The sequence below is a fragment of the Accipiter gentilis genome, chromosome Z, assembly GCF_929443795.1.
Source record: "Accipiter gentilis chromosome Z, bAccGen1.1, whole genome shotgun sequence".
Taxonomy (NCBI): Eukaryota; Metazoa; Chordata; class Aves; order Accipitriformes; family Accipitridae; genus Astur; species Astur gentilis.
In genome coordinates this window covers 72,724,459-72,796,547 of record NC_064919.1, presented here as the reverse complement: position 1 = coordinate 72,796,547, position 72,089 = coordinate 72,724,459, and the positions used below count along the sequence as shown (strand labels likewise).

Here is a 72,089-nt window from a genome sequence, read left to right as displayed (position 1 = left end):
ACACGGCATGCACTTAGAAGGGGCACGCTCCATTTTGTGTGAGCCCAGTCTCAAGTGGTCTCCTGAGATGAAGACTATCCAGTGCAAGAGACCAGGTAAGCCATTGCACTCCTCCAAGTGCAGTGCAGGAGTTTCTTTCCTGGACAGACTATGGCTTATGTAGATAAGATATAGATAGAGCTATAGCCGATATAGTGATAGAGAAGCCGTACTTTTATCACCAGCAGGAAGTGCAGAAAACATAAGCATGTGTTTTCTGTGGGCTGTTCAAACAGCCTTAAGATATTTCTTGTGAGTTTTCCTTATGACTTTTTGCTTCCCACTCGTAGGGGATATCAAGTATTGTCACTAACAACAATTTAAGAGATTGCCTGGGATGTATGCTGCCTATTCTGCCACCCAAGTATACTTCACTTTCCACCCATGTTCTGTAACACCACCACCAGCTGAGCTGCACCTTAGAGATACAGCTTTGCTATCTGGAAGCTGTTCAGTGCACCAGAGCCTCTCATGGCAGAGAAGGACAGGGCTAGATGACTCCTTTTGCTCATCTGACAGTCACAAAACCGATACGGAGTAAATCTCCAGAAACTGGAAGCAAGGGGGAAATGCTCTTTCATGTTCATGGTAACAGCTGTTTAAGCACTGGGTAGATATTGGCAGGCACCGGCAGAGAGGGAAACGGGCTATAGCATACAGCAGCTCTAAGTCATCCTTTCCAGCTGTGGAAGGCAGACAAGGCTTTCTCTTGTGCACTCCCACAATGCTGGTCAGTGACATATAGACATCCAAGCAGCTTGCTGCTTCAGGCCAGTCACATCCTCACCCAAAGTCCCAGATGTTCTCATACCCCAAGGGAGACCCTTGCTTGGGGACAACAGCCACTGCTGTAGACCAGCCATGTCCCCTACATTTCATGTCTGCCCTATCCTTACCAGCTAGCTGTTGCCTGAGGTTGTCTGACTTGAGAGAAGAGGCAGGTGACAGTCAGGCTTGGACCTCACAAGGCAACAGTCCTGTGAGATTCTCAGTGTAAGTCATCTGCTGCTGTGTCATATCCACATGCAGAGGAAGCATAAGGATTTCAGGAGTAACATAGCTGTACATAAGCAGCTTACTGCTGCTGAAGTGCTAAAGTACCGATGCTGAAGTACTGTTGCCAATTACTCATTAGGCTTTAGCCTTAGTGACTGATTTTCATTGGTTTTTGTTACATTATGTATTCAAATTCCAGTAATAATTAAAACAAGTGTCAAATGCCTCCATTTTTAGAAACAGCTTGTTCCTGGCTGTATGGGAGCATTACATTAGTACCAAAGTTAAAAAACAAAAAAGTGACAACAATTAGGTTAGAATAACAATTAAAACAACCGTTTAAAAACCAAGGAATATAAGAAGGGTAAAAACTAAGAAGATATGTATACACAGTCACAGTGGCACACATATGTTTGGATGAGACTAGTCAGCAGTAGTGTTGCTAACAGTCAACTGCACAACCAACAGCTCTAGGCGTGGCGGCAATACAGTGATTTTTGGTGGAAATTTCCCCTCTGCAGGAAGACAGGGTTATGCCTGCTGTCTGTATTGCAATGCACTGCAACTCTCTCCCCCCCCCCCCCCCCCCCCCCCCCCCTTCTCTGGCAATTTCTGTGTGTCTATTTTGCTCAGCAAGTCTTAATCCTTAAAGGAGATTTTTTAAAAAAATTTTTTTAAAGGCAACAATTTTCAGAGTTATTAAAGTTTCATCTTAAAGCAGGAAACTACAGACACCTAATCTAAAGAACAAATCAGGATAAAGCTTTCTCAGAAATTATGCCCATACAGCTTTAGCAAAGTCTCGCCATTACTTGATACAGAAATCTCCAGAGGAATGTTTAGCAAAGGCCTATTTCATTTTCAAACTTGGCATACAACTTAGCACTCAAAGAACAGTACATTTGCAATCATGAAAATTCCCAAAGAATCACTATTGCTTTTATTTATAAAGTTAGTGCAGATTTAGGACTAATGATGGAACTTGCAATTTTCATTATCAATAGTGTATAAAGATATTCAGGTTCACATTTCTACATAGGACTTTGGAGCCTTAGGTTTTCTAGTGACAGTAGTAAAGCCAGTAACTCTGAAACCTAATGATGAAGCTTTTGCTAGCTATGATCCAGCATTGCTAAGTTTAGCAGAAACAAAAAGCTGCTGCAGAAATGAGATGAATGTTTAAGCTTGAACATAGTACCTGTCTCCTTCCATCTGACTCATGACCCATGGATAAATTACTGAACAGTAACTTTGCAAAGTGTATCATATCTTTTTAATAGTGTTGATTCCTTCCATGCAGTAGATACTTTTATTGAACATGCAGAATATGACTTTATGTCATGCTTGTATAATTCAGTGCCTTTTAAGCTCAGCTGATAGGATAATTTCAGAGCAGACCTTTAACAGCCCTTGTTTTTCTGACCCTTAATAGCACTGTCTCTGTTCTTCTACCTCAGTGCCCAGTGTGAAACCAGAAGTGACAGAGCCTAAATGTCAGCCATGGGAGAAAGTGCATCAGTCACAATGTGTGTGCAAAATGCCCTATGAGTGTAGGTAAGTTTGGGCTCAATTTGTCAATGACTTTCTCACTTTATTCAAGACCAATTAAATTCTTAAGTCCTCAGTCCATGACAGATGAAAAAGCTTTACTCATATGAGAAGGAGGCATTATACTTTGTTTGTTTTACAGCTCAATCAATGCCCTGTTCATCACTTACCTGCCTTGTCAGAGCTGTCAGTGGGTTTTAGCAGTGATGGAATTTGGTTGGATGACAGAAGGTGAAGGGATAATTTCAGTTCCACTTGATCTGTGAAGTAGATGGAAAAAGATAAAATGATATTTTGAAGATTTAGAATATTGAGGGAAAGTTAGAACAGAGGCCCTTGGGACATAAACCATCAAAGCAGTAAAGATAGTGAAATAAAGCAGATTTCTTTTCCGTGGTGAGGGACTGGAGAGTCATGAAGGGCACAATAATCTAATCTCTCATTTACACAGCAGTTTGCACAGACAAGTCACGTCACCTTTCCTGACCTCATAACTTGCAGACCAGAGTTTATTGTTTCCTGTTTGATCTAAGCCTATATTCTGCAATAAGCAATGCAGGAGAAACGCAAGGAAATGAGTAACTCTCAGTTCTTTGCTAAACATGGAGGTAACAGAACCAAAATAGAGGAGGAACAAGAATACACCTGAGACCACCTGGTGCTGACGGCTAGATGTGCCAAAGAGCTCAGCACTCCAACATCTGGGCTGGTTGCTTAGACTAGACGAAGTCTCCTATAAAGTCATCACGGTGGGTGTGAGCTTTGGATATGAAATGTGGCCAGGTTTATGTCATAGCAGAGCTGAGCAGTTTGGAAACTCCAGGATAACAGACCAAAGTTGTCTTATCCTTGTGTAGTAGGAGGAAGAAATTTTGAAGTTGTCTCAAGTGACTTCAAGGTAGCAGAAATTCTCAGTGCAGGATGTGTACTTTCCATCAGCCTGCATGGTAACTCTGGTTCTAAGCCAAAATTAGCATACTTTGAACATCTTAAAATTAAAATCAGTGAGCTTTTTAGATCCACTGGGGACTTCCCTAGGGTCTGAGGCCATCGTCTTGTATGTGAAGATAAGTGCCAGGTTTGTAACAACTCCGCTAAGACTCTATTCTTGTCCTTAAATACCTAAATATGTTAAATAATCTGGTCCTACTCTTTTTGTCTCAATACTCATTGAAGTGAGGTATGGGTGTCTTGAGGTTAGTTACACAAAAGGCAACGGGAGCCCACAATGCTAGGAAGGTCTTGGGCAGAGTTACAATAACCTTGGAGGTTAAATTAATTACATTCAGTTATGCATTCAGGCTTCAGTTATAATTAATCTACTACTTGCATGTTTCTATTTTTTATAATTATGTTTAAAATGGCAGGAAGATAGATAACAGTCATTTCTGTTACCTGATGCCATCTTTTCACTCTGTCTTGAAATAACACATCTAATAATAGAAAGAAAAATCATCAGCTGTCAAAGCAGACTAATCTGCCAGCCTGTTAAGGCTGTAGGAATAAGGCATGTAAGCAGATCTTGGTCCTTCCTCAGAGAGCAGAACTTGGCTTGCTTTGCTGTGGTAGTGACTTTCAGCAGCAGCCTCTGCTGGGAAGAGAGCTGGGAACAAGACTTCACGTGGGAATTCAGAAACACCATGGTTTCAGACCCATCCTACATCCTTTCAGTTTCCAAGAGACTAGCAAGGGACTTCCAGGGACAGCACAAGAACCCCACAACAGGCTGATGAGGGGTAATTTGTCCTCATGACGTGGTGCCTTAGCCTACATCTTATCCTCATCAATTAGAGCCAGGGAACGATCCTGGGCACCAGAGCTGCTAAACTGGTAAAGCAGCTCCTGGTATAGCTTTGGCAAGGGCCAACTCCAGATAATTCCCAGGCACCGTGCAGGAGTTACTAGGGTCAGGGACCATTCCTAACAGGCAGTCTGATGTGTTACCTATCTATCTTCTGGGGGCGAAGAGAGTTTAACAGTATGGACACCAGTTATTCTGTGTGAATTGGCCCCAGTGCAAGGAAGGAGTCAGAGCACAGTTAGTGTGTTAATAGAGATGAAGCCTCAGTAGCTAAAGACTGAAACATGATATTTCATGATTTTTAAATACTATCCCCTCTTTTTTCCCCACACACTTATTTGCATAGCATCTATGTATCTCCTAAGAGTTCTTGGCCTGTGTTATATTAAAACTTATGGTCTTGAATATAATTTTAAGAAGTTAAAATAATTTCCAGCATGCTGAATTTTTTACTTTTTAGTTTCTCTGAAAGTTGCCTGCCTCTCATTGTACGTGAAAGGGAAAAAACATATCTGCTGACTTATATCTGCTATTTAATTTGTCCCAATATGTGCTTTAGTAAAAGCTTGTTTTTATCCAGGCCTTCTTTTTCAGGTAAAAGGTATTGAATTTCTCACATTCACTTTACACAAGGATTCTTCCTTGCCTCTAATATTTTTTATTGCACTGCTGTGATGCTCCCAGCCCTGTAATATCCTTCCTCAGCAATGAGTGCAAATTACTAATTTCTTGTATGAGTACAGATTCTCCATCCTTTTTCTTATGCATCTGAATATGTTGACTTCCACTGGCTTACTCCCAGCTGACCCAGCCATAGCAAATATATGAAGCACTCTCAAAACAGCTTGAGGGTTTACACTATAGCTGGAGGTTAGTAATATGAACCATGAACTCCCTGGGCTCAACCTTTGGCAGCTGGTTAAATCAGCCTCCCTCCCCTGTTTTAGGTATTGCAAAAAAGGTGCAAAGCAGACAGGTTAGTGCACTTTTGCCTGGCCTTAATCTTTTCAGCTAAATTAAGATGCCTTGTATATAAGTTTTTGACCCTAAGACTCAGGTATTGAGATTTATCACTCGGGCAAACAAAGGTGGCCTCTGAACAATTTTAAACATAATAAACAACTTAATTATAGATTAGATGCTTTCCCTGGATCACACCTTGTTCTTCCAAATTTAAGATGTTATTTAAAGGTGAAGTTCTTCTCATACCCGTGTCTGTAAATATAATGTTCACATTATAAATCAGTGCACTGCTAACTCATAGGCTGTGCAGCCAGACAAGAAAACAATATGATGCAGAAAAACGCTTCCTTTATCAGCTGCTTGGTGCTGTGTATCCATTGAGCCATCCTCTTGTCGTGCCTCAGAATAAGAGGGTTAACCTCATTCTTTATGTTAACAGAAGAGCATAAAGGAAAATTCAGGCAACAAACTGAGGGATTTAGTGGCCTGTATTTTGACTAAGCACAGCAGTAAAGGGACCAACTGCAGCTGAGGATGCTAACTTAAGTAGGAGATGTAATACAGGTAATAATCTTTTAAGACATATTTGGTTGCAGATAGATGCAGCAAAGTTTTTAAGCTCAGCTGATAAACTCTGTGCCAAATTTTAAATATCTTAAAGGTGCACTATGTTACAGGTAGATTAAAATTTCTGTAAAGCCAGCTCTTTTAAGTGGCTTCAAAATCATCTCTCAAAGAACCATTCCTAAAGCTCAGAGCAGGCACTTTTCCTCAGTGCCTTATTTATAGATCTACCAAACCCCACTTCCTAATTCCAAGGGGAAGGAAAAAAAAAAAAGGAAAAATTGCCTTAACACTTGGCCAGCAAGTGAGCAAGATTTGAGTCAGGACTTTCTTACTAGACCTTCCCTCCTCCAAATTCCTCTTCTCTACTCTGACAAGCCACTTTCATAGGGACTGTTATCCTCCCCTTCAGGCAGCCATGTGAAACTCATTAGGGTCATCTGCTTGCTCCTTATCAACCTCTCCTCCCTACCAAACACCTATTTAGCTGAGGTTGATGGGTCAGAAATGACCCATTAGACACTGGAAGTTTTTGTGGGAGTGTTTGTGAGCTCAAAAGGAGGATCTGTGCTGAAAATAATCTTTGGAGCCATATTTCAAAGCTCTCTGTCCCCTGGGAGCACATCTCTGCTCTTTTGTACCCTGCGCAGCACCTTACGTGTGGCTGTAAAGCGCATCCTGGAGAGCACAGGTATGCTCTGCTCAGGAGAAGCATTTTTTTTGTTCACTCCATACAGATACCAGTGATGGCATTGAGAACAAATGGAGAAGCTTGGGGTTTGACATTAAAATCTAGAAATAATGGAAAGGCTTTTTCCTCCCATACTACACTTTACAGCATGAAACACTGTCGTGGTTTAACCCCAGCCAGCAATGAAGCACCATGCAGCCGCTTGCTCACTCTGCCCCTGGTGGGATGGGGGAGAGAATCAGGAAAGAAAAAGGGCTGAGAAAAGAACAGTTTAATAGGACAGAAAGGAAGAAAATAATAATTATAATAATAACAATAGTAAAATGACAATAATAATAAAAGGATTGGAATATTAAAAAAAAAAAAGGGGGGGGTGTACTATGCAATTGCTTACCATTCACCAACTGATACCCAGTCAGTTCCTGAGCAGCGATCTACACCCCCTCTCCCTCCCCCACCTCGGCCAACTTCCCCCCAGTTTATGTACTGGACATGATGTTACATGGTATGGAATGTCCCTTTGGCCAGTTTGGGTCAGCTGCCCTGGCTGTGTCCCCTCTCAGCTTTCTGTATCCCTCCAGCCTTCTTGCTGACTGGGCATGAGAAGCTGAAAAATTCTTGACTTAGTACAAATACTACTTAGCAACAGCTGAAAACGTCAGTGTGTTATCTATATTATTCTCATACTAAATCCAAAATATAACACTATACCAGCTACTAGAATGAAAATTAACTCTATCCCAGCTGAAACCAGGACAAACACAAATGATGGCAACTTTCCAGAACTGTCCTCAAAGCAAACGCTGTTTAAGGTTGTCCAAGAATTGTTATTACCACTTTTACAAGCTAATTTTTGTGGGTGTTAGAACAATATCTGAATTTCAAGAAATAAACAAGCAAGTTCCCTGGATAAATAGAGCAGATTTTTCATAAAATTTCTGTGGAGATGTATGTGTATTTCCAGAAATATTTTTGGTCTCTGATGGTGGATCATAACATTTTATTTAGTAAAAGCTGAGGCTTTTAAAGGACAGCAAAGGTCTTCAAGTATATTCTAAGGCCTTACAATTAAGAAATACTTATATTTTAATATATGTGCATGAGTGTATATATCATTATACGTATATGAAATGTTTTCTGTGTATGTACTTAGGTCCATGCGTGCGTAATATATTAGAGAATAATTGAGATCTGAACACTTTTTAACTGAAGTCTTGCTCTCACTGCTACTGAGGCCAATGGCAAATACCCAGTAATATCCCTGTCCTTCAGAAGGAACAGATCCTGTCTTTCCTGAGGTGCAGCATCCTCTGGAAAAGGAAGGAGTCTGAATTATTCACATGTCTATGTCTCAAGTTCACTTGCTGCACTCCTACAATGTACTTCAATGAACGGGGAAATTGCAAATGGACCCTGAATGTTTTCCACTCCCTCAGCTCTTTTTAAGAGGTACCTAGATAAAGCACATTTAAATAGTGCGATCCCTGCTTTTGCTTTCAGCCCTTCCTTGGACACCTGTGCTACAGATCAAAGAACCAAGAGAAACACACCTTTAACTGTCTGCAAGATGCATGCCTTGGAATGCATGGGCAGAAAATATTCTCTTACTAATGCAGAAAACTGCAAAATACCTCAGGCAGCTGAAATATCATGTGGATCATGCCGTTCATGGGAAAAATGCGATGGTAAGAGATTCTTCACAACTGTAAGCAAAATTGTTTGTATGACCAAAATGAAGTCTTTATCCGCAGTTACAAATTAGCTGCAGGTCTGTCCTGGTATGGTATCTCCACATGCTCCCAGAAGCACCAGGCACTGCTAAGCTGGTTCAAACGATCAGCCCAGTGATGGTGTCCGAACATGCCAGGAAGCTCCAACCATAGAAAAGAAAATTCTGCAGGATATCATAACAAAATGCACTATCTACAGTAAAATCTTATTCCTAGTCCCTGTTAAGTGAGTTACCCTGCTGGTCCTCTGGAATTTTTGGGTGAAACCCTTGCCCTACTCTTTTTTCACTTTATCCACCTGTTCCAAACTCCTTAACATAGTAATTGTGGGAATCCTTACTGCCCACAGGAATAGCTAATCCTTTTCTGAAATTTGCTGAGCAGTGTCCCCTGCAGGTTTTTGTGGCAACGCATTGAATGTCTTATTCTATACTACCTAGGAAAGCCACTTACTTTTGTTTGTACTTCACTGCCTATCCCCAGTTTCTCATATTAAGATAAAGGTGAGTGTCTCTTCCCTCAGAGGAAATAGTCCCAGTCTTCTGTAATCTGTCTGCAGTGGAAGTTTTCAAATTCCCTGATCTAATTTCCATGAGTATCCTACACTACATTGCATTTAATGGAGGGTTGCCAGAAATGGGAACATAAAGAAGTAAATTAGGTTTTTAGAAGTGCCCTAGATAGAGGCACAGTTATTGTCATATTTTGAAAATAACAAAGATTACTTGATAGGAGTTCATCTGTTTTGTGTAACAGGGTTGAACAGACAAAAATAATAACAAAAAAAGATAATTGAAACTGTCTGGAGCTTTAGCCGAGACAAACACAGGCAAAAACCCCACCCCATACAACACCAAAACAAAGACACAGTTATGAAAAATAAATCTCAGATGGGACCCTCTTTTTATCTGATTACTTAGCTGTTGTCACTGATAGAACTATGCACATTTATTTGTAAGAGTAGATCGTCTGATCTTAGAGGAACTGCCTGTATGTAAATAAAGATACCAGTTGTAAGTGTCTGCATGATCAGTTTATTACTGTCCAAGGACAGATCTCTTGTCTTACATGTTATCTGGACTCTGGAGTAGTAGATACATGAACTGGTTCAAGCAGTAACATCATAGAAGTCTTTGAGAGCAATATCTCAGACACCTTGAGCAAGCTTTTCCCATATACACAATCAGCCTCTCTAAGCAGAGGAAGCCCCAGCAGTGCACCATTCATTCCCACTTCTAGTTTTTCCACTGAACCTGAATATCAGCTAATGTTACATCTGGTTAGGAAAAGAATCATAGAATCAGAGAATGGTTTTGGTTGGAAGACCTGTAAAGGTCATCTAGTCCAATGAGCAGGGACATCTTCAACTAGACCAGGTTGCTCAAAGCCCCGTCCAACCTGACCTTGAATGTGTCCAGGGATAGGGCATCTACCACCTCTCTGGGCAACCTGTGCCAGTGTTTCACCACCCTCATCATAAAAAATTTCTTCCTTCTATCTAGTCCAAATCACCCTCTTTCAGTTTAAAACCATTACCCCTTGTCCTATCGCTACAGGCTCTACTCAAAAGCGTGTCTCCGTCTTTCTTATAAGCCTACTTTAAGTACTGAAAGGCTCCAATAAGGCCCCCCCAGAGCCTTCTCTTCTCCAGGCTAAACATCACCAACTCTCTCAGCCTGTCCTCACAGGAGAGGTGTTCCATCCTTCTGATCATTTTGGTGACCCTCCTCTGGACCTGCTCCAACAGGTCCATATCTTTCTTGTACTGAGTCCCCTCCAGAAAATTGCTGTCAATCCCACAGTTTTGCTGGAAACATTTTAGTCTTTTTTTTGTTGAGTTGGATGCCATCCTGAGTGTTTTTCCTGTGTGTTTTTGCTTAGCACAATCCAACAGCTGTGTTTGTGATGAAGATGGGCTGTGCGAGGAGGGAGGCATCCAGATCTGTGCTGAAGTGACTGGCTCTGCTGCCCATCGGACCATGACTGAGTGCGAGGCCGGGCGGCTCAAATGCCAGGGGGAGACTGTCACCCTTGTCAGCATAAGGCCCTGCGATGTACAGAGCAAATAAGACATGTTACGGTTCATTTTGCTTATTGCCAGGGGATATGTCAAAATGTGTCAACTCTTGGGCAGGACGTACTTCGAACCTTGCTCTACCAAATGTAAGCTCTGCTGTGAAGTCCACTGCAGCTGATGAGACTGTGTGCATCAGCTCTGGCTGGCTCTGAATTAGGCCCCGAGGCTCTTTGTTAGGCAGAGCTGCACTTGCCACTACCGCTCCCGGCAGGGCTCTTGCTTAGGCCGTGGACTTAGCGCTGGCAAGTTTACTTCACATTTCCATCAGAATTAAAAAATATTGCTGATGTGCAATTGCCGAAATAGCATTTATAGTGATGGATTACAGTGTCTGATTTTGTAAAAACATTTTTCTTAAAGCCACACAGACATATGCATGCACTGAGTAGATTTAGATTGCAAAAACCCCAAAAGAATAAGTTTTACAGAGTAAGAGGTATGATTCTTCTCTTTTAATGAAGTAAGTTCTTCCTACTGTGCCTTATTCAGTTGAGCAAACTATGCATGGTATTGAACCTTTTGTTGAGCCTGAAGCTCTTAAAGGTAAAAATAATGTGCATTAATAGTAAAGCCTGCTTAAAGTAATGAGAAGACTTCTATGCTTGCAGCTTCTTGTACACAGAACCACTTCATGAAGAGTCTCCATTTTACATTGTCATAACTATTATCATGAGCTACATTTTGTATGCACAGGTAACTCAGTTGCATGTCACATGCATTTTTGTTTGTGCCAAGACCAGTTTCCTTACAGACCATTGCACACACAGGCCTTCCACCACAGCAAAACTTTCTCAAAGGCAGCTATTAGAGAAAGGGTATCTTCAGAGAAATGGAGACACTCTGCATGTAGTCCCCCTGGAGATACCTTTGGACAATCTCCTAAGACTGTTCCTGAATAAAAGAAGTCTCTTACACTCTTTCCTTACACAGATAAGCATGCTGTCTTGTGTAGTCAGACAGTGACATCTTTGTTTACGTATGGTGTACCTTGCAAGTCTGTTCAGGTACCTGTCCTGGCAGTCTGATCCCTCCTGACTATTCTCAGATGCAAACAAGGACAAAGGGCTGGATAGCAAGTGGTTGATGAAGCAAGTGCAGTACTATCAGCAGGAAGCCTGTATGCTTTTTAAGTGACAGATTTTGTCTCTTACTATCAATAAATACCTACCAGATAAAACATCTCTCTTGGTTATCATGTTTGTACCTGTAGCTTTGTCACACAAAACCTACCCTCAGCTAGAAAAGCTTTGCCTTCCATGGTGCTGGCAATGAGGATTAAGCCAGAAAGGGAGTGGGTTGCTATCCCCTGGAGACTCCCTCTCCTGGGGGCAGCTATGTTGGAGGGGAAGGTTGCCACTGCACTAACTGAAAGGACCTCCTGAACTTTATGCTCTCTGGAACTTAATGTCACTTTTGTGGTTTTTTTGAGCAAATCGTTAATATTTGTGAATAGCTTATAGATGAAAATAAGTAGAATAAAAGCCAAATTACTTTAAGCAGTTATTTCCTCTGTATTATTTGCTCAGGAGTAACATGTTTGGAAATAGCTGGATGTTTGCCTCTTGGTTACTCCCAACTCTCTTGTCCACAATTTCTAGCCTTTTTCTTGGGGCAACTGGCACAACATGTGATTGGACCATGAGCCCACTGGGTAGCAATAGCTTCCATAGCTGCTGAAGGCAAGAGAAAATCACCTGGAAATTTCCTGATAGATAGCACAGAAATAATAGTGACTTGGTGATTTATGTCTTCAAACATAGGGAAATGTAGAAAACCAGAACAGGGCCTCAAGAAATGTTGAGAATTCCTGCTTAAGAAACAGTTCAAAAACCCAATAAGGTTGCCTGATAATCATCTCAATACATCAGAAGGAACAGATCTCCATGTCCATAAAATAAATTAGTCTGAGATAAGACAGACAAAATATTAATGAAGGCTGCATTTCAAATGCTTCATCCAGTCCCTGACATCTCACTGTTTATCTGACCAATCTAAATCTTCTCAGGCATCCTTTTTCTCTCCTTTTTCTTTCTGATTACCCGCTCCATCTTTTCCCCTCCTACTTCTCAGCTCAGCCAGCTCCTTTCCTGTAGACACCTCATAGACCGTTTCCCTCCTAGCCACCTGCCTGCAGGTGTCCAGTAAGGATCTGCTTGCCTTCATGCTGTGACACCACAGTCCTTTCCTTGCCTGACTTCTGCCACATATGGTTTTCAGTCTTGTATTTGCCCAGGTCAGAAAGCACTTCAGTTCCATCATCCCTCCTGAAAATCTGAGGATATCTTATAGCATTTTAGAACAGACATGATGCCTTTTTTTTTTTTTTTTTTTTTTTAAACAACCAGCTGCCTGTCTAATGCTACTTGGGAGAGAAGAAGAGATAAGGTGAGTAGGCACGAGTAGGTAGAAGTTTTCTTGAAAGCAATATGACTATTTAATGAAGGAAAACCAGGTTCATGTAGGACCAGCAGCTAGGATGACAGTCTGTCCAATCGTTTATTCCTCCCTACGGCGTACATGTCTGCGGGCCACACTTTGACCCTTTCAGTGAAGAAGCATGCCGAGTCACTGTGGTCCGCCTCTTCACCATATTGTTGTTAAACTAACAAGAAACTGCAAGACATTTTTTCTTGGTGAGAAAGCAAAGTCAGATGAATTGGTATCAGATGAGAAGAATAAAGAGGGGACCAGGGTTCCGTGGAGTCAATCAGCTTAGCAAAATTACCTGGCAGAGACTAGTAAACTCCTTTGTTTTACCTGAACTAAATGACCACATGCTTCATTTGTATGACCACTTGCCCCATCACCATGTGTCAAGATACTTGGGAGAAATTTGGTATTAGATGACCTGAGCTTTGGGCAGTCGAACTGTGAAGAGCAGAAATAGACATCTGTAGAATGCCTCTGTGGCAGACAACAGACTTTTATCAGAACTGGGCTCTTTTAAACTACTGAGACCATCACTCTGCCTTGCTTGCACATTTCCCAGACGGTGCCAGATCCAATGAGACCTGCAACACATACATGTTCCAAGAGGGACCGTCTTAATGTTAATGTTCATGCAGTATTGTAAGTATCTGCCCCTATTATCAATCAGATGAGATCCTCCCAGGGATGTGTAAAGGCACCAACAGTTTCATATCCTGTGTGAAGAGAGAAGGAGAAAGAATGAAAGAGAAAACTCACAGCAAGCTAGTAAATTTTTGCAAGTGACATTCAACTGAAAAAAAAAATTACCCTGTAAGAAGCTGCTGAGAGACAGAAACCAACTGGGAAACTGAGCGATGCTGTGGCAGATTAAATTTAACTCAGATCGAGGTAAGGTAAACTTGTTATCCATACTGATAAGCCAGACTCATGGGATCATCTGAGGCCAGTGACTTGGAAGATACCATCACAAACTGCTCAGTAAAAAGGCTTGCCTGATGCAGAGCAGCAGGTACAAGGACAGAGTGGGGGACCTTTATAAAAGAGTAGCGCTGAAAAAAATTCCTCCTATTTAACACTGTTTGGTAAACAGTACTAGCATGTGGAATGAAATTCAGCCTTGGTCACCTCCTTGCAAAAAAGTGGTTCCCTGAGCAGCAGCACTATCAAGACTTGGTTTTTTAAGAATTTTTTTCTTTTTCATAGATTCTCTATTTAGTAAGAGCAAGTCTGCACTGCGTCCTTTCCCTTGGGGAAGACACAGGAGAGATCTTCTTCTACCCAGCTGCCTATTTTCATGAAAGATACTAAAGAATGTCTAACCTTCAGTTATGTGTTGTTAAAAGTTAGACAACAGGTTCAAATACTATTGAAGGGACAACACAGGTAGATAGACTTCTGCTCAAATGGCCCTATGACAGGCTCCCTTTCTGAAAAATGGTGAGATGGAAAAGGAAGAAGGATATGCCCCAGAAGCAAAGGTGGGAAGGATACAGTGGTCCCACTAAGCATAGAGCAGTAGTGGCCCCAGGTTAAGCATAAGACATGGAATATTTCCAAGCAGAACAGACAATTAGCTAGCAGACACTTAGGAAAGAATAAAGGTCTCTGAGGTACTTTTTCCCAATCTGGGAGCAGCAATTTAACAACTGAAGAGTGACACACTTTGTCTCCCTACAAAGTGACATGGCAGAAGCTTCCTAACTTCCTCCCAGATGGGAGCCTGCCTGCATGGAAAAGATCTGGGACCAAAGTGCAGCTGGAGACTAGCTGAAAGAGAACATGTAATGTCCGCCAACCTGCTGTTGTTAAACTAATAATGGTAGCACTAATTGTGTGAGGAATCATTTGCAAATCTCTTCTTCACTGGGGACTGTATAGCGTGTGTGCTTCTCATGGCTCCTTGAGCTCACCTACTGGCACCCATAGGTATCTCCCACCTCTCGGGGTGAGAGACACACCGTTTGGGAGGCTGTGGTTCCCGAAGCACTCCCTGATCTGCAGCCCTGGGCAAGAACCTCCCATGTGACAAGGGATCAGCAGTTCAGTGCCCTGCCTAAAGCAAAATATCACTAACTAAAACAAAAATGTTTTGAAGAAAAATGTAACTTGAAAACATTAAAAAGCTGGTGTAAATAACATTTACAAGATATATTACTCTCTGCTACTGAGAATTCCCTTTTCCCTCCTGTTCTGTTAATGTCTTCTTCAGATAGCTTTGGTCCAGCACACTTCCACTATTCCATCCCTCTTCTCACTGGACTTAACTAGCTGTTTTCCCTCGCTTGCCAGTTCATAACCTGATGAAACACACTTGAGGTTTCTTTGGGGACAGATCTTTATACCTGATGATTTTTCCAATTGCTTTCAACCTGGGAGCTGTTGCATCACTTCTTTGTTTGTTCTCTCTCCAGCTCCAATAGAAGCTTAATCAATAACCTCCTGCCCTGGTCTTGTCACCACCTAAATCCATTGCATCACCATATTCTTAACGTTATTACAGATCAACTCCATTTCCACCACACTGTGGCTCTGCCGCATTGCTCACTGTGATGAACTGTCACTGTAACAGCAGAGCCTTTACTGTGTATGACAGGAGGCACAGGAATATAAACTGCTATTGATTTCTTTCCCTCTCTCTACTGCAGAACACAGAGGAGTTGTCTCTGACCAGCAGAAAGATGGTGCTGGCACCTCAGATCTTCTGGCCAAACAAAGGAGACATGTTAACTGACTGGGGCTCAGCCTCCAGGTCCTGCTCTCCTGTATGTGATCCTCGGAGAGCTGTTTTCATTTCTTGTGATCAGGGCCCAGAGGGCAGAGTCCTGCCTCACAACAGGCAAGAGAAAACTATCAATCAACTCACTTTAGCACTTCTCTAAATGGATTTTTATTATGTTCAAGCCTCTAAGAACTGTATTAAATGTGAATATACAAAATAAAATTTAGCAAGAAGGAAGCAGTGACAAACAGCTGCAAATAGTGCTTTTGAGCAGAGTGATAGTTTACCAGACTAGATCACTAGCTTCTGGTAAAGCAAAGTCATGGTTTTATACTTTACTGTTGACAGCAATTACACTGAGACTTTTAGAGTGATTGCAGTATTCACTTCCTGAATAATTACACAATGTACGATGATAACTGAACTTGCTCCTATTGCAGACCTTATTGATCTAAAGGCAACCAACAAAAACAAGCAGTGTTCTTGTATTTTGAGAATTGCTACTCAGGTGATCATACCTGAAGTTGAGGAGAGTTATATAAGCACTGTCACATGCATAAACCAGGTTATAGCATTCTACTTGTGCAATTAGTCCAGGCACATATAGCAGCAAAGGCTGCTGCAAATCCTCTCCAAATAGAAAAAGACTCCAAGGCAGGCATTTCTTGAGTGAGAATGAATTTATTTGGATCATTTCCCAGGACATGTACATGCTGATATCTCCCTGAAAACAGGATTGCCATCTTTGTTTCAGTACATAAAAATTGCTCCCAGCACACAAATACTGGATATTGTCTTTCTGCATTAGGCTCCCAACAAGATGCAGTCAGACTGCTTCTAAACCTTGGAACACTGGCTGAAGCAAGGGGAAGAGGTATTGTGACTCTCAGTGGGAAAATTTGGGGGCATTATCTACAGAATAGTTGGAGTTTTATTCTTTTTTTCTCTCTACATTGTTTCCTCTACCAAATTTTATGGAAGCTCACCAATAAATGCCTTTCCAAGAAGGACAAATTCCCATAGGTCCCAAAGATGGCCTTAGGCTATGCATATCTACTCTTCTTGCTCTTCAAGCTGTCTAGACACAAGATAGCCTGATCTGGGAACCATGTAGCTGCACTAGGGTAATACAGTGGCTAAGCTAATACGCCCTGGGGAGATTAGGATGGAATAACTTGAGCACAGGACAGTGCTTTGAGACTTCAGCCAGCTTTTAGGCTGAGAAGAGGTGGCACAAATACAGAGCCTGAGCCAGCAGTGCCGACCATAACTGCATCCGGCAAGGACTGACTGATCATGCTGTTTTGCTGCTGCACTCAAGATGTTTCTCATCTGTTTACAAGTATTTACAAGTCTTGTTGGTTTTAGAAAGGGAGGACATATATCATAAGGCTAAAAAGTAAGTCAAAGTACTGACACTGAGTTTGCACCTACAGGGGCAAGAATAATTAAGTCTTTAGTGAAGTCTCTCTGTCATGCATGCTCACATGTGCAACAGGGACTGCAACATCCATGGCTACATCAGTGATGGGAGCACGTGGTGGTGTTCCAGTGCTAAAGTATTTTCAGTCCCTCCAGTAAATGTGTGGTTTTGCACATGTGTGCAGACACATACCTGCACACACACCCAAGTGCACCTATCGAGCCAGTAAGGAATGCAGCTGCTACCCAGCTTTTTCTTGGCAGGGCTCTGCACATTGTGTCAGCCAAGAAAAAATTCACATTTACAGGAAAACCCACTGCTGTCCTCACCCTGTTACACAGTAAATAAAAGTGTTGCACAACAAATGTTGACACAGTAATTCTCAGAGGAATTTCACAAACAAAACAACCGTGTATTCACAGATGTTAACAAAATAACCCAGGATATCACATGTAGTTATTAAGACATTATTCCCTAGTGACCTAAACCGAGGATATGAGATGATTATCATAACTCATATGATACATCAGGTATGGTACTATGCAGGTTTAACTTAAGAGAGCTTGAAAGAACATATATAGTATTTCTTGAGGTTTCAGCCAATACAGAAAAAAGATCTTCAGTTTCTTAAAATTTCCCAGCCCCATTTAGAGGTCCCAGATGACTGAAACATTACTGTCAAGTTTCACTTATACTTCAAAAACTGGAACATTTCTCTGGCCCTGAACAGTGACCCTTTGGGCTGTTGTCTGTCCCTAGTGCATGCTAGAGAGTTTCAAAACAGATACGGGCATGTGAATAAAGTAAATCAAGTCTAGGAATTCCTGGGAAAGAGCAGATAACCAGTGCTTATAACAGTAAATAAAACTGGACCTCATTTTACATTCCCAGAGGCAAAGGGGTATAAGTCAGTTCACATCCAGCCAGCTAACCCCCTGCTACAAAAACAGTTGTCTTTCTGGAAACAGTCCTTGGCCCATGTGAGTGGTTGAATTGGGCCCAAATGCTCTTTGGGGAAGGACTAGCTATCACAGACCAAAACCATGTTAAATAATAGAAGAGGAAGGATAATCATGTGCCCTTTCCTGAAGACCATCACCTGGGCCTCTTTTGTTTAAGCAGCACAGACACAACCATGCTGCTCATCAGAGGACAGAAACAGCTGCAGTGCTACGGTGACCCCACTCTACTGCTTCTGGGGACACAGTACTAAAAATGCTCCACTTGCAAAATATCCTAAACTTACATGAGCAATGAAATCTTAAGTGCAACAGCTTTATAAAGTAACAGTTCTGAAATAATTCCAGAAAATTAGCCCATTGATAATGTCCAACTCTAAAGTGCTATTTATTTGCTAGATAATTTTTATTTCTTGGACAATCACTGTTAATAACAGTAGCTCCCAAAATGGTTTCATAAGAGAAGTACTTACTTGCCAGACTTATCTCTACCTTTCAAACCTCTGCAAATGAAATCAGCAAGTCATTACATGCAGTACAAAGCTTTGTAACCAGCAGTGACAGGCCTTTTGTGAATCCAAGGACTGACCATCAAATTTAGCTTTGAAAATGTGAGACCTAAATCAAGGCATTGAAAGTTATACCTAATGCGTTTTTCAGTGGTAGCAGGTGTCATACGTGCAGGGCTGTTTCCTTCCAATCCTTACTGAAGAATTTATCTTTTCAATAGCCCAATTCATGTCAATGACACAATTACAGCAACCAGGACACAGAAAGATGGATTACTGGTCATCTAGACATTATCAAGGAAATACTGGCAATGTGGCTTCATTCTCTTCTATTCTGCAACTTTGACAAGGACACAGATGTCTCCAGAGCTGTCACTATCAAAAGAGAAAAACTTAAAATGAAGCAGAAAAAATCCTTAGTCTCCAAATGTTGTGGTTTAACCCCAGCCAGCAACTAAGCACCACGCAGCCGCTCACTCACTCCCCCCCATCCAGTGGGATGGGGGAGAAAATCGGGGAAAAAAAAGAAGTAAAACTTGCGGGTTGAGATGAGAACAGTTTAATAGAACAGAGAAGAAGAAACTAATAATGATAATGATAACACTAATAAAATGACAGCAGCAATAATAAAAGGATTGGAATGTGCAATTGAAATGATGCGTAGGGCAATTGCTCACCACCCGCCAACCGACATCCAGCCAGTCCCCGAGCGGTGATTCCCCGCGCCCACTCCCCTGTTCCTATACAAGATGGGACGTCCCATGGTATGGAATACACCGTTGGTCAGTTTGGGTCAGGTGCCCCGGCTGTGTCCTGTGCCAACTTCTTGTGCCCCTCCAGCCTTCTCGCTGGCTGGGCATGAGAAGCTGAAAAATCCTTGACTATAGTCTAAACACTACTGAGCAACAACTGAAAACATCAGTGTTATCAACATTCTTCGCATATTGAACTCAAAACATAGCACTGTACCAGCCACTAGGAAGACAGTTAACTCTATCCCAGCTGAAACCAGGACACCAAACTTGATAAAAAGCTAGTTCATTTCTGCCTCCTGAAATCTAAAGCACGCGTGTTGAATCCAGCAGCCAGACTGGTGTGTGTTGTGTGCTTTGTCCCTGCTCCTGCTGCAGTCCTTGGATACATTTTTTTTGCATAGATATTTTTCCTGGTGTGTGGCTCTGGTGAACCAAGACCACCATTTTTCTGTAATGCAATCTAGCACTACCTGACCCATGTTCAGGTTTGAAATCATGTCACCCTGGTGGTAAGTATGGTTCATTTTTAATGGGTTATTTTAGAACAGCAGTTTAAGGGCTTCTGGTTATTTTTAGCTCATGTGGTAGTAATCTCAGGGAATGGAAACACCAAACTTCCCCACATATTCTTATCCACAGTCTTCAGCTGTAGTCATACAGATGCATTGGGATCCAACCTGCCTTGTCCAAAATTACAATTACCCCTTGAGGTCCCCTGAAAGGCAGCAGAAGGTGGCAGGCAGCAATCATCGGAGCTCCTGGGGGGAGCACTGATGGGCTTCAGTGCAGTCAGGGCCCTCCTCAGTCTTGTATCCCCCAGCGTGGCTGGCAGCATATTCAGTGACTCAGTTCTGGAGAGAGACTGTGGCAATGGCACCTGCGCCACCTGCTTACTACAACCTGCATCACCCTGATTACATGCGCATTGTAAACGTTAACTGTGGAAATTAGCAAAAAATATAATTAAGTGTTTCAACCAGTAATGGTTTATTCTGCTAGAAGTTTCAATTGTCTCTGGCTGAGCTGATTTCCAGGAACAGATCTTCTAATTTCTGCTCTGCTGTTAATTGCAGCTCTCTCTCTGGACTGGTAATCTGAAGCTACAGGTCGGCTGCTTTGCAGTGCTGTGTCAGAATGCCTCCCTGAGATGCAAGTAAACAGCCAGTGACCTGAGGAAACAGCAGATAATCAGCTTCATTTTCTCTCTGAGCGGGTTTTAACACGTGGGTCACATTGACCAGGGCCTGAAGTCTCTGAGACAGCATTTGACAAGACCTACTTGCTCATCAGGGCCCTGAAATTCCCAGTTGGTGCCCAGTTACCCGCAATCACTCATATGTGTTTGCTTTTGTAGTTAATTTGTCTGAAAAGTAAGATATCACCACAGGAAAACTAAAGCTTTCCTATCACCTGTGATATTTACACTATGCTTGCAGAAGGATCTAGTAAAAGAGGAACACTGTTTTTACTATTTTAGTAAGATCTCAGCAGCAGGGAGCAGTAGAGCAAGAAAGCCCCTGGTAGCTGGGGTTTATGGCCAATAAAGAAAATACCATTAGAAGTTTGCACTTGCTGACACATTTATGGCTTCCAGCTAAACGTGCACTTCTCTACCTTTCTGTCAGGGTGCTGCAGGAGCCAGAGGCTCCCTGGGGACACCCCAGCCGCCCAGGCCTGTCCCACCCCACACCCAGGGACCTGGGCAGCCCCAGCCCTGGGCACCTTCCTGGGGATGGGGACAGGCCAAGGCCAGGCTGGGACACTGGCTCATGGGCAGGGATCCCAATCAACCAGGTCCATGGCCAGGCAGGGCAGGGCCCGACGGCCTAGGGGGAATGAAACGGGGTCCTGGGCCATGGGCAGGGTGGAGGAGGCCCTGGGCCCTAAGTGTGGCTGGTGCCCTCAGGTCCTGACTCCTCACTGTGCTCTAGGTAAATGATTTCTTCACCTGAGGTTGATGCCGGGTGAAAGGCTCTGCTACCCTGCAAGTTACGGAAGGAACAGCTTCCAAAAACAAAATGGGAATTTTAGCATATATCTCTACAGTAATTTCTTGTCTTCCTTTAGGCTCATTTGTGTCAGGCTGAAGACCCCTTGACTCTCAACTTGGGATGTAAGGGGGCTCTAGGGAGTCATAATAATAATAATAATAATAATAATAATAAAGAAAGCAACCAGGCTTCATCTAAAAAGCAACATGTTAAAATCAAGTCCCTTCTGCTCTGGGTTTGGTTATTGCAGGTCCTGGAACAATTGGGCCTCAAGCCCCATTACTGGGTAATGAGCAGGGCACAATGCACTAAAATCATCCCATCCCCAGCGTGCTGGTGGCTGGCTGTGTCTCATACAGACATGCTCGTTTCTTCCACCCCCACATGAATAACACTTGATGGTTTCTGGTTTACAGAACATGCAATGAGAAGGAAGCACAGGCACCTCATTTGGTGCTCAGCACCATTTTGGGAGGCAGTCTCAACCTTGAGTTATCGCAGTGCCAAGCGCAACAACAGCTTTGGTCGTTTGTGGATGGAGCCAGTTATTCCTGAAAAGTGGTAACAGAAATGGTGCTGATCTGGAAGACAAATAACCCAGTGCTGGAAATTAAATGTTAGGAGTGTATATATATACCTATTTATATATTTTAAATATATATATATTCCTTTTTAAAAATAGAAGAGGTAGGATTAATTTAATCCAATTTTAGATACATATCACATAAATATTTGTATTTGGCCTAGTCACCCCCCAGCTCCCTTCACAGTCAACAGAGGAAGACAGGCACCTTTAGGGCATGACTTACCCAGCCTGTTTTGAGATGTCTACCTAACAAGACAGAAATCCTGCCCTCTGAGGGACTGTTTCTCTCCTCCACTGACTAAAAGGATAGCGAAAGATGATTAGCTTGGATGCAGACATACACCTTTAGGGGCATCTCACTCCCAGGAACCAAGGAAGGAACATTAGCTTACCCAAACCCCTCTGTGTTGGAAATAGTCACACCTACCCACACATGGAGACACAGAGCCTTGGGAGCCAGTTGAAAGACCCCTTATAGTAAAACTGACACCTCTGAGCAGAGGGTTTATTAAATCTAGTTAAGTTTTACCTTATAAACAATGTTATTTGCAGCATTTTTATCCCATAACACAGCACTGGCAGAGTTGAGTCAGGTCTGTTTGGCTGATTTGGCTGAAGCCTCCCTTTTCTGAAAGAACTATCCAAAGCTATTGTCAGAACGCCTGCTCAGGGATCTCTGGGTGAGGAGAAGTCTGATGGACCTCATCCTCTAAATACATAAACTGAATATGTTGAGCTGGAGCTATCATGAATGCCACAAGTTATGCTGCTGTTGGAGATACATCCCAGCACTCCCTGGAGTGCAAGCCCAGGACGTGCGTTGGACAGCGGTGAGCTCTGCAGCAACCCAGTGGGAAAAAGCTGGCCAAGATTGCCTCTGGGTTATCACTTACTGGGAAAGTGGCACTGGCAAAAGCTCTGGTACCCATCTTCTGCTGTGCTTTCTGCATCTAGCAACTTTGCATTTAATAGCCACAGTCATATTTTTCACCAAATTCTTAAATTAAGAGATGTTTTTCTCTCACATAGAAGCTGAAATAAAGACATCAGGACTCAATGTTTTCTCTCATAGCTGTAACAGGAAACAGTAATTGCTATAACTAGTCAGTGTGAACGGTGGCTCATTGGCAAAAGTTTGGAGGTTGATATTTAAACTTACATATCTGCCTTATCTTCAAACACATGAAGCAAACTGTGGATTACCCCTTTCTGAGGTTGCATAAGGATAAACACAGGTACTATATATATGTATTCAGTTCTCTTATATATTTGGTCAAATTTTGCATTCTATCTTACAATTGCAGTAACTATTTATACAGAAGCTCACAACAGCAGCTGCTAATTGTCTAGCCATTGAATTGTGTGTGCCTCAGCTGCCTCACTGTGGTAAGTGTATTCTATATACACTTCACATACTCTTGTGCTAGTGAAAAATTAGATATTCTGGGATGTTGTATGGAACTTTGCGTCAATGGAAAGACTCATTATATTAATTTTGGATAATGCCTCTTCTCTGACATTAAGAACAAATAGATGGCATTTTTCTGTGCAGTAGAGAGGCATCATTACCAAGTGAGCCGTCTTTCAAGAATCGGTAAGGTCTCTGTGACCCTGACAGATTCAGTTCATGTTTGCTTCATCTTCCACAATTATAATTTATGACTCAAGGCAATGATCCATCAAGCCAGATAGCATTACTTGGAGCTTACAATGGCAAAGGAGGGATGGCATTTCCTGCCACCAGTGAACAAGAAAATACCTAATATAAGTTATCATGGTAGAAGAGGAGAGCTTATCCAAGAAAAAGATAGATGTTGCAGGAAACGTGAAAGAGCTGAAGTCTTTGATGTGATGGTTGGTCACCCCTGTGACAGAGCACAGCAGCAAACCCAAAGTCCTTGCAAGTGCAGTCCTGACCCTACTGAAGCCAACAGTAAATCTTTCACTAATTTCAGCAAGGTGAAGATTTCCTCTTGATTCAGCTTATGGCTGAATCACCACCTTATTAGTGAGTGGCAGATGATGTCTCCATTCTGTGCCATAATACTCAACTGTAAAACAGAAAATATGGGAGTTATCCCCATTAGCAAGACAGTACAATGCAAGTCTTAATGCGAGCACTCGCACAGCACACAACCACTCTGAGACCAGAGGTGCTAGAGAAATGGGGGCAGCTAGGGAGCTCTCAGCTACCTTCTGTTTACCAGGAAATAACTTCATCTGGCAATTTATCATGGTGAGAAGTGTCAGGGAAAAAAATTCCTCATATCAGAAACATTTCTAGATGGTCACACTGGAATCAGAGTCCTGTAATGAAAGCTAGGATTAAGATTAGAGGGTGAGGAGCAAGAAATCTTCATTGCTCATTGAGGGTGCAGAAGGCATACGCAGCCATTCTGAGTGATCATTGCCCCACAAAATGCAACCAACAAGAAGAAATAAGGGCACTAAAAAGCAATCTCGGTACAATCAAATTTGCAACCCTCTCCTAGACCATCACCAGCATATTAGTATACATCTTCAGTTGGAGGAACAAGCTATAGAACTACAAAGGCAAACCTATCTCATAAAAAAATGATTTTTTATAATCATTTTTACTACACATTTTAAACAAGAAAACACAGTGCTTTATTGTATTTAGCAGCAGGATTAATTGCTTCTTTTCCTTGAGCTCCATCCAGTTGAGACTAGTTGCTGATTTAGGGAGCTTGGCAACATCCCAAATCTAGGGGTCTGATACCTCCTTGGAGGGAAAATAACCATTTCACATCCAGTCTACTCCCAGCTCCCAAATGACTCTGCCCAGCCCCAGGGGAGGTGTGACACTTATACACAGGGCAGGTTATTCACCAATGGACACTTCTCATGCTTTTTTCCCTCATTTTCATTGTTCTGCTGACTGCTGGTAAAAAAAAGTGACTTTCAGCTTTCCCCTTCTTGGAAGGTAGCTTTCTAATATTCAGTTTTGTAAAATTCTGAGTAATGAAGGGGAAATTCCAATTGTAACTGCTCAGCAGTGGTCATTTGTGACCAAGGAATGATCTGGCACAGAAGGCAAGAAGGCCCAACTACAAGAAGGGGTTAAACTGGCTGGAAGCAGAAATGCCAGAGAAAGAACAGACCCCTTGCAAGGGACTGAAGTTTCCCTTGGTGATAAGAAACAGCCTCAGCGTAGTCTTGTAGTTGTCCTGGAATGGGAGTGCTCAGGGGTCACTTTTGGCAGCACTGCTGGGCTGGGGGATGGACGCACAGCTGGGCTGAGGTGCCCTGTGCAACTGCTCTCGGGATTAGTGCTGGTGCAAGTGTATATAAGGAATCTGCTTGTGAGACATCTTTGCAGACTCCATGTAGAACTGTGTATTGTGGTAGGACTCTGCCCAATGCATTGTTCATTAATTTTTTTCTTTTATATTTAAGCATAAATGTGTGTTTAATTCACCTTAAGGGGTGCCATAAAAATTCCCCAACAGTGTCTAAGGCTCAAAACCAGCAAACAAACCCAGACAGCAAACACTTCCTCCCTTCAGTTACTGTGTTTAAAAATCGCATGGTTTTGAAGACTCCACTCAATCATTGCATATTTGTGGTTTCAGTATTTTGTATTGCTCACTGAATTTGTACCATGAGTAGTGTCTTTCATGACCCCATTAAGCATCAGAGGGAACATGCAATGATGCTGAAGTGGTCTGCCTGCCTGGATGATACAGCAAGTACTCAGCCAGTGAGACAGCCGGGGTGCACAGTAGTCACAAGCACAGGGACAAATCAACAAATGGCTGAGGAAAGGAAAAGTCTCATCCAGCACCAGAGCAGACAAAGGCAATGGTCCTCTTTCTCCTTTTCAATCCCCTCCCCTCTCTCCCTCTGCACATCCACAGTTATGAGAAGTCAGAGCAGTCCCTACACCCCACACCCCAGGTCACTTTCAGACCAGAAAAAGCCCACTGCCACCCTTCTCCCAAAAATCTGTGAAGTGAGTGCTTCCCCCCCCCCCCCCCCTTTGTTTTTGATCTACTTGTCCTTTCATAACCAGCCAAGTTTTTTGCCAGGATGGCTCAGCCTGTGCATGGTGGGATGATCATGGTGGCTGCCAGGAGATTTGATGGGTTACGCCAGGCAATGTGCCTGCTCCAGCACCTCCAGTTTGATGCCAGCACACTTCATGGCTGCCAGCGTGCAATGACTGACTGTCTTCCTCCTTCCTGTCGACTCCATTTGGATGCAGTGAAGGCGGCTCTCTTCTTTGGGACACTGGTAAGGCATGAGGCAGAAGCACTGGGTCTGTGTCTCTGGGAATGAATGAGTTGGAATTTTAGCTGCAAATGTCATGACTAAAATCACATTTTATAGTTTGAGAACATTTCAAAGTCCAACAGGGAAAAACACTATTGGAGATTCATTATACATTAGTTACAAAAAGCCTATAATGCATACACGAGATGGTACAGTATTAGGTACAGAGACAAAAGCAGCTTTAAATATCAGGTTTTGCAGCAGTGCCCATACAGAAGCAGAAATGAAGTATCTAACTATTTTTATCCATTGGCTTTCCCTGACCTTTCTTCTAAACAAAAAGATATTAAGTTGACTTTCTGTTCCCAATTATCCTTGCACCCAATGTTGCTGTGAAATGGAGTCTTAAGGTCCATACTGTGTCAGCTCCTATTTCATTAAAGCTCCCTTTAGGAATGCTAAGCTACCTGCTGCTGGCCTGTAGTAAAGCTCAGTCCTGCCGGTTATTTCATTACCCATTTCTGATCTAATCAGATTCTAAACCTTTATATTCTTTCCCAGAAATTCCCTAGGCAGGAAACTAAGTTTCTGCCTTCCCCTTTTTTAAAACATATGAAAAATGTGTGTTTTCCTGTTTAGCTGCTTTCACATGGTACTGCAGCATCTTCTGCCTCTGTGTTGATACCAACTACTTGTTCTCAGGAAAATCAAAGCTCTCATTTCCTAAATGTTTGTGCATACTCATGAGAAAGCTGACTTTTGTAGAGATGGCAAGGAGGAAAGTCCAATGAAAACTTGTTTTATTCAATGTGTTTTTCTCCTCTCTCTCATTTTTCCTCACTGAACAGGGCTCCTCTGTAGGCTTTTGAGAGAAAAACACTGAGGTGCTGGCACAGGATCCAGCTTTAAGCCACTTCCATAGTGGGAGCAGATCTAGGCTTCCTAGGGGCTCTGGAATAAATAAGCCCAATATTTTTTTAAATTATAACCATCTTCCCAGGAGCCCAAGGTTCCTAGAGGCTCCACCACTGCATGTCCCTCGAGGGGCATGCCTGGTCATGCCCTCTGCTTCGGCCCCACAAAGAACATCTTGTGCAGCAATTTTACAGGCACCTACTTCAAATCCTGTGCTGCAGAAACCTTGCATCTTCAAAACAGGGTTTTAGGATTGCTGCACACTGCTGATGCTTTATTTATCATAAGTAGACAAGGTGTGATAAGGATCACATTTGTCTGTGGAAGCAAGTGAAGGAATGAGCGTGGCTGCCACACAGCCTTTTCCTGGCAAGAGCTTGACGTGTGTGGAGCCAGCCAGCACCTCAGACATTTACAGGAAAACCCACTGCTCTTATCACCAAGTTACACAGTAAATAGCCAAGTTGCACAACAGTGTTTATAAAATAATCCTCTTAGGGATTTCACCAGTTTAGCTAGTTCATTAAAACTCTTAATAAACACAGTTTTCACATATGGGTATTTACAGATTTTACCATTAAAATCCCATTAAGCCTGATGGCCCCAGTCTTGCTTTTTAAGTAGTATCATGATTTAATTTCATAATTTAATTATATGCTATAGAGGGTGTGGCCCAAATTAACTCCTGAAGTACAAACTAGTAGTTATAGTAGCCTCACAGGGAATAGGCGATAATATTGCTGACTATATCTTTGTGATTAAAGATTCAAATGTTAATTCTCCTGAAGAAGTTCCCTTAATCTCCAAGTTCCTTTTGCGGCTTACTAATGGGAAGTGGCAACGCTACATCACTTGTGCCTGAGGGAAAAGGCATATATCTAAATGTAACACTTGCTAGCAGAGACATAGGGCTGACCACACTTCCATGGTCCTCTCACCATAAATTGCTCGGATAGACCACAGTGCCTGTAAGTCCCATTCATGGAGCAGTGAAGGACTCGGCACGTTCCATTTTTAGATCCAAAGGGCTGGATAAATCCCACCATTCAGAAGTCATACCTGGACATTCCTCCCAGTCATAGCAGGTGTCATAGCCACAGGGCACTTTCTTCAAGCTATTTGTAGAGAGCTTTGCCCTTTCAATAGCCCAGTCTAGATTGGAATCACCATGGCAAGGGCCAGCATGCAAGAAATGAAATGACTGCTCTCCGAGGCACATTTCAGCTGAATACTGACAGCTGGGCTTGGTCACATTCTGTTCAGAAACAGTGTGTAGCACACAGATGTCTTCTGAGTAGTGGCTGCCCCAAGAAAAAAAGAAAAAATATTTTAGCAGGCTGTGGAACAAGTCCATGCTCCTAAACGCTCCACCAGCATTGGATGAAACACAACAAAGCCATGGACAGGTTAGATATCTGTCTGAAGACCTACGGCTGTCAGGTACTGCAGGACCTGGACCTGATATGGCACAGTGCTGTGAGATGAGGAAGCTTTGGTCCTGTCCAACAGATGGGAGGTGAAGGGCATGTGCCTGCACAAGAAAACAGGAGGTGCTCTTACCTCCACAATGCATGTGAAATTTCCACAGGCCCTGGGGTGGCTTATGTGACTTAATGCAGCCCTGCAGCTGTGTGTGCGTCTGCCTCTGAGGCACAGTTAGTTTGAGAACAACAGCAGGCAAACCCAGCCACGTTGCTTGTAGTTTCCTTCTGCATTGCTCTTGGTTCCCGAGTGGATTTGTTCTCAGCAAGTGCAGGCATTCCCAAGTAGCATCATTTTGTGGAGCTTAGTCATTTCCCAAAGACAGGGAGCAATACAACTCACTTTGTTTATGTTCCTGAGTTAAGCTCATAGCTTTAGTCAACAAAATCTCTCTAGCTTTCAGAGGATTTGGCTTACATACTTTTGACATTGTCTATCACCTTCTGAGCCCTGTGGTGGAATGTATGTTGATCTCAGCCCTACGATTGCCCAGCTCATATTCAATCTGTGCTCATCTTTCCTATCTCCAGACCCACACCAAACCTCCACCCTGGCCAGTCATTTACTAAAAAGTCCTCTAGGATAACCCTCTATTCACTTGAAGGCTCAGTGGTCTGTGCAGGTCATGGTGCGTAAAGAGACAGTAAATCCAATTCTTACGTATTTTGTATATGGTCTGGAGACTGAAATATACAGTGTATTTTGTAGTATGTTCATCTGAAAAAGGTGAATCTCAAACACAAGGAGCATAACCTATTATAGCAAGGTGATGACAGTGATAAATGGGTCTGTAATTTGGATACAGAGGCATAGCTGGCTAGTATCTGAACAGACAGTAGCCCTGAATTGCTGTTGTCTTTTGTTACACTTCCTGTTTTTTTGTCACAATGGACTCTTGGTCTATCAGTGGAGAAACTTTGACATGACTTTTTCTAATTAAAGTACTTAATTTACCCACAATCTTCTTCTGGAGACATACAAACGCACTGAGATCCAACCTGCTTTTGTCCTGGATTGCAAATGCCTCTAATAGTAGTTTGCACATCTGAAATAGAGGAGTGAGAGTTATTGTAACTAGTAACAAAGCAAAAAGAAATTTTTTAGACTCCTGCCATAAACCCTAAAATGGATTTATTTCCATTTATCCTATATTTCTCTCTTCAAAACCTGCTGTGGTTGGGATTCCACAAGTACACAGCAGTCTTTGCAAAAATCACTGGAAGATCCCGTACAAGAAGAGAAGCTGAAGTTTCAATAGAATGCATTCTCCTACTTTGCTTTCACAAAGCCTTGTTAATACAGCTGGTGTTTGTTTTGTTTTTAAGAAAAGTTTCAAGATCTCAGTTTCATAATTAAAGTGTGCAGTACATTGCACACAAAAATTCTGAACTTAATGGAGAAGTTTGGGGCTGAAATTATATGGTACTGCGGTAGGCACAAAGTAAAACCAAAATTAATGAACAGTTGCTATGTGTCTTAAAACCAGTCATCTGCCTCCTAGTTCTAGCTAGCTAAAATAAACTGTGCTGTTAATAACAGCAGTATAGAAACAGTAAAGTATCTGCAGGCATACTAACCTTTTTCACATGTAATAGATGTCAAAATAGGAGGTATCCAGGACAGGTCTTTCCCACAGGTATACTGTGTTTGGCCAGTGACTATAAACCCAGCTTGGCAGCTCAGCTTCATGGTTTCACCAATGTTGTACTGTTGCTTAAATGGGGAAATTGTGACACTGTCAGATGTTGGTGGCCTGAGGCATACCGAGGCTGTAATAAACAAGAAAAAAGTATAATTCTTGTTGGGTTTATGGTGTATGGACATTTACAGCAAGTCATAATGCTTCATCTGAAGAGCCATAAAGATACTCAGTAACACTGAACATTTGACTGACATTCAAAACTAATAAATATTTAACATAATTAAGTCTAGAAATTTTCAGTGCACTGTCATAGTCTTTAAAAATATTTTTCAATCAATAACTAAATAATTATGTGTTTCTAAGGTATGCTAGTATAAGTAATTTAATTTTACAGTTTAAAAATAAGAAAGTCATTAACCGCATTTTTTTTTTTTAAATTAAGCTATTAACAAAACAATTAATATGAATGCTGATAGAAATCCCATAATTATATTCAGGGAGATTTTTTTGATAAAATGAAGACTAAGTCAATGAAATCATACTGAGTTGTAGAAAACTACCAGAATGTCTCCTGTTAGCAAACCCAGGTCAGTTCTGATCCTTAATTCTTAACTGGACTATAAGTACTTCAGGGCATTGATTTATTGTGGGGATTTTCAAGGCAGCCTGAGGGGGTGGTGGTGGTTAGAGACACACCATCCATTTAATATAAAAAGTTGAGCTGCTTTAAGAACGCTTTCTTCAGCATAACTGTCATCAACTTAAAGATATCTATGTAAGTCTGGAAACAAAAGATGAGTCCTTGTGTTAAAGGTATTTAAAACTAGAGAAAAGCAGGACCTCACAGCACCCATCTGAGCATTTTCTAAAGCATTCAATATTACAATAACCTTATAAAGTACATAATAGTAACACTTCTGAATTGAAAGAGGAATGATGTAGTGACTCAGTAGGTTTTTGCCACTTCTACATGAAATACCTTCTTAAAATGCTATCTTTTCAGATATCATTACAGATTCTTTTGTTAAAACCTGTATTAAAATCTATTTTGTTTCTTTTTCTTCCACTTCTGTTTCGTTGCTGGGCTAAATTAGTTTTCTCTTTCTTACGTTCACATTCAACAGGTTGCTGCGTCCAGGTTTGATCTGGCAGACATCGAAGGAATTGATAGCCACTGAGGACATGACCACTCACACAGGCAATTTCAGCTTCTTCCCCCACAGCATACAGGTTCTTTTCATTCTACAAAAAAGAAGCAAAAAAGCCCTTCAAAAATCTATGGTAACGAGACTGGACATTGTCAAAAGAAACAATGATAAAAGCCTGATGATTTGATGTAATGAATGTGTGCTTTTCCAGCTCTGAAATATGAGTCATCCACTCACCTATATAATTATATGTTTGCCCAGCTGCACTAACGGATGTCATGGTTACAAAACAAGAATTCAAGGACCACTGTTTGAAATGGATTTTACCTTGCTTTTGCTTCAGTTGCTGGTGGGCTTTGGTGGAGTGGTGTCCCACAGCATGCCACACACGCAGCAACATGCTCACAAGCACAGTAGCTAGCTTGGTTATCAGGCACATGTAACAAAGAAGCTGTAAAATTTCCCAGCTCTGTAACTACTACACTTTCCTTCTGTATCACTCATTTTTCATGCTCACCCTGATAAAGCTGTTTTCTGGTATGTCTGGCCTGGAGCATCCAGACTCAGGTTCACCAATCAAAACATCCCCTTCTCTCCTGGCTTCGTCATCATTTATACAAGGAGCACCTCTGAAAAATAAGAATTTGCTGGTGAGGATGTATCTTAAGCATTGGTGTGACTTTGGACAGGAATGCTGAGTGTCCCTGTGTCCCTCTGACCAGTGAAAAAAACTTTATTCTGTTAAATAAAAGAATAAAAAATGGTGGACATCAGAAGTTGCAGGTATTGATAGGAGGGAGATTGTGAGAGCACTAAAAAAGTGATAGATACAGGGCTACAATTTCTATTGACATAACTCATGAAATATTTTTACAGAGTAAGAAAAAGAGGCAAAGAACAGCATATGGAGAATGTCTCTAAGGAGTCCATGTGATTTGAGAGGGTTTAAGATAGCACAGTCAAAAGCTTCCCGTTGCCATCAGGCAATAGTTAAAGAAGGCTGGTCTCTGTGAGCATGGAGATGTACAGCCTGTGGTGTCTAACTGAGATGAGTAACAAAGAACTGTGGAGCCCATTGCTTTTAATCCTCTCCTATCCACTCCAGAACCTCCTCTGTAGTCATTACAGCAGGAATGATGAAAATCCTGCTTCAGCTTTTGGTTCCAGTAGAAAAACTGAATCTGTACAAAGCCTTGCTCTTGAAGATCCAAGAAACTGAGCCAGTTTGGGGTTAGAGTTAGGATTTTAAGTTGAAACCATGCAAAACTGTTACACCAGCCATGCTCAAAGCAGGAATATGAAAAGCTTGGTAGTTTCAGTGGAATTCTCTCTGACACTGAGTTCAGACCTAAACATCTAAGAGAAGAGGATGTGATATTAAAAAACCTGAAACTGCAAACTCCCATGAACAGAAGGAGATGAGTTCTCCATGGCTTTGGACAAGAAGCCATGTAAAGCAGCTAAGAGACCTACAGGCATACTTTAGTATGTAATTCCCCAGACATCTTCTAGGAATAATAAATTAATAAATCAAAACTTGAAGCAAGCTGTGAAGATTTTCAGACCTTTCCTTCTCTCAACCCCATCACAGAAGTTCTGACTGGAGAGTTGTCTCTATTTCTCCTTTGTAGTCACAAAGCCATTTTGGAGGACTCCTTAACTTTGCCCCATGACTATGGAGATCTTTTGATCTACCATCTTCTTACCTGTCTGTGAACACAGAGACATAACAGTCCTCCACTTCTTCCTGTTCACCTTCACAGGGCTTCCCACCATTCATCGGGGAAGGGTTATTACACTCCCGGGTCCTTCTTGTTTTGAAGGAAGCATCACATGAACTCCATTCAGACCAGCAACCCCAGCGACCATCTACAGCAACTGCAAGAGGTAAAAGAAATCCCATCCTTTGGTAAATCGGTACCATACATAGTATTTCTCTTAACACCACTTATGAGAGGGATTGTGGTAAATTCACAATAGCCGTTTTCAGAGGATTTAAAATTGTTGTTGTTAAGGAAGTAGATTGTATCTAGAATGTAAAGTTTTCAAAAGAGATGGTCAGCCAAATTCCAGCTGCTTCAATAAAACCTAAGTATATCTTCCTTTCCAGTTTTAACTGCAGGTAACGTTCAAACGCAGAAGCAGCTTATTTTCTACTTCTATTGCACACACAGATGTTTGAGTTTTCATGATGGTGACAACCTTTTTTAGATAGCTCAGAGTTTACTGAGTTATTAAATAAATCTGAGCTCTAACACCATGTCTAAACCCCAAATCTACATTCCATGCAAGCTAAATTAAAACACTACTGTCTCTTCTTAACCCTGGGGTATTTTGTCTGTGCCAGCATGAAGCATATACAAAAAGTTTTATTTATACACCCTTTCTTTTCTGTATGCAATAAACTTTCTACATTCATCTCTACCTGCATATCCTCAATTCATTATTTCTTTCAAAATATTTCCTTATCAGGGGCAGATAATAAGACCTGTAACTGCCTAAGTGACTTTCCTTTCTGTCCCATTTTAATCCAGGAATATAAATATATGTAATAATAAATATAATACTGTAAGTCTCTTCTGTTTCCCATAGGTATGGCACTAGTGCCAATTTCATTCAAAAATCTGTTTGCATAAAATTCTTCTTTAAATTCTTTAGAATGATTATTATGTTCCCTCTGCTTAAGACAACTGAGTTTTCCTTCCATATTGTAATCACCAATTTTTATCTCCATTAGCCATTTAGTATTAAGCATAATAGGCTATAAGGAAAACTAAGGAATGGGTTTCTTAGGTTTTGTACCAATTAGCTTTGATATCAACTTCATCGTTGTTGCTGAACAGCTCATTTCCTAGTATCTTAATTATGTAGCTAAGGAATCTCTTAGCATATCTTACAATTTCTTTTGAGCTGTGCCTATTCAGTTTGACTTTTTATTTTCAATCCTTTATTCTCATACTTTCTGTCCATCACCATGTAGTAAGAAGTGCTACGGATTTAGTAAGGGAAGGTTATGTCAGATTCATCTTTGACAAATAGATACCAGAAAGACTGTATTTACATTGTGACAGTATCACCCTGAATACCTGATTTGTAACCTGGAGCTCGTGTCTCGCAGTTTTTGCCGTAGGTCCCAGCCTGACACAGGCAGAGGCACTCGGTCCCAGAAAGAACAGGTCTGCCATTGTTGGGGCATGGGGCACACTGGCAAGGGTCAAACCTGCCTGCGTATTCTCTCAGGGCTTTCACCAGGTTGCGGCGCTTGGTCACAGCACATGGCACATTCTTCACCAAATCCACGATGGGTGATACCTGGTAGACAGCCATTCAGTAAGCAGTTACCTAGACACAGCAGGGTCCTGCTGGGGGTAGCTGCACGGTTTTTAAGGCATTAGAGCCTACATATGAAGCTCTATCGCACAGGATTCAGATGTGTTGAAAGTTATGGAAGCTTTGAAGGAGCATGACAGTGCTATACATCTATATTATCCTGTTTATATTGCTTTTATTTCCCCAATTTAGGGCTCTGTAAGCCCCCAAGTTAGGGCTCTGTGAGCCAATGGAAAACCATCCAAGTGGGATACCATGTCTAAAAATTCAGGACATCATAGATGACATGGGGTTTGCTTACAGCCAGTCTCTTTCACGTGAGACGCCTACACTGCCTTCAGGAGCTCAGCAGCTGCAGTGGGAGAAAGAAAGATCACTGCATGCTGCATTCAGGTAGGTTTTGCTGTTTGCCTCAAGTGCTTTGCTGCTGCTGCTGAGTGGCTGCTGTGCCAGCCAGGGAGCGAGGCAGCTCAGTGCTTTCACAACAGCACTGGCACACTGCCTTAAATGAGCAGGACAGAGATACCAGGGGACTGCTAAACTTTGTTTCAGTTTAGCTATGTGCCATACCTTTCAACATAAGCCTCACAAGGGAAAGAGCACAAGGAAAAAAAAATTTCTCAGCACCATGCACTGCTTTCCTGCACAGTAACTAAGCCCTGCCCATGCCTGAGCTCCTGCTGATGCTGAAGTAATTTACTCATATTCTTCCCTCTTAGTCTCACTGTCTGTGGGCAATGCAAACCTGCTGTGGCTTATAAACCGACATGCACAAGAAGTAGTTCTAATAAATGTTTTGTATGTTTATGTTACACCAATATGTATGTGCATTCATATCACACACAGCACCATCCTGATTTAAAAGGCAAAACACCTGCAGATCTCTCAGAAGAGCTGCTGAGTGCTTTACTATCCCAATTTTTCTTGTTCTTCTCTTACCTTAAAGTCAATCACCACAGGATTGTCCTTTGTCGATTCCAGCCAGTTTGTGAAGACTGTGTGTCCTGGAAAAGCCCCCTTTTTCTCCCAGGCCAGAGCTGCCGCATACTCTGACCTGCCACCTTTTACCAGGGACACTGACCGTTCGGCTGACTCCAAAATGGAGCCTGAAAGGGGATTTCATCATAGTATTGTCAGACAAAGGCCTCCAAAGACAGCGGATTTAACAACAGAGCTCTAAGAAAAAGTGTAAGAGGATATAAAAGAATATACTAAGATTAATATTTTGAAGCTACCATTGGAAGAATGAAGTCTAAGCTCAGAAAGACAATCCCCGCTATGACAGCAGCCTGTCATAGTCTTCCAGATGAAAGTGTCTGCAACCTCAGCCATGGTGGTATTCAGAACTACAGACGACATTTGTGGAAAATGCAGGGGATACAGCAGGTTCCTCTAGAAGAACACACTGCGAGGCAGGATCTTTATTCCCAGTTGTAAACACCTGAGTAATGGAAATTGATCATAAAACGAGGACAAAAGCATAGTGGAGGTGATGGAATCCCTGTTTTTAGTGATGCAGATAACTTGCCATTCTTGCAGAAAATGCACTAACTTTCTGCAGTTTCTGAGACACATATCTCGCATTGCCAGGGAACTTCTGCATCTAGGTGTCTGCATGGCATGAGGAAGATGGGACGGGAAGATCAGGGAGTGATCTCAATGAGCCCAGAGCAACCATTAAAGAAGATCAGGGACTCCATCAAGATCACAGGTTTCTAGTCGTGCCCATTTCCCAGTTCAGCATGCCTGGCCCTGGACCCAGGGCCATGGGGAATGTTTGTCAGATCTGTGACTCACTGGAAGACCCAGTGCCACCAGATCCCCAATGATGGTGCTCGAGGAGAAGAGGGCTCCTACATCATAATTCCTTTTGCAAGTAAGAGGGTGTTTCCAGTGCTTGCTTCAGAGATAGTGAAACACTGGCTCCTCTGACAGAGGGGGAAGAGCATCTGTAGTCCGACAAAGCTGGGAGGTCACCTGGGGCACCTAGCTGAGGGGAATGCTATCTCTCAGGGTAAGTAGCAGGACATGGGCCCTGTTCTCCTCATTGTCACCTTCGTGTTTCACAGTCATCCTGTTTGTGGTGCATCTGGTACTGACTTTCTTTTTCTTCCAGAAGAGCACACGCCTTACTGTTTCTCTTCGGACACACTCCACTGATTCATCCACTGCCAGGCCTAGAAATACCACAGAGCAGCAGCTTCATCACCATAACCATGTTACATGACAGCGCCATGCCCCCAGGGTCCCACACCAAGGTGAGCCATTGCAGCTCTCCCTGCTCCTCACCCACCACTGGAGACTTCACTAATGCAGGCACCTGCTTCGCTGGGTACAAACAGCATTGGATTGAGTCATGCTTACCATCCCCTTTAGGTACCCTCCCATACCCATGCAAGTTACAGCAGTGGCATTAAATATCACAGCTTTTGATCTTAGATTTCCACTTTTGTGGTATTGTCTTTTCATTTTGACAGTCTGGCAGCCATAGGAATATTTTTAGAGTAATTTCTAATCAGTACCAACAACTTTAATGACTGTATCCCAAAAAGTACCACTTACACCTGTCAGACCTCAGTCCTACACTGAAGTATGCTGGAACACCTTTTCTTGGTGGCACCTGATCTTGATCTGAAGGTCTTAAGAGGTTTCCCTAAAGACAATGATGTTTACCAAGCAAGGAACCTCTTGAACTTTTCAAGTTAAGACAGTGTAGAGCAAAAATTTCTTCTTGCTCTATATTTAGGCAGTGTGAGTAATTTCTGGGTCTATGCAAGTCTAAAGGATTTTTTGCTGTTGGAGAACTTACTATGTAGTATAAGACCTAAAAACAGTAATAAGAAAAGCTAGTAATCAAATTGTGGTATCTTCTTGTTAAAGATTACATACCCGAGTTCTTCAGTTCCTCAGAGCTGTACTGGTAAAGAATGTCATAGGAACCACCCATCTTCCCAGAGGTGTAGTAATGAGTGCCAAAGTCATCAAATATTCTGCTGTATAAAGCGTAGTTGTACTCCAGGGGCAGGTGGTTAAGTGCTTTTAGAAAGACATCTGAGAGCTGCAGATCTGACTGTTTCATTGTGAAGTTTGCAACAGAAATTACTTTATGGACTCTAATAAAGTTGGAATTCTAGAAATAAGAAAAGGACACTCTAAGTACCTTCATAGGTAGTTAACTGCAGAAAGTAGAGAAGCCAAGAGTATGTCCTGAGATACATTGCAAGAACTAATTAATCCTGTGTATCATGCTGTTTCAACCATAAACAAACTAGCCCTGGAGTTTCCAGGAGCCCTGTGAGGTTCTTGAGGACAATGCTCATTACTGCTTTACATTGTGGGAGTATATAGCATTCCAATAAAAATAGGAACTCTTTAAGCACCTACCAAACAGAAAACAAAAAGATTCCTGCCATAACAAATACACCAGCAACTGATAAGAGAACCAAAAGTTTCAGAGGAAAGGCTTCAGCTTATAAATATCCATGGGTTGTTTGCAACTGATCTAGTGAGTGGATGTTTTGAATACTAACTCACTGTTATGAAGTTTCATCATTTAACAGTTTGCTAAAACTAAACCACAGGGATAAAGATCTCATCAAGATCACGTGTCAGGCCGTTAATGTAAGGTGCAAAAAAAAAAAGGAGGAAGTTCAAAACCCAGAAACATCACTTACATTTAGGAAATACTGATGTTTTTGAAGCAGCTAATTCATATATTTCTGCAATGCTAGAGGCTGTTTATGTGGGAGTTTAACTAAATAGAAAGGAAAGGAATAGAAAATACTGAAATAAGGGGCTTATAGAGTGACAAGGGGAACTCATGGCACAAGGCCTAAGCAAAGAGATAAAGAGCAAAAGGACCAGCAGGAGAAGAGGAAATGACCAACCAGCAGATAGGAAAGATTCATTATAAAACAATTTGTTACTGATTTATACATGGGTTCTTGTGCTGAATTTTGCTGCTGATAGGTTGGCTCTACTCCACTTCTGTCTCTAAGGTCACTTGGCTTAGAAGACACAGGGATGCATCTCAACAGGGGGTTCTCCCAGCCACGACTAAGCAAGGTAACACACAAGCTGGACCTCAGCTCTCAGTTCTGCACAGCACTGCTCATTTCAGTGCTTTTGTTTGCACATTGGAAAATAAGCTAAGGATACTCAACTTTCTGCTGCAGTTAGAATAAGAATGGGAGAAATAGGGTATGTAACAATTCCCAGATTATATTCAGCTCCTAAAATACCCTGTGGTAACATCATTTTCAGGGTTTTGGTGTGATTTAGGTTCTGACCCTCAACTTTCAGCTGTGCCAGCTAACATTTCAGTTATGACATGCATGGCCACTTCAGCAAATATTGATTCTAAAACTTTAGCTGGTTTTAACATGCACTTGCATGCTAAATATGAATTTCTGCTTGACATGCATCTTGCATTTGCATTTTCTGCTAGTAAAATTATCTTAAGTGCTTTTATTACCAGCAATTAAGTGCTTTTATTACTAGCAATTTAACTTACAGTTGTCAAACCCAGTGATTTCCATGTTAAATCCCTGAGGCATGCACAATATTGGAAACCTTTACTTGTAGAACAATCCCAGGAAATTGGATTCCAAAGTCTCCACTTATTTCTGGGCACATGTTTAATCATAGTGGTAAATGCTGGTGCCTGTAGCAAGCTTCACCCATGAGTACCAGGTGTTAATACAAAATTTTAGTAGATCAGGGATGATTATTCCCAAAGAAAGCCTGGTCTAAATGAAGTATGAGTACTCAAGTTCAGTTTTGTTATACAAGCTACTTCACTGACAAAAAGCAACCAAACACAAGCTGAGCTGGACTGATGTTAAAACCAGTAGTTTTAATTGGCAATTTTCTAACAAAGCAGTATTTCACAAAAACATGCTAATTAAGTAATCTTTCATCCCAAATGTCATAAGTAGAGTTGCCACAGAATCATGTCTGTCCCTGCCTGACGTCCCCAGGGATGCAGATGACCTCTCAATTTCTGAATTGTAGTTCAAGCAGTCCAACTAAATTAACTCCTGCCAGAAATAATAGGAACATGGGCTAAGGGAATAGGCACAAATTCTGATACAAAGCTTTCAGCAGTCCTTTGACATCACAGCATGAGAATTCAGTGACAAAAAAGTGAAGAAAATAGTATACAAAAATAACAACATGGACCATGATGGGCAATATTAGTAAAGTAGTTTATAATGAAATGTGTTACATAATATTCCAGTCTCACTTTAAGAATCTTTCCTTATATTTATACAGACAAGAGTGAGAGATGGTGACCTGGGCTCCCTCTACACCCCTACTAGGGCACTGTTCAGTTAACAGACATGCAGAAACCCACCCATGTATCTTCATCAATACAAAAGGAGGGTAATTAGCTGATATGCAAATCCCTGTGGAACTGCTGTTGCTTATGGATGTGTAAGCTGAACCCTACCATAGACAGTTACAATGATGCAAGCAGAAGACATGAAGGAGGTCATGAGGATGATTTTTGAGGATGCTTTTCATAGAGCACAAGAGGTCTCAATTCCTAGGTGTAAGAAATCAGGAAAGGAAGGCAAGTGACCAACATGGCTGAGTCAAGACCTACTGGTCAAACTAAAGGGCAAGAAGGAAATGCACAGGCAGTGGAAGCAGGGACAGGTGCCCTGGGAAGAGTATACGGATGCTACCTGGTTGTGTAGCGATGGGGTCAGGAAGGCCAAGGCGTAGCTGGAGCTGAACTGGGCAAGGAATGCAAAGAAAATAATAAGGGCTTCTGTAGGCACGTGAGCCAGAAAAGAAAGGTCCAAGAAAGTGTACCCCCCTGATGAACACAACTGGCAAACTGGTAACAACGGACAAGGAGAAGGCTGAGGTACTCAAAAACTTTTTTGCCTCAGTCTTCACTAGCAATCTCTCTTCCCACACCTCTCAAGTGGATGGGCCTCAAGGCAGGGACTGGGGGAGCAAAGTCCCTCCCACTGTAAGAGAAGATCAGATCTGAGACCACCTGAGGAACCTGAATATACTGAAGTCTAGAGGACCTGACAAGATGCATCCTAGAGTCCTGAGGGAATTGGATGACGTAGTTGCCAAGCCATTCTCCATCATATTTGAAAGTCACAGAAGCCAAGTGAAGTCCCTGGAGACTGGAAAAAGGGAAACATTGCACCCGTTTTTAAAAAGGGTAGAAAGGAGGACCCTGGGAAGTATTGACCTGTCAGCCTCCCCCCTGCGCCTGGGAAGGTCATGGAACAGGTCTTCCTAGAAGCTATGCTAAGGCACGTGGAGGACAGGGAGGTGATTCGAGACAGCCAGCATGGCTTCACCAAGGGCAAGTCCTGCCTGACCAACCTAGGGGCCCTCTCTGATGGAGTTGCTGCATTAGTGGACAGTGGAAGAGCTAGAGATGTCATCTATCTGGACTTCTGTAAGGCCTCTGACACAGTCCCCCACAACATCCTTCTCTCTAAATTGGAGAGATATGGATTTGATGGATGGACTCTTTGGCAGATAAGCAACTGGCTGGATGGTTGCATCCAGAGAGTAGTTGTCAGCAGCTCAATATCTAGATGGAGGTCAGTGACAAGTAGTGTCTCTCAGGGGTCCGTTTTGGGACCAGTACTCTTTAATATCTTCATCAATGACAAGAGACAGTGGGAACAAGTGCACCCTCAGCAAACTTGCAGGTGACACCAAGCTGAGTGTTGCAGTTGACACACCTGAGGGACGGGATGCCATCCAGAGGGACCTGGACAAGCTTGAGAAATGGGCCCATGCAAACTTCATGAGGTTCAACAGGGCCAAGTGCAAGGTCCTGCATCTGGGTCGGGGCAACCCCTGGTGTCATTACAGTCTGGGGGATGAAGGGATTGAGAGCAGCCTTGCGGAGAAAGACTTGGGGTACTTGTGCATGAAAAGCTGGACATGAGCCAGCAATGTGCTCTCGCAGTCCAGAAAGCCAACAGTGTCCTGGGCTGCATCAAAAGAAGCGTGACCAGCAGGTCAAGGGAGGTGATTCTCCCCCTCGGCTCTGCTCTCATGAGACCCCACCTGGAGTACTGTGTTCAGCTCTGGGGTCCTCAGCACAGGAAAGACATGGACGTGTTGGAGTAGGTCCAGAGTAAGGCCACAAAAATGATCAGAGGAATGGAACACTTTTCCTGTGAGGACAGGCTGAGACAGTTGGGTTTGTTTAGCCTGGAGAAGAGAAGGCTCTGGGGAGATCTTATTGCAGAATTTCAGTGCTTAAAGGGGGCTTATAGGAAAGATGGGGACAGAATTTTTAGTAGGGCCTGTAGTGATAGGACAAGGGGTAATGGTTTTAAACTAAAAAAGGGTAGATTTAGATTAGATATAAGGAAGAAATCTTTTACAAAGACGTTGTTGAAACACTGGAACAGGCTGCTGAGGGAGGTTGTAGATATCCCATCCTTGAAAACATTCAAGGTTAGGCTGGACAGGGCTCTGAGCAACCTGCTGTAGTTGAAGATGTCTCTGCTCATTGCAGGGGGGTTGGAGCAGATGACCTTTACAGGTCCCTTGTAACCCCAAATCTTCTATGGTTCTATGATTCTGTGATTCTATGACTAAAGGATCAGAAACCAAGAAGACATACTAGAGGACCAGTCAGCTTAGCTAAAAAAGTTTCTGGTAAAGAAAAATAAACTTGAAAAACGTCAAGCTTTCATATTTCTTTCATGCCAATATGGAAAAATGCAAGACATTTCAAGTGGCTAGGGCCCTCCAGCATCCCTGAGATGCTTATGTTAAAGCCTTCTGCACACAGTTTAATATATCAGCCTGAATCTGACCTTCCAAAGCCCAGGTAAGTTCCCCGTCCTTTTAAGTGATCTGTATAAACTTCTATTTTCAGTATTTAAGAAAGTATTTAAAATTAATTTATAAGTCTCTCAAACATATGCAAGTGTATATCTATCTACAAACACAAATAAAATTTATGAAGATAAAGATAAAAATAGAGACTTCCCGTATGATACGGTAGAACACATGAGGAAGACCCAAGTTAAAACTCCTGCTATGGGTCCACTAAGAAAGGATTTTAACCTGTGTCATCTTTAGCCAACACCAGACTAAGTTATTGGCTATTTCACATGCGTTTCTGGGATTTCATGACAACAATGCTGAAACCCAATGTACCTTGAAAAAACTTTCCTGATAAAAGTTTCATTTAAATTAACAGCTCCATAAGTAGCTTTGGTCTGGGTTTAAGCCAATAAGAAGCCACCATTCCACCAAAACAAACTTACCAGTTGTACAAAAGAGAAGCCTGATCTGTATACAGGTATCTACATGGGAACGAAAGTCAATAGTTTCTGGTAGCTAGAACTTCAATATAGTTGAATTCAAACTAGAAGTAATGGACTAATTAAGCAGTCAAGTTACTTAACCGGGAAGACAAGTTAGCAAGGCCTGTGGAAGACTTCCATCATAGGAAATCTTAATCTTTAATCTTTACTGGCATTAAACTATAAAAGTACATAATCTTGCATCCCACAGTATACATCTGCATTAAAGGTGCAGAATTTTAAGGGAAAAAGTTTTGCTATTCTCAGAAACTTTTCTGTGGATGTTTTATTTCTGAGATTATCTTTATGACCAAGTGCATCCTGGCAGCCATAAGACTCCAATATGCAAGTTAGCTACCAAATAAAAAACTGATGTAGATTAATTCCCAGTACATGCATATGTATAACATTCCTGAGTACACTTCATTTCTTTTTAGAGTTGTCTGCTACTGTTACTACATGGCATTCTGCCTTCTTAATCTGTAACTAGGACAGGGAAAGGAGTGGTTTACCTGATCTAAAAATCTCAAATCTATGTGAAATCTATGCTTTCTTAAGTGGGAAAAGCCTACGATTTCTGTACTAAAACCAGAAAAGCATGTTGCATTACAGAAGGTATGTTACAACCAGGAACATACTGTAGTATCAGAAAAGGAACTTTTAAATGTGTAATTCTAGTGTTTTTTTTTTTTTTTTAAATGTAATGCCAATGCCTTGATAAAGAAAATAGCCTTTGATAGCTCTATTCTGAAACGAGCAGACAGAAATCAAATGAAAGGAAGAAATTGGAGGCAACATTGAATTACCTTTTCATATGAGGCTTCAATGGCTTTCTTGAAGGAGGAAGATGATGTGGCATCAACCCTTGTCTTTTTTGAGAATAAAAATGGGATACCAGAAGATCTTCGACCACCATGAGCGGATGATGTACTTCCATGAGCACTATCACTCAGGGGAGTTAAATCATTGTAGAAATCTGATGTTACATCATCCTCTTCATTCATTACCTGGGGGTTCAGTAAAGGAAAATGCATTTTCCCAAATAATAATCTGAAACATAAACCTATTAAACAATGAATTCTTGGGGTTTTTTTATGAGAGAAACATGCTTGATTATTTGAGACATGGCAGTAAGCTAAAAAACTGTTCTTAACAAAGATGAGACTGAGAAAGATTAATAGCAAGATGAATATAAGATAAGAAGTAGACTTACTAATAAGCATTTATACAAGGGGGGAAAAAAAAGCATGTAATACTTTCTTCTAAAATTCCCCACCCCCAAGCACCAAATCTTAGAAATAATTTTGAACAAGTGTTTCAACACAGTTTTCAGAGTCTCAGACCCTCATGTTATGTCCACACTATGACTCAGTCCCAGTCCCATGGCTTCTATATTATACAAGGCAAAGAGCTTGATGTTTTCTGTCCTTTCTTCTTAATTCCCAGCTAGAGGAATGAATAGGTTTCCAGAAGAAAGTCTTAGAGTGTACTTGCAGAGTTAGCACCCATATTGTATGATGGACTACGGGTGGGTGGAAAGGAACTGGGCACAAGCCTGCCTGATCAAGTTAGTACACCTCAGCAATGCTGTTGTGCAAAGCACCAAGACAAGTTTAGAAGCAGTTCAGAAATTACTCATTTCCCAAAACTCAGGCAAACCCTGTGGATGTTTGAAAGATTCAATTTTTTTCCCTCCTCTAGACTTGTTTAATTAATAGGGCTGCTAAGGACCTTGGGAGGTGAAGTGGTCCATTCCCCCAGTCCGCTTCCATTCTCCAAGAAGTGATATGCTTTTGCATGAAAACACACTGGAGTTTCAAGAAGAAAGCCTGATCCAGTGACCCTTCTATACCAAAGGCTGCTCTAAAAGTTAAAAGATATAGATCTCAAAGATAGATCTCAAAGGTGAGATTCACAAACCCTTAACAGTTCTGCAAATGGACATCAGTAACTTAATAAACCACACAGCTTTAAAGAGACCTGGGCAAAACAAGGCTTGTTTTTCCCCATTGGGTATTTCTGCACATAGTAATTTTTCACCATTATTGACAAAACCTACATGTTATGGCCAATCCAATTGCAGTTTCCATGGAACATATTAGGGTGTCCTTTGTTCAGTTGCTCCTGTTAAAGTAATACTAAAAACTCACAGCACTCGTGGCAAAAGTCAGCAGTTCAGATTTCATCTATTAGTTGTTGATTTCATCCGTTAGCTTTTTCATGTCCTGCATTCCTTCCTTCCCAATGCAGTATCTATTGGCTTCAGACAGGGCTTGCTGATATGTGCACAGCCAGATGCTATGCCCTAACCATGGTATTCGAAGAATTTTCTAAATATCAGTGTCTAAAAGTCTAAAATATCAGGCCTCCCAAAATCCGTGGTTCCCAGATTTTTTATAAGATACAAGCCAGGTTCATTTTGTCCTTGGCCTGTCCTGCAAGACTCCTCCCCAGACTGTGTACTTCTTGTCCTCCTTCCTCCCCAATTTGGTGTCCACCTCCTCTTCTTGCTGCTCTTCAGACAGGCTGGGCAGGGAACAGGCAGGACTGAAGGGCTGAAATGGCTCAGGGAAGAACTGTGTCCCAAGGCTGCAGGTGACTAGGAGGAAGCTGGAGTTAGGACAGCCATTGGTACTGCAAGGATACAGCAGTGATACTGAAATGAGCTTTGGACTTGAACGAGTCTCTGGCCAGATTATGTCAGGGTTAGGAGCAAAGCCCTTGGTACCAAGACAGAACAAAGACATGGCCACAGCCATGAGGAAAGCAGGAGAGAAACCCAAATCTATCATGTTGACTCTGATATATGATGCAGTGAGTAGACACAGATCGGAAAGGCATGAGTAGAACCACCCAACCGCTCAATTTATCCCATTTCCACACATCACCTGGAGCATGTTCATGCCTCACCAGGTTGAGAAATCTTGTCCTGAAATGCCCATTACGGCCTAAGGCTTGAGCACGTAACTTGGATTGTGATTATGGCAATGGTTTTTCAGCTAGGAGTTGCTGCTTCAGAATACCTGAAAGCTGACAGCCTCCAGGTTCGCAGGAACACGATACGATTTCCTTGTCTCGTTGCGCTTCACTGTTGTGCATTGTCCTCCGTTGAATGAGTTGCCAAGGACTTCCCCTCGGCTGTCTCCTGCCAGAATGTGAAATCTAACAAAAAAAAAATCATTTCCAGAGATTAAACAATCCCAGAAAGGCATACAGACCCGAAACATTTAGTGATATATAGCTGCATGGAAAATGTTGTAGGCTTGAGTGAAACGGTATGAGCATCTGGGTCATGTTACTGATTTGAATGAAGTTCCTCTACAAGAACTTCTCATTCACACTGAATTCACCTGAAAAATGCCATAGTAGCAAGCCTGTTTTCTAATTGCCAGCAGCCTCTAACACTCTAGATAATCCCAATGTCAGCTTGAGATAGTCACTCTTAAGCAGAGAAACACCTGAAAATGGCCTAGGAAAATGAAGAAGCAGTTCTCGATTTCTACCATAAGTGGCGTTACCAGAGTGCACTGAGTTCAAAATTCAGTTAAAAAATGCAAGACTACCTGGTACAGGCATCCCATGTTTAGGTTTTACACTGCTTAAATTAGTAGTCTGGAAGAGATGATGGTTACTATTGTGTGAAATGTATCATAGACAAACATCTGTAGAGGACCATCCTCAAAATTTCTGAAGCACTGGGCATAACTGAGCTGGAAGTTGCCAGTACGTGATGCTGTGGTTGCTGTGAAGCAGGAAGGGTCACTCAGACAGCAGTGCTCTCTGACAGCTCTTCATCTAGTGCACCGGCAGCGCAGAGCAGGACTGGCAGATGCAGTGGGCAAGTCCTAGCCTGGTGGTTTGGTTGCATTTTCATAATTTCTTGTTAATTTTAATTTGAGAGATTATGTGGTTTAATGGGATACTATCACATGTTAATTGGGGATTATCTTGTTTATGTAAATTAGCGAGCTAACAATCTCACGTTCATGAAAAATAAACAAAGCCGGCTTACCCACTGCCTATTAACTGCACACCTGGGATGCTCTCATACTTTCTGTTACACACAGTCTTTTTTCTCCCACAATTTCTTTCATCAGAGTTGTCCCCACAGTCATTTTCTCCATTACATTCCAATTTTTTTGCAATACAGCGACCTGCACCAGAGAAACAGCAACAGCAAGAAACTTTATTCAAAGATTCACCATGTCTGAATTCAGAAAAGGGCAGTCTGCCTTTTTCCCTAGTAAAGGTGTGAATTTGCCATGTGAATTAACAGTGAGGCAGAATAATACCTAGATTATTCCAATAAGAAATGGTGGTTTCAGTTCTGCCAGATTGCCTTGCTTTGAAGCTGCAAAGGCTTAATTTAAGCTTTAGGAAAAGGATATGTGAATAAAGTTATTTTGAGGCTAATCAGCTATATTTAAATTGAAGTAAACAAGAAATACTCACAATTTAATAAAAATAGTGCGAGTTTATGTTCAGATGTGTTTGTACATGAAAAATTTGTGCAAAGAAATATTACTGGAACAGTGTTACTGGCTGTCATGGTCATACTGACATCCCAGGCTAGAGTTTGCACTTGAATTACTTTTAGTTACAGAAGAAACTACAAACGCGTCCTGCTACTAATACATATGCAACCCTTAAGTAGACTTTTTTTCCTGCTCCTTTTCCCTGGAATTTGTGCATGGCATATACAAGATCTGGATCATCTGGACCTTTTTTGTCCCCGTGTCTAAACTTTTGACTATCTAATAATGCAGCAGTTACACAATGAGGATCATCATTACCACTTTCACACTGAAATTTGTTCTTGCAATCAACTTCCACTATGTTGCAGAGCTTAGCTGGGAAGCATGGTCGGGAATCCACCAGCGGCTCCATACAGGCCTGACCCCCAAACTGGGATGGTCTCAGGAGTGTCCGGACACGAAACTGAAAGGCAGAAGAAATAACACCAGGGTTGTTTGTGTGAGCTGTTTTTGTAGCTAGGTGCCCTCAGGCAGAGCCACATGCCTCAGTGTTGCTGAAGCTTTATGAAAATCAGAGCCCTGAAAGAAATAATCAGTTATTTTTGTCCTTACATCCTGCTGCACCATCATCACAGGTAAGGCAGGCAGGGAACCAAAATCCAAGATCCTCCATAGCCCTGATGTAGCATACATGATTAAATACTTGACAACCTGGGCTACATCACTGGAGTAATCAAAAGTTCAGACCCTGTATCTTCAGTTTTAAAGGTACGGTAGGAAATGGTGTGTGAACCATTTGGTTCCTTTTGGAGAACCTTTTGGAGATTTTTCCTGTTCTTTATCATCTCTGTTAAAATAGAAATATTCTGACAGTGGCATGTATCCCCGTCCCCAAACCAGCTGTCTTGGCTGTTGGGACCTCTTGTCTGAGGAGCACTGGATGACTGGGGAGGACAGAAATGGTTTTCCTGAAAGTTTGTTACTAAAGAAGACCTGGGACCAAAATCTGGAGCTCACTGGGTTTTCTTTGCCCAGGTCAGTACCCTCCATGCAGAATAACAAAGCCGAAGCCTGCTAGACAAATCACTTCATAGACGTTTTCCACTCCATTTCAAAGGACTGCTGGTGAGACCTGTCTGCATGTGACTGAACAGTTCCTCCTCTGGGAATTTTTCCCACTGGAAAAGCACAGTTCCCCGGAGACTTCTGTTACTTCCCTCCCTGTAGACAGATCCTGGAGTCAAACAATGCAGGAAGATGTCTAGTAAAAATCAGTAACTGGGTGACTATGAAGGGAGAGTGTGAGGAGCAATAGCACACCATCTGAAAGCTTTTGAGCTGAAGATAACCCTTCCTTGTACTCCATTTGGGATCCACAACACTCACTATATTATTTGTGTGAGCTTCCACCTCTTCATCCTTTCCTCTCACTGGGAGCTTGCTTACACTAGTCTTCACACTTACCTTGGAATTCATGTCCTCCATTCTTATGGTTTATATTTATAAAGGTCACAAGCAGTGATCTTTATAGCTTGGAGGGAAAAAATGGATCATAGTCCACAAAAGGAGCCTTTTGCTTGAAGCAGCATATATGTTGCAACAATATTTAAAGTTAATAAAAATGAACAACGCTTCGATATATGGATGTATAGGTAAGAAACTCAGCCATTTAGAGGATACTGATTGAAAAAAAAAATCAGTTCAATATCAAGCAATGCTCCCTTTCAGCTCTTGCAGCCTGTTTGCTGTCTCCCACTCCCTCACTGTTTCTCCCTGCTCTGCTCTCATACTCTCCATCCCAGCTGCAGGATAGGAACCCTACAGGGTGGTTCACATCTCACACCTAGAAAACTTCTTCAGGTCTTCCTCATCCTGCATGGGCATCAGAAAGTTATATATGTATGTAAAAAAATACTTATGATATCTGACAGGTTTTTCAAGATTGCTTTTCAGGCATGGATTTCTGAAGCTGAGCAGGACATTCAGAGCGCTGTAGGGTCTGTCTGCACAGAAACTCAGAGATGCTATTATGGTCAGCCTCAAAGCTCAGACCCACCAGCCACGTAACTACCCTAAATAATCTGCATTCCACTCCCCTCCACTCCCTACAAACTTATATTTGCCAGAGCTCAGTTTCTTTAGGTTAAATCCACTCAAACCTGACTTCTCACCTCTTCCCTCTCTGCCATCTCACCTCGAAGTCCACCATCAGTTGATGGACACAAGCCCAGAAGGAAAAAAAAAGACAATCCTGGGGCTTTGTTCCACTGATATTAAGAACATCCACCTGGTTTTTGTGTGGGCTATAAAGGTTGGTGGAACAGTGCTCCAGATTTCTTAACAGCAATCTCAAGCTGATCCCGACTATTGGTGTAACATATAGCCTGAGCATTTCTAGCCAGTTATGGTTAGGATTTGCCAGTTAACTCTTTTTAACAGATTATTTGGTCCTATTTTTCTTGTCTTTAGAATGTATAGAAAGCTATGGATAAGCTAAATATTCCATGACTTTCTCCTGCTTGAACAGGCATGCAAACTTTATAGCTTAATTTATCCTTTATGTGGAAAACTCATCTTTAACTGTGACAATGGAACTTTTGTAGTAAGTTCTCATAAATGGATTTATGCTACTAAATCACACCTTTCTGTTTTGATATGCTTATTTCAACTTGTTCTCTCCATCTTCTACTGTTATAATTCATAACCCATTTCCCTTGTTAACTTAAAGTGTAATTTTGCAGATCAATTGCGATAAAGCTGAATGTCTGAAACAAAGAGATCCCTTAGGCATAATTTCTTGCATTTAACCCATATAACACATTTTCTACCTACTTGTTTTTTAATGCATGGATCACATTCTGACCAAGGGCCAAAGTCTCCAAGCTGACAGTTGATAGGACATGTTTGCTGGTTACATGCACGAGATTCCTGCTTTGTGCATAGCTGGTCACAGAAGTTTTGGCTATAATATTCATCCACTCTTATTTGCCTGAAAAAATTTAACAAGTTATTCTAGGAAGGAATCATAGTCAGATTGTAGAATCGTAGATGTTCTTTAACTGTGGGTGAAGGCTGATAAAGAAAATTATTTGAGCCCAATGAAAAAAACTTGAAAGATAATAGGTAGTTGCAGAATATTGATTAATAGAAAAATCCAACTATGCCTTAAGTTTACAGAGCAATTCTTTTTGATTCATGTCACTTCAAATGTCCCAGAGAATAGCTACGGAAAAAGCCAGGAGGAAAAGAGAGAATTTCTCACAAGTTTAGAGTATGCCACTGAATTGCATCTAATTTGGTGCTGCTGAATCTTTATTTGACTTTAACTGCTGTCATAAAACTAATCACACAGGAAGGAACTTTCTGTGTGCTTGCCATGCTGGAGCTCATCCCTCCCATAGCATTGCTCTGCACTGAGCAGAGCTCCTGGAGCAGGGCGTTGAGCACTGGCCCCATGTGCTCACAGGGGCTGGTGGCTCAATGCATGCTGCTGGCAAGGCCTTCCTAGGACCTGGCTGTTCTCTCCTCACAACACGTGTTGGCAGACACACGTTTGTTTGGAGGCACCGTAATGCTCTATATACAGAATTTTGTAATTTTTAAGTATTGCAATTAAAATGTCATCTATTCACCTGGTAAACACTTGGATATGACAATTTTTCTCAGTATATTATGGAAGCTGGAGCTTCAGACACAGGTCCCCCTCCCCAGAAGTGATATTTTTCTCAGGGAATAAATAGAAACATAGAAGTAGTGAGATAGTTTGGCCCTACCTGTGCCTGGTCTGTGTGCCATAGTTGCAGGTTTGTGAACAGGCAGACCACGACCCCCACGGGTAATGTTCACAGTAGCACCCCTGGCTGCTCCCAATCACCAGGCTCAGCAGGATCAGGTGCATTAACATAGTCTTGTCTGTAGTGGAGGTGTCCATCTACATATGTACAAGTAACCAAAGCTCAATAATCTATCACTTATAGTTATGCCTGCACTCTTAGAGAGACATCTCTTATAATTTGCAGAGTCTATAACCTGCTTCACAACACAAAGTTGCTAAGCGTTGTACCTAGAAAGGGTCAATAACGCGTGATACACATTTATCATTAATTTAGTTAATACTTTAAGGACCAGAAGTCACCATGGCTTTTTTGGCCATTTATTTATCAGGAGTACTAATCATGACTGCTCATTATTTCTATTTAAGAAGTTGCTTATAAATCATTTTGAATGTGACAAATAAAGATCTATTGTTGCTCTTAATTGTTTAGAAGTATTCTTAAAAATATTTTCTAGGAATAAGAATAAAAGCGTGAGACACATCTTCCTATAAAATGTGTGAAACAACAAATAGGACCTTAAGAGTAAGCATCCCTATCTATTACCCCATAACCAATTCATTTTCACATGCCTATAAGCTCCCTTTGCATAAGCATTTTGCTGCAGTGAACCCTTCCTAGGAACAAAGCTCTGTGTTGTTCTTAGTTTTGACTAGGTTGCCTAAACCACAAACCATCACTATTCAAAGCTCATCCAAATTTTCTACCAACAGCTGAAGACAGAACAGCTAGCCTATTTCTCACTCCAGTGGTCAATCAAACTTTATTTGATGAAGTAGAAGGTTACAGGCAGTCTTTGGGAAATAACAATGCTTAGTAAACTTGAAAAACATTTTCCAGGCAAACTATTTATTCATTGAAAAATGCAAAAGATTTTCCCCCCTCATCATGAGATTGAATCAACCCTAAATTTGACAGGCTGTTACAGTAGAACATTATCGTTTTGTTTTGCCTCAAAACCCCCCAAAACCAATAGGAAGTTTTAAAAGCAAAGCATTTATTTTAAAACAATTCTATAAAAGATTTCATTTTGAAAAGTTTGAAATGAAATGTGCAATTGTTTTCTATTTTAGGTTTTTAGCCACATATGCTATTATGCTTTTTATACCTTGCTGCGAAAAATGAAATTGCGTTAAATCCAAACACTGCTTTCTTCTCTAGTAAAGAAAGGCAGTAAATCTCCACACAGCTGTCGTAGTGAGAACCCAGAGCACTTTTTACACAATAATTCATCAATGAACAAGCCTTTCAGAGAGATTTAAGTATAATCAAACCCAAAATATGGTAAAACTGAAGACAGAGAAATCAGCAGTCTTGCCAATGAACCAAGAGGAGAACAGGTATTACATCTTTTTCCTTACCTGAGTTCCTGGCGCCTTGCACCAACAGTGCCAGCTTAGAAAAGAGATGAAGACCTACAGAACAATTACTTCATTCCTTCACTATACTGTACATAGAAAAACACTGTTCATTCTCATCTGTGAGAAAAACTCCAGCTAATCAATACATCAGAAGCATATCAACAGCCATATAAATGTAAGTACATGAAAGATTAATTCAGCGTTTTAAAGAAAAAAAATGCACACAAAACACTTCCACATATGTCTTGTAATCTGTGTGCAATGAAGCCAACAAAAAAGCTTCCTTATTAACTTACTGTAAGACTGTAAGACTTACTGCTAGCTGCAAAGTCAGTCAACTTTGCAGACTGGTGGGACCTTGACATGGTTTGCTGCAGTCTCTTAAATGAAAGCTTGGAGATTTTGTTTGATTTGGTTATCCGTTAATGAAGGCAGGTGTGGTCTGGTGGCAGAAATGGTCAGAACAAAACGGCCTGTCCACCAGCACGCCCAGACAGACATGTTATAGAGAGCTGTGGAGGAACAGCTCTTTGTACAAATGTAGCTGCCCAATGTGAGCCAAGAAGAATTAAAAATACCTTTGCATTAGGCCATAATGGCTCAATGCACTGCAGGTCTCCCTGTGCTGCCCGATAGAGCTGCACAACCTCTCTGCTCTCAGTTTGAAGGCAAGAGAGTAAGAACCTGGTGAGATGGCACGTGCTCGTAATTCATTGTTGTTTTCACTAGGAAACAGAGGACAGAGTCCAGGCCAGGGCTAAATACCTGTCTACCTGCTGCACCCTCTCTGCAAAAGTGGGGCCCCCAGAGAAGGCAAGGTTCCAAATACATGTGACGTTTTTTACAGCTGTTTGCCTTTTGCCCTCGGTGGTGAGCTCTGGGCGCACAGTGACCCTGGGGACGCGCAGCCAGCAGACAAGAGCAGCTGAGAGCCTCTGCCCTGCGACACGGGCACCACCTCGACCCAGACTGAGGTGCCAGGGCAGGAATTAAAATGGAAACCCAGAGAATACACCCATGCAGAACAGAAACAGCAGTGACAAGCACAAACTAAGGAAGTAGTTTGCCCTAAAAAAGTAATCAAAGTCTGGAACAGAACCCAAAACCTCCCAAATACCCGGCATGCGACCCACCCAGAGGGTATTGCTGCATTGAATCCCCCTTCACTCCAGCAGACTGGCAGAAACATGTCAAGATGTCAGAGTCCTCAAAAGATATTTCCCAGTTTGTTGGGACCCAAGGTTACATCTATCCTTGAAAAAGAAAAACAACTCAGAGCTTCCTGCATAGCTTCATTTTCCAGTTGCCTTTGCAGTTGTGGTTTTTTTGTTTTTTTTTTAAATTCTTGAGTTTGGCCGAGGAAGTGTTGTTACACAACTTGAGGACACAATTAGCAAACTGATGTTCTGCCAGACCTGTATTACATTGTGTAAACTTGTCATAAGAAATCAAAATAGTCATCACTCTGGCTCCATGGTTGCTGCTGGGTGGGATTTATGTGAAAAATATGTGAAAGTTATGTGAAAAATACTGGTTTCTACCTTTCAGAGAGCATCTCCTAACCCTCTGCACTTCTAGCTCACTGAGGGCAGCCCCTCCAGCCCCTGTGGGATCCCGAGCAGGAGATGCCTGGTTTCTCCCAGGCCTGTAGAAACAAACCACAGCTGTGAGATGCAAGTCAGTGTTTACTGTAGTATAATGCAGATGGCTAAAATCTTCTAGCTAAGAAACTACTTTTACGCTTTTTCTTAACAGGAAAGCAAGGAGTTACTAAAGGAGTTTATAAATTTTAAAATTATTACAAGGAAAGGGCACTTCACACAGTCTACAAACAGTCTGTGCCATTTATAATCAGAGAACAAGCTAGCAGAGAAGTACCACCATTAGCATTAACAGAAATGTTAGGTGGAGACTGGAACTGGTAGACTTCACACCAAAGTCAGGGACTGAGGACAGATGAGGACATCCATATTGAATCCTTAGATGGGGGTTCATGTGAACTTAGCTCAGTTGCCTGAGGCTGATGGGCCACAGCAGCAAAGAGCACTGCTTGGGCTAACTTACATTTTGGCCAAAGCTGCATGCAGCTGCTGATGTGCCCCAGGAGGTTGTCAGCTCACCTGCAAGCAGGCCAGCTGATTAGAGGAATGAAGGGTCTGGACCAGGACAACAAAGCTGGTACTCATGTAACCAAAGTGACTAGAGAAAGGAGCTTTTCCCAGGTGTGGCAGCTCACCTCGTGACACTGCAGGACTGCTCTCATACATATACTTCAGCTCCTCACAGGCTTTGTCTATAGGATATCCTCAGAGCAATCTCGCTCTCTTCTGCCCTGGCTGGAGATCAGCACTTGCATATGCTCATATGCCCTTATACCACAGAACGTGTTAGGGCATCTAAACAGCGGGCAATACCCTACTGCTGAGACTTCACTTTCTGTCCTCACAGTCAGCTACTTGGAAGGCTTCCTCATGACCTTTTGAAAGTATGAGAAATCAAGTAAGTCTGCTTAGAGATACAAACATTTAGAAATTTGGTCAGCAATATGGCAAGTGATGGCTCACGCAGACAAGGGTGCCTTCTAGGACAGATTGCCTCATGGAAAAGCATCAGCACCAAAAGATGCTCCTTCTCTGGACTGTGGTCCTTCAGGCTTTCACACCCATATGATGCTGTGCCTTACCAAGTCTCTGGTCTCAAGCTCTGGTGCAGTATTCCCCAAAGACCAAAGCACTATCCCTAGAATCAAACTGAGAGCAACCCAGGGAGGTCAGTGTGTAGATGCGTGCCATTTTACAACACTGAGACTTTGGGAGTGTCTAGGCACATATCCATGGCCTCAATTTCATTATTTCTACAAGAAATATTTCTCCAGCAAAACAAACATAACATCTCTTCATCTCTGCTGCAATGTGTTTATAAAAGATCATTTTTCAAAGATTGGAGAAATGTTATCTCAAAGGGAGTGGAGAAATCCAATGAGTATTCTGCCTGACACTGTGGTGTTTCTAGCTGGGTTTCACAAGGTCACACCTCATGTATTTCATCTTATATCTAATTCCTTCTATTCAGAAAACCCATGTTCTCCTCCCAAGTCAACCTTGAAGACCTCCCTGAGAGCAGCCTCTGTTCTCACCCCGAAGCTCCGCTCAAGGGAGAAACTCTAGAACAGTAAAGGGGAAAGAGCAGAAGGAAGGGGGCAAACACCACAACATTTTCTGGGAAGTAAGCAAAACAGAAGTCAAACAGCTCTTCAGTTTAAGTGACATCCCCCGGTGCTTTCCAGATCCCTCAGGTGCAGAGACAGGAAAAAAAAATTCATCCTGTCCCATAAAATTCACAACTGTGGACTGTTGCCACCTATTTCCAGTTCTTTGGATGATAAATAGCAAGAATTTACTGAACTGCACCCCTCATCTCATACAGATCTTGCAGACTTGAATTCAGCTGTCTGCTCCCTGACGAAGTCCGGAGTTTTAAGAGCATAAACTGATACTGCCACTGGACTTTTTTTCCGCTTAAAATCTTCCTGAAAACAAAGTACAAGAGAAATCTCTCCTCCCTACATGGCAGATTAAAATTTAGTATCAGGCTGAACTGGGAGGAAAATACACTTTGCACTTAATTCAATAATTCAGTGAGGTATTTTTCCTCCTCTTTAAACTTTTATCGCCCTATATGTCCCCCATGAGAAAGGATATTGAAACAAAAAAATGAAGGTACCTTTAAGCCCAAAAGGTCATCTGAACGGCTTCAATACTGAGCTGTTTTGACATACCCTGTGGCAATAAGAAAAGTGAACCATAAAATACCTTATTTACTCTGTCCATCTCTGGGCTGTCTGATGATAGAGGTGGCACTGACCCTGGCATGCACAGCAGTGGCGCGCAGCCTTGCCTGCAGCCTGGCACTTGTGCTCTGCTTCACCAGGGAACCCACGCTGCAGGCTCCTCCATAGCTGCCACTGCTGATCTGAAGGAGGTGTGGGATCAAAGAGCAGAGGCAAAGGCTGTGAGAAGAGGGGTTGTATCAGCACAGAGGATGCTGTGAAACAGCAACACCTGTGGAGAAAAACAATTTCTGCCCAAGGATTGTGTTAGCAGATTCAGATTTTATGCTGCAAGATTTGAAAGCGTTGAGGTGCAGCTGCCCTTTCCGGCTGCTTTGTTGAACAAACAGTCAGGCATTGCCTCTCGTACAGAATTTGCTGCTCCTTGACTTTAATTAACAAGCTGAAAGTATTTGGTGCATCAGTAGTAGCCCAGGACTCAGGACTTCATGGTGGAGGTGGTAGGCATCAAGGTCACTCCAGGGCACCAGCAAGCAAAACCAGCCACTGCTTCTGAAAATGTGTTCAGGTAGCTTTGCTCTGGATCAAGCACAGTTCAGGGTGTATCGCTCTGAAAAAGCACATTCACTGCTTGCATCACCAGGAAGCCCAGCACAAGCTTTTTTTCCTGACCCTCAGCCCTGTTGCTTGCACCCCATGGTAATGGGTGAGCTGGAGCCAAGGAGGGAAACACCAGCTCAGCACCTTCCTTCATTTCTATGCTTTCAGGCTACTGTTTTGTCACTTCTTCATCCTACAGATCACCTGGAAATTAAATAAATACTTTTCACTTTTAGAGGCCACATTGGATTTCATACCCATTAGTACCCAGTGACTGTGCTGACAGACTGAAGCATGAGCGTGGGATTACCTGAGGACAATGACAGCACAGGCACATTCCCCCAAAGCAGCAAAAGCACCCCTTCTGCCAGGGGCTGAAATACTTAAAAGTGGGTTTTAGTTACCACACAGGGGAAAAACAAAATTCTGGGGAAAATAAATCCTAGTTGCCACACTTGTAAGGCACCTTACCAGCAAAGGAGACGACAGGGAACCAGCCAGAAACATTGCATACAGGCATTCACTCAGCACTCAGCCACCTCACCTCCTCATGGAGGGTGGATGGAACGTCAGCCACCCTTTGCACAACACCCTGCTTGCCAAGTGAGCCACCAAGGAATGAGGAAGCAGCATCTGAAGGAGGAGAGTCTGAGCTGGTCTATCTCAGAAGAGTCATGCATCCTCCATCGCATGAGCTGCAACACAACAAGGAGCCTGCAGCAGTCACCACTGCAAGGTTTGTGGGGAAGGAAGGAGGTCAGAAAGCATCTGGTGCTAGCTAGTGATTTGGGTACATAGGTGGAAGGAGGATGCACTTGAGCTGGGCTGCTTGACCCACACCTTGTGTTTGCCCAGGCAAATGTGAACTTACCTTATAACGTTTTTCAGAATAAATAGAAGCTATCATGAAGTAGCTACTACTCAAGCTGCTTGTATGTTGAGGAATTTGCATCCATGTATAACTGTACGAAACAAGTGATTCATTTAACTATTTTGTTTCCTGGTTAACACTTCACACGTACTAATGAGATGGTATCATTAATGACCAGTAAAGCATTGTCCAATCATTATTTTTATAAGAGACCAGTTGAAATGTTTGTCAAAACTTTAATGGAAGTTGCCTACTTAACATTTTTCATCAAAAATACCTACTTCTCCTTATTTTTTTTAATGTGAAAACTTGCATTTATGATGACTGAAATTTTTAAAAGGGGAGGGGTTTTTCCTTTTTTTTTTTTCTTCCTTAAGAAAAAGTAGAAATTTTCACTTGAAATTAATTTGAAAAATAGAGACATATTTTTCCATTGCCTTGCAATTTTTTTTCTCACAGTTCTCTCTGCTAAATAGATCTAATCTGTGGTGTGCCCAGAAAAACCTGCATCACACATGTACACAGACCCTTTCCTACAACCCTGAGTGCTTAAATCGAGGCGATTAAGCTTGACAAGAACACAGAGCAGGATTTCCTCAGTACAATTATTGCTTGGTTTTTCATGCATCCAAATAAAATAAGACTTAAAACAGACCTGCAAGAACCTTGAGAAAAAATAATGTCCTAAAAGATGCACCAGGAGAGATGTCTTCTTGCCTTGAAGGGGTTGGAAATCAGCTCAAACTGCCAAAACCAAAACCCATTAGACTCTTCAGATGCCAAAAGTGTGCCCCTTCCCCATACTGGTTGTAATAGTTGGCTGCCAGCACTGGGGCTCCCTACTTCTGGTCCAGGCAGTCTGCGAGGCTGCTTTTCCCCCTTGCAGTCAGAAACCTACGCACGTCCCCTGAGGCTTGTTCATGGGGAGAACAGCATTTTCTGTTCATGGTATCCCTATTTTAAGTGCAGAGTAGGCACCCCAGGACAGCTTGGGCCCACAGATACAGGCAGTATCTTGGGGGACTCCCTTTCCACCACCCCTGCACAGGCTGCCTGGACCAATCTATAATTTATATAATTTATTATTTAATTTATAATTATATTAAATTATATTAAAGCTATAATTTGTAATACATATTTTATATCATTTCTGGTTTCTATAAGCACACGATTTACTGGGGTGCATTCCTCTGTGGGGGAGAAATCAAAGAGGCCCTCGTGTCCCAGCAAATAAGACAAGTTACAAAAGGTGGCTGTGTGCCCTTCTTCACCAAGGAGGCAAGTTTCCCCCATGAAATCCAGAGGATATACATGACTTCCACCTTCACAGAAGTGAGTGTTTATCGCTCCATCAAGGCTTTTAAGGATGATCCAGATTGCCACAGGAGCGCCCAGCCTGTGGAGGGGTGAATGCAGGAGTGGGGCAGCACACTCTTGTTCTTCTTCATCAACGCGGTGTTGAGGGGCTGGCCCACGGTTCATGGCTGGGCCATGGGCATCGCTGCACCTGGGCTGGCACCACCACTTTGTCCTACACCGGTCTTCTATCACGTGGCAAGGTGTGACCACGGTCTCCCTGTTTGCAGCAGAGTCCTAAATTAGGTCACTGAGCAAATTAAATCTCTCTTGGAACCCATACGCACTGGAGGACTGAAATGAGGGATAGATGTTGAGACCTCAGACAGAAAATAGGGCTGGAGATTCAGGATCCCTGAAACATCACCCAGCAAGTCATGCTGGAAGGTGCATCTGTGTTTAGTTCTTCTACAAGAAATGATAGTACTTCTGGAGTGCTAACAAACGGGAGGGACAACAGAGCTGCGAGACATTTGTACCCCGTGGCTGAGCAGGTATTCTAGACAAAAGACAGGAGAAAATACCCATGGTGCCGTATCAGTGCTCAATGCAGATGGGGGTAGTGTGAGTACCTGTGAGCATACCTAGAGTTCAGGAGACAGCGCCTTGTGCCACAGCTGATTTCCCTGATATTTACCAGGGCAACCGCTCCATGTCTGCAGCGAGGGAGCCAGGGTGCGCATCGCCTGCTTATGGGCTTTGGAAACTCCCAGGGAACCAACTCTCAAAAACTGACTTAAGTCATGGAAAGTACATGGGGAAAAGGCTATTTACCACGCCACTGGAAATACACTTTGCATCCGTGGGAGCCATCTACTGTACTGGGCTTTTCTGCATTGGGAGGGAAGGTCTAGTAAAGTGCATGCATAAGGTGAACATTAGAAATTGAAATTTTCCCTTACAGATTCCACAGACTAATTTCAGTTTGCTTCCAGCCAGTTTGCACATAGGTCTCAGCTTCCTGAAAGAGATGACATGGTGCTGAAAATGCTGAAGGTAGGAAGATAAGATCCTGCCTGAAAGAAAAAAGGGTAGAAAAAACTTCAAAAGGAGCAATGTGAGGCAATAAGGATCCCTGGTAAGCTATGGTATTTACTATGAAAATGTTTGATAGTCATCAGCCAAAGCATCTGGTAATCACCTTGTTTGATTAAACCAGCACCCAGAAGCCACCCCACAGGGAAGAGGTGAAGGGAACTGGGTGCATCCCTAATCACTGCTCCCATCCCAGTGCTCCCATTCCCTGCTCAGACTCACTGCCTCTGTGCAAAACAAGATGATCTGCCGACTCCGCTGTTTTCTCTGGGGCCTTTCAAAGTCCTGGGACAATGTCCCTTTCTCAGCAGAATTTAAACCATCGCAGTCATCCTTGTCCTTTACTGGACCAGGATTAGTGGCAGTTTCCCTGGGGCAGAAGCATCCCACTGCCTCTGCATATGTGGTGCTGTTGTACTCTCTTGTAGCAACCTTTCCCCTAAATGAACCTGAGCCAACACTATTGTGCTGGGCTTAAGTGTTTGAGAGTGGAGTCATTTAAAAGGTATATAATTGTTTTATATGCTTATATATTATTACATACATGTATTTAAAAGATACCAGATCTGGATATATAGATTGCACCAACTTCTCCTTTTGTTCCTTGTTTTGCCTGTGTATACATAAATTCCAGCATGTGCTGGGGAAACCCAAAGGCTTTAGGGGTTTTGCGCTGGAGGAGATTGACACCATGAGGATTTACCAGTGCAAATCCAGTCTGTAAGGCTTTGTCCATCAGCTCAGGCTCAGAATCATTCCTGTACCACAGCCGCCAGTGGATAAGGGCAGAAGAGACTTTTTTTGACTTAACTGCTGTTTCTCAGGGGCAACATGGTTATGCTCGGCTCCTGCTGCACTAGGGAGCTGTGGCACTTGGCTGCATACAGCTATTTTGCAGGCAAGAGTAGACTCATGGCTGTGGGGTTTCTTCCTCTCTCAGATATTCAGTTGGTAAAGTTCGGCCCAAGAGAGAGGCATGTGTTGATGCCAGTTTGGCATTCATCAAAGTCCTTTTTACCAGTGCTTCATCCCCAGCCTGGGACATGTGTGGGGAGGGAGCCTTGGACCTAAGACAGGAGGGACCACCATACCGGGAACTGCACCACTAGCACCACTTGCTGCTGGAAACAGACCCTGGGGATGGGCTTGAGGCCAGAAATGTTCTCCATGCCTCTCTTGCTGTGTGTGTGGCTTTCTGTCTGATACAGAATGAGAAAAGAAACAAGAGTGGCATATCTCATCTTATTTAGGAAAGTTTATGTAGTATGTTAAGACTAAGAACAGAAATGAACAAAGCCTAGGAAGGAAAAAGGATTTTCTTTGCTGCTGTGTGTATTTTTCACGTTGTAAAGGCCCTGTGCTACATGAAAGCATAGTCCTGCAAGCACTGATATGCGTGAATGACTTTATACACCCAAACAGGCTTTCTGAGGGACTTAATTTAAAGCAATTAAGATATGGAATTGCACAATCATTAGCAAAATTCCTGCAGCTTTACTGCAGGCAAACGTCACCACTAGAGAGCACCAACAGATAAAATTTTTTAGAGCTTTTCTTCACTGAAATCAAACTATAACTATAAAATACAGAATGCATTTAACACTGACACAATGAATAATTTTAAATTGCAATTTTTTAAAACTGCCCACTGAGAAACTAGATGAATCAGGAGTAATGGGGCAAGAGATTTTAATTTATTTGATCACTAGGCAAGGTCTGTAAATTGATACTAATCAAGAGCTTTGCTGATTCATCTCTGCAACTATTTGATATTTTTTTCCGAGTTCTCTGTATTACTGGTAACTTTATCATGATGCAAGAAGACAAATACCAGGCACTGAAGGAGGTTTTCTCCACCAGACACGAACCTTCTAGGTCAAATCTGAAGTACCTTACAGAGCTGAGAGAACAAACAGCTTGGTTTTTTTTTTCTGAGGGAAATCAGGATCAGAGGATCCTGATGGTGTTTGGCAATGACTCAGAGGCAGATGGAGAAAATTCAGAGCTGTAGCTCAAATCCCAGTCCATACAGCAGAACTGACTGACCAGAGATGGTTGCTAACAGCTCACCCCATACACCTTCAATTCCTCTTCCTCTTGCCAGAAGCACAACTATATGCCCTCCTTACCTTCTCTTTCTGTGTGAGCTGGACACAAAACATCAGCATTGCCATCACGTCTGTGCAGAGTGGGGTGACATTAAGGACGGTGTCAGACTGTGCTGTGAAACTCTCTGGCTGTTCTGGTTTTAGCTGTATGCCACGTCGACCCGGTTCCATGGGGATGTTCAGGAGCCTCAGGGCATTGAAATGAAGGCAAGGCTCAAGTCAACACAACCTCAAATCCTAAATGGCTTTGTGGTTACAGACCAAAGTGTATAATAAACTGATCATTTCATGTCAGATTTCACATGTTATCTTCTGCTTTTAAAACTGGAAGATGGGATTAGCCTTGATTATTCAGTGACTCAGGAGCCGCCCAAGCTGCAGCTCTTCCTAGTCTTCATTTTCCCCAGCAACCAGGATGTTGTGCCATGTGTCATGACAGTGTCATCCATTTGGAAAGCAGCCCTGGCATACCTCACACCAATTCCCACAAGACGAAGGAGGTTTGGCTGGAGACTTGTCTATAGCCACTGCTCATAGGGGCTCTCCTCCATGGCTGGAGCCATGACTGCAAGAAAATTCTCCAAGCAAACATGCGTGTGCCATAGCTGTCAAAAGACGCAAGCTGCAAGGCCTCACAAACCTGATGCAGTGGGTGATGGCACACTCTTAGGAAAAACCTTTTTGTTATTGTGTGGAAAGTAAACTGCATTCATCTAGCCTGCCTGGTAGCCCACTTCCAGTTGGATTAAGGCTCTCCCCTTCCTCAATGGCATGTTATCTCATCTTGTTCTTCTCAGTAGTCATATCACTGTAGTGACTGTGCTCTAAATATCAAGAGAAGGTGTAACTGAATTCATTAGGAAAGCTCCTGTCCACTTGTACACTGATGTACACTGGTTGTACAATGCAGTACAGAAATAGTGCCCTATGCAGGTAGAAGCTGCTTCCCCTTTAGTATCAGAACAACTACTCTAAATATCGTATCTTAGAGACCCAGCTTCTGACCTCCCTTCACAGTCATACCGCCCATCTAAAGGTTGGCTCTCCAAAACGCCTGGCAAGCTACACACTCAGTAGAACAGCCAAAGTTTGGTGGGGGTCAAGGGTGCATGAAAAGGGTCCTGAGGTGTGAGGGGTCCCAAGGTCTCTGCTGCAACTCTGCCATTCTTTGTCCAGTGACATTTCGGAGCAGACCTAAAAATCAAACCATGGTTCTTGTCAGTTGCAATGTAAATGCTTAACATCAGGGCTCATGAAAACTGTCAGTGTGGAAAGCTTTTCCTCTGGCTGGCTGGTACATAAACGACCCAGCCTCCTTGCCTCTTCGTTGCAGGGCAAAGCTGACTACTAAGGAGCTGAAGATTGGCTTTTCACAGAGCCCATCTGTTATCTGACAGGACTGCTTGCCATGCAAGATCCCAGAGCCAGCAAATGCAGCTTCAGCAAACCGGGGAGTGAACTGCAACGTGCACGTGCAGGCTAGCTGACCTCTGCTCACTTGGCCTCATGTCCTGAAATACCCATCCGTATACGCACAAGTACTCACCTGCAGTGAAGCTGACCGTCAGCTACCGACATCTGCTAACGGTCCGCCTGCGCCAAAGGAACCGTTGGATCAACCCCACTGCATCTTTCCAAGGACGCTGACTCCCCTTTCCTACAACCATCCCTGTGGGAAGCAGGGAGACGGGTTCAGCCCTCCCGGACGAAGCCTTTGGCTCGCATGGGTCACCCCGTGCCCCCGTCCCAGCAGCAGCAGCAAGAGCCGTCCCTGGAGGCAGGCAGAGCTCGGAGACAGCAGCTGCAGCAGGACAGTGCTGTGTGCCCAGGCTCCAGAACTGCTGAACCTGCGTTTCAGGAAAGGCGTAGGAGAACACGAGGCAGCCCTGACCTGGTGCTAATGAACTCAATCACAACCGCATTGCTATGAAATGGTTTCAACACCATCCAGCTCCGTTGAGATGTTTTTGTTTCATGCTGGTGAGAGTGTGAAATGTTGAACTTTAATGTGATTGCAGTGATTGACAGGCTCACAAGTTGATCCAGAGATATCCCACTATCTATCTGAGACAGCTTTTAAAACCGAGCTTCCAGTACGCAGTCCTTCTTTAGAGACTTAATGAGTCTAATGGTCGTTCCAGTAGGCCAATGCTCATTTTACAAAAATAAATGCAGAGGACAGCGGGTGAATTCAGGTAGGTTTCAGCCCCTTAAGCCAGCCCCACTCAAGACGAAAGACGATTTATGGTGTACCTGTTCCATGGATAAGCAGGAGACTTGAGGCGCTTCTGTAATTATGCATGTGCCCTCCTCTGGAAGCAGCGGCTATTTTCATACCACAGCCCAATAAAGGAAGTGTGAGAGGCATCTGTGCATTGTTTATAGCTCCATTAGCCTTTCTTGAACTGTAAATTACTTGGCAGCAGCTAAGACAAAAGGGAAAGACAGGGCTGGATTCCAAATGAAAAGTTTGAAGTTCACAGCTAATTCAAGTCTTTCAGATCTTACTGCCTAAAGTTATAGTCCCTTTGAATAATTACTCTATAATTATAAAACTCATTAGTGGAAATTGACACATTTAATACATGTTTAATTGTAGAACAGAGTACTGTAAAATATATATTTTATATATAAGTGTTTTATAACATTTCAGCTACAACCATTTTCCATGGCAGTCTTCACCCTTGTCTTCTTCTTACTCTTCATCACTAAGTGAGTAGAAAAGAGAATGGACAAATGGGTTTGAGGTCTGCCTAGCACACTTGAAATTTTCAGAGTGAGGGGAGCTAGGAACAATAAATTGTACTTTCCTCCCATTTCCAGCCCCCTGGTTTAACCACAATGACAACACTAGGAGAACATAACGGCACAGCCTGTGAGGGCCAGCAGCAGGAAGCACAGTGCTGTAATGGCATCTGGAGCATTATCAGTAGCACAGTTGTGAGTAATTGCATTAATTGCCTTTAATTACACTCTGTGACCTGAAATAGACTGCTTCCAAGAAACATGACACACTACCAATCGTGATGGATTTAGAAAGTAACTTGAACAAGTATATGGCTAGATCTTTCTGATCAGAGCCGCAGCTGGAATGACAGATGTGTACATGTGTATTTGTGTGTTTGTTTTACAGGTCACCCACAACAGAAGCAGAGGAACGAGAAGCAGTTCCTTCTTCACATAGGAAACACTATATAAAGTATTCCCAGAAAAGGGGCAAATCTGGAAATGGTTCTTTGCTTTCCTTTCCCTGGGACTAAACGTTAACTCTACCTTCTGCCATCAGTGTCCCTACCCCTACAGAAGGGCTTTAGAGACGGCTGGTTACACCACAGTTCCTGCTGGATGGTAATATCTTTGCCATAGGCATAATGAGAGTTGTAAGTCATCACAGCTTTCTGCAAATCCTGAAAGCAATTTTGTCTCAAAGTCAGATTGTCCCCTTTTTACTTACAGTTCTGCAAACATGAATAAAAATTTACATGTATGTATTTTTGTGGTGAGGCAATTCTGTCCAATGCTGGACAGAATTTACTGCTGAAATCCAAAAGTCAAAGGAAGAGTTGCATTAGAAAGGCATGACCTCAGCTCGCCCCCAGGCCTTGGGATGGACCTAAATTCCTGGCCCAGCATCCTGGCAGCAGAGCCAGGAGCTGTGGTTGTAGATTTATCTGATGATGCTTTTTAGGTGTACACATGCCTCCATGGCAGGCAGACAGGCTCCTGAAGTGGCTCTGCTGATGGAGCCGAGATGATTGTTCCTCTGTCACTCCCTGTGTCCTATAGTGGGATGGAGTTGGTGGTGTTGCCATGCGATCTTTACATCACTCACCTGCAATTATGGGAGCTGCGCTCTTCTCCATGACTCAGAATGTTTTATTCATGATCCATTTATGGTAAGACAAAGCACAGGGGACTCCGATGATACTGAAACTCCTTTGCATGCTAATGGCTAGGTTTACAGCTGTGGGTCTCTAATCCTCATGCCTTAGGCTGACATTTGTGTGTCCGAAGGAGAGTTGCACGCCAAACTTGCTGCATGTCCGTTTACCTGCATGTCACCTGCATACAGAGCACAGCTGGCTGTGCAAATTTAACGTGCATGCCTCTGTATCCAAGGATAACTGCGTGCATGACTCCTTAAACACCTGTATGAAGATGGGAGAAAAATGATATCCTATGTCATATGACTCAGGCAGTCATTCTGCCAGACACCCTCCTTCTCAGCCATCCATCCCACTGAGCTCCTTTAGAGTGTGTGGGAGACCCTCAGGCTGACCCAGCCCCCAGCTTGGCTGCATCTGTCAGCCTTAATCTCCTGAGCTCCACTACAAATCCTTGCATCTCCAGGAAAATAACGGGTCGTCTCCATTATGCCTACATGATCTACTCACACTGCTAAGTCCTCTGTAGCAGCCATGGGTGGAAACTCACACCGTTAGACTGATGAAGAGGGAAAACCAACTCCTTCCTTGCTCCCTGCTGCAGATGTCCATGCAGTCACAGGCTGTCCCTTCCCCTGCCCAAGGTGTCAGTAGGTCCTCAGTGAGTAATTTTTGAGTTTATGATCTTCAGCCTTTCCTGTATTAACACATTCTGAGGCATTCAAGAGGTGGATCCAGTAAGTCATACTGTGATTTTGCTGTTGTAAGTCTGTCACACAACTCTTAGTTTTTCTTTTTTTTTTTTTTTTTTTAATTGTCTTAAAAATGTACTGTAGAAAGCATATGTATGTAATTACTTGTCAAGGAACCTGATGGCTGTGTTCAATGGCCAACAAATACAACAATCAACTGACAGCTCTACCAGGGTCCACATCATTCTTCTGACCTCTTGCTTGCAAAGCGAATAAAAGAACTCCAAATTCCCTAAGCCACCATTTACAAGTAACTGAGATCTTGGCTTTCCAAGAGGTTTTGAAAACAACAACATTGTGCTGGAAGCCAGCAGTGAGTCTCTGTCTCCCTCAACTGTCCTTGTAAATCCCAGCCTAAGGTCTTGCTCTTGTTCCCACTGAAGTGATTAAATTAATGACATTCAAGATAGAGCAGCAGAGGGAAGCGTAGTCCAGACAACGAAACACAAGGTTAGCAACTATAAATTACAACACCCAGTCCCATGCCTTCTTTTCTATGGATTATGGCAAGTCACTTACTTTTCTTGCCCTTTTTCTCTTCTATTTTCAGACTCAGGGGTTTATTCACCTATTTAAAAAAAAAAGATTTGTTGACCTCTAAAACCACTACACAATCTTCAAGTTACTAATTTTCTTGGATAAAGACATCACTGACAACCCGCTCTGCTTCTCATCACACATTGCAGCACAGCCGGGCGCAGCCTGGACTCCCCTCTCTGCTCCCTGCTGTCTGCATGAACTCACACTGGAGAGAGAAGACAGCGCTGTGCAGAAGCAGGGAACGTGCCAGAAGGGTTTTTGTTCTGCACTTGTGAGCCACGAAGATGCAGGATGGAAGAAGGCTGCTGATGGAGGAAGCTGGTGAAGATGCAAGCCCACACTGCCCTCCGGGATTTAACTCCACAGGAAGGCAGTCTCATGACTAACGCACCGCTCTCGGGCCCCTGGTGCGTCAGTGTTGCTAACTGCAGGCATTTTGAGGCTTGGTTTTCCACCCACACTTTCTCCACTAAATCCTCCCATTCCCAGTGCTTGGGCACAGAGAGCCCTTGCTTCCAGCTTCTGTATATGTTCCCGGTCCATAACCACCCCAGCTGCGACACTCACCTTTGCTTGTCCCGTCTGCGGTGCAGCAGTGACCTGCTGGTCCCGTCCTCTCCACCCCTCCATCCATCCGTCTGTCCATCCCTCCTTCCCTACATCCACTCACCCACCCTGTTTGCGCACAGGCTTGGCAGCATTCCAGGCTGCCCTGGTTATGTCTTCTCCTGCACAGGCTGCCTCCGACGGCCATCAGATCCCTCTCTGCTAAGGCACCACAAGCTGCTTCACAGCCAACCAGAGGGGCATGTAGGCCTTCTGGTGGCTGTGAAAGCAACGCCCCAAGACAAGGGTTTTGGCTATACAATTTCCCGTTTCAACCTTTGAAGTCGGTCTTGGCGAAGGAACTTGGAATGAGCCGAACACTTCGTGCAGCATGAGCGTATTGCAATCTCCAAGACCCACGGTACGTTACACGAACACTTGCTTAACACCACCTTTGCCCTGTAAAGATACTCATAATGAGAAGTTTTTCAGACCGCTAATGATGGCGGGCCGTGTGAAGAAAGCTGACCACACCACTGCAGTACTTTAGCCCAAGGGAACCTGTAGAAACAAATTAAGCAACGTATATCAGCGATTTGCCTTCTTTTTTTCTGCTATTCAGCCCAGCCAAGAAGGTCATGCAAAATATCTTTCATTTCATTAAAGGAAATTTAAGTCATTAATGTCCAGCTGACACTGTAGTGTTAATTCTGCTCTGCAGAGGTAAGAAAATGGCCAGTGACCTGAATTTTTTAAGCTGCATAAAAACAGCAGAGTGCAATTACAATGCTACAGCCATGGTTAGCTCCATCTCTAGGAGGAGAGGCTATTTCTTCAGACAGAAATTAGAAAAGGTAAAACTTAAAAGCAAGGTCATAAGCAGAGTATTGGGAAGAGCAGTAAAGGACTCTTCATTATGAAATTCTTTTGATATTTTGTGATCATAGTGGCTGGAGGTTTTTTTAATTTTAAAAAAATTAAGAGCGAGTCAGGTGAGAAGCTTCTCTTATACGAAATGTTAGAAAGACTCAGTGAGTGTAACAGAAGGTGAGTATGCAGAGAAGGAATTAGTACAGTGACTAGATCTGGAAGTTTGGAGAGGAAGATTATAGCAAAAAGAACCATGCTGTGTATGACCAAGCCCATGAAGGAATTTTAATTGTTTTCAAACAAAATATAAAAATTAGGGTTTTGGTATCACCACATTAATTAAACTTAATTTTTCTTATGTATAAGCGAGGTGAGATTCAGCTTCACTGAAAGGAATTTTTTTTTATTTTGTTTGTTTTGATGATTGTAAAGGTCTTGTGGAAAAATTAGAACAGTTGAGAAAAAGAAGGATCCATTGCCTAAAAGAAAAATTAATTACCCAGTGTGCACTATCTAATTAGACATGATCCAGCTGATATCTCATAGCAGCTGTGCATAAAGACTTCTCATTTCTAGAATCCTCACAATCTGACTAAAATGAAAGATGATGTGATCCAGAGGCAGGTTTTAGGGTTACTAAATTAAATAAAGCAAAATAGTGCCAGAACTATACATGGTGGATTTGTAGAACACATTCAGCTACAGGTGAAGCTAGAGAACAGTGCTGTACAACAGGGAGCTTGTGCCGAATGCTCTCCCAAGACACATCACAACTTATTTAATACAAATATTGCCTCATGTATATGTGCATACATGTGTGTTTACTGTAGCCAGGCTTTACACAAGGCAAGAATGCTGAAGAGGTGCTACTATAATATTGATTTAATTTTTTAAATATCACTTGAAGCCTAATTGCACTATTCACTTGAGAATTTACAAACTTGATCAATAACTGATCTTTTTCAAGTCCTCAGGGATAACCATGAGAACTAGATCTGTGTTAATTAAATTACAGCAGAACCTTGTTATCTGCATTCAGGTGAGTGATTTGCAGCTGCACCATCACCCCTTGTAAGGGGAAGCAAATGCTGCCATTCAAAGCCGTAGTGTTCAGTGCTGAGTCCAGGGCTGATAGACACTGAGACCGTGTGGATCAGTGTTGCAGTAAGAATTGCTGTGTTTTATAATTCATGACAAAGTAACTTTTAGATCACAACACTGCTTAATCAAGCTGCAGAGACTTACAAAACAAGCCATGCCACCATTAACAGCTGCCACTGGAAATAATAGGGGGTGACTCTGTCCTGAAAGCAGATGTTTTCTTGCCCACCTCCCTGCCAAAAAAAGTCCATGCTAGACTTTTGGTTTGAAAACAGAAGGACCAGTAGATGTGTTTGGGGATAGTTTAGTTCACAATTAGCCACTGCAAAATTCCTGTAAAACTCCCAATACTAGTGCAACTTTCTTCACATGGGACTTGCAGGTCAGGGTGAGTGGCAGCATTTTGAACCCTTGATGATTTGCAGGTGGTTGGATTCAGTGTGATTAAACATAAAGGAGACAAACATAGATAAGAGCCATGAATAAGCTGGTACGTATGCTGCTTTGTAACTGCAATGGGACCACACAGTTTTATAGTAACCAAGAACTGAGTCCTTAAAGGCTGAGATTTATCCAAGCCCCAGGTCTGGTCTGAAGAAGGAGCTCATTTCAGAGTCAGATGTCTCTCCTGAATTTCCTGAAAATTCTTCTTTCTTTCATCAATATGCAAATACACTCAGAATTGCACAGTTCATCACCTTCAAAGTAACAGGATTAGCATAGCTTGCAGACAGTGTTTAAAGGAAGTATTCTATCTGCCATTTGGACAAACAGCTGCAACACAGAGGCACCTGGACATGTTGTAGAGCCATGCTTATGTCCTGACATGCCTAGGAACTATTGGGAAGGTGTTACCCATACAGGAGAGCCAGCTACACCTTTGAAGGCAAACTTTAAGACACAGCAAAGAAATGGAAGAGCCACCTCCATCTCTCATAAAAATGCAATTAATGGGATCTCAAATAACACAGCTTAGACACAACAGTCAGACACACAAAGAAAATGCTGTTGTTTAAGAAGAGCTTGAAGGTATGGAAACTGGCAGTCATATTGTAGTTTAAAAGGGAATCCTTTGCAACATATTGTACTGGAGGTTGCCTTCCTCAGTGGATGGGAAGGCTGTTTCTGCTCACCCATGGCCAGCGGGGCACATGCTGGACCCCAAGCTTCCCACCACTGCTGTCCCTGGCTACCTGCAAAATCCACAGAGAAGCTCCCATTCCCAAGGCTTTATGCTTTTGCCGAGTGAATATGAAGTGCTAGCAAATTAGACCACAAATATCTTACCTTTACTTTGCAGAGGTATAAATATCAGGCAAGCTCCAAGGTAGATGGAGCAAATAAACTGAGAGCTGGCAAAGCAGAACAAAACCTGTGCACATCCTCATACTAGAAATACTGTCAGAGGCAGCACAAGGCAATCCCGTATTAAAAGATGGCACCTGACCTCCAAATAGCTGCGCATATGCAAATACATATAATACAAACAGGGAGAATCAGCATCTGGTTTTACTCAGAAAAGAAAAGCGTTTTCTGTTTGGAAGGTCAATGTGCTCTGAACCATCTGCCACACAGGTTTTGTATAGCAATTGCAGAAACGATGCATGAGGAACAACAGGACACAAACATGTTTACTCTTCTTTTCTCCTTTACTCTTCTGAAGCTACCCATCCCCTTTATAATCACAAAATTAGCATCAGAAAAGTCCCCAGACCATTATGTTCCCTTTCATTTTGTCCAATTGTTAGAGGAGTATGGGCCTGAATCAAGATACTCTATTTTCCACATGTCTGTTGGTATGTAAGTGGTCTATGCAACATAAAAGAGCCCTAGGAGAAGAAAGTGGAAAAGCTGCAGACCACCCGGCTCATGGATCTGTTCCTGGGGAGCTGCCTGGGGCTGGAGCCCAGGGCTCCTGCACTGACAAAATATTTGGCTAACATGATAGATATTAGCAATTTTGTGTTGAAAAACTGTTTTGGGAAACAAACTTCAAAAAGGAAAAAAAAACCCACAAAACAACCCCATAGGCAAGCTCGTAAAATATAAAAACACAGGATGATTTGTCCTTGGAGGAGGTCCCCTCTCTCCCCTTTAAGTGCATACTCATAGGCAAGTGCTCCCATG

At 42.5% G+C, this 72,089-nt stretch overlaps 2 protein-coding genes across 2 annotated transcripts in view; one reads left to right on the top strand and one right to left on the bottom strand.

Annotated features, from left to right (window-relative positions):
• The window catches only part of C7 (complement C7), a 25,832-nt gene extending 14,012 nt beyond the window's left edge, over window positions 1–11,820 (top strand). Inside the window, exons 15-18 of the mRNA XM_049794790.1 lie at window positions 1–95; window positions 2,493–2,589; window positions 8,103–8,287; window positions 10,214–11,820. The exon at window positions 1–95 is cut by the window's left edge and continues 97 nt beyond it. Coding sequence (XP_049650747.1) covers window positions 1–95; window positions 2,493–2,589; window positions 8,103–8,287; window positions 10,214–10,401 — 565 coding nt within the window. The 3' untranslated portion in view covers window positions 10,402–11,820. The remainder of the gene's footprint in view (window positions 96–2,492; window positions 2,590–8,102; window positions 8,288–10,213) is intronic.
• Window positions 11,821–24,385: 12,565 nt separating this feature from the next.
• Window positions 24,386–52,583, bottom strand: C6 (complement C6). The gene is made up of 18 exons (XM_049794775.1): window positions 52,510–52,583; window positions 51,089–51,246; window positions 50,148–50,304; window positions 47,634–47,778; window positions 46,853–46,994; window positions 45,864–46,002; window positions 43,647–43,847; window positions 37,421–37,661; window positions 36,586–36,708; window positions 35,471–35,637; window positions 34,288–34,513; window positions 32,908–33,079; window positions 31,719–31,830; window positions 31,163–31,295; window positions 29,989–30,180; window positions 29,366–29,456; window positions 27,989–28,230; window positions 24,386–26,070 (listed from the first exon to the last, which is right to left on the bottom strand). Exons 2-18 carry the CDS (start codon window positions 51,244–51,246, stop codon window positions 25,889–25,891), a joined length of 2,823 nt encoding a protein of 940 aa, XP_049650732.1. The 5' UTR covers window positions 52,510–52,583; the 3' UTR covers window positions 24,386–25,888.
• Window positions 52,584–72,089: the final 19,506 nt, after the last annotated feature.

Excerpts from the sequence above, each read along its gene's own strand:
- C6 (XM_049794775.1), bottom strand. The coding sequence starts at position 51,246 with ATGGACACCTCCACTACAGACAAGACTATGTTAATGCACCTGATCCTG. Across the intron at positions 46,003-46,852 it reads GTGCAGTTAATAGGCAGTGG|ATTTCACATTCTGGCAGGAG; the intron begins GTAAGCCGGCTT and ends TTTTTTTGTTAG. Across the intron at positions 43,848-45,863 it reads TGGAGGCTGTCAGCTTTCAG|GTAATGAATGAAGAGGATGA; the intron begins GTATTCTGAAGC and ends CTGAACCCCCAG.